This window comes from Marmota monax, unplaced genomic scaffold, assembly GCF_021218885.2.
Source record: "Marmota monax isolate L192 unplaced genomic scaffold, Marmota_monax_Labrador192_F-V1.1 WCK01_AAM20220418_F8-fsc00051, whole genome shotgun sequence".
Classification (NCBI taxonomy): Eukaryota; Metazoa; Chordata; class Mammalia; order Rodentia; family Sciuridae; genus Marmota; species Marmota monax.
Window position 1 is genome coordinate 9,703,997 of NW_026695202.1, and position 60,948 is coordinate 9,764,944.

At 59.6% G+C, this 60,948-nt stretch overlaps 2 protein-coding genes and 1 long non-coding RNA gene across 13 annotated transcripts; 1 reads left to right on the plus strand and 2 right to left on the minus strand.

The window, feature by feature from the left end:
• Window positions 1-1,940: 1,940 nt before the first annotated feature.
• Window positions 1,941-22,984, minus strand: Mfng (MFNG O-fucosylpeptide 3-beta-N-acetylglucosaminyltransferase). Of its 7 annotated transcripts, none has more exons than XR_006848570.2 (9): window positions 22,532-22,984; window positions 17,899-17,947; window positions 17,423-17,525; window positions 17,007-17,160; window positions 14,101-14,186; window positions 12,328-12,493; window positions 10,796-10,881; window positions 2,531-2,698; window positions 1,941-2,370 (listed from the first exon to the last, which is right to left on the minus strand). XR_006848570.2 is itself a non-coding variant. In XM_046429502.2 (9 exons), exons 1-8 carry the CDS (start codon window positions 22,784-22,786, stop codon window positions 5,758-5,760), a joined length of 921 nt encoding a protein of 306 aa, XP_046285458.1. In that variant the 5' UTR covers window positions 22,787-22,983; the 3' UTR covers window positions 1,941-2,698; window positions 5,716-5,757. The 7 variants fall into 7 exon arrangements, 5 of the variants coding, with proteins under 5 accessions (XP_046285458.1, XP_046285454.1, XP_046285455.1 ...); XR_006848569.2 differs by having other exon boundaries at window positions 1,941-2,408; XM_046429502.2 differs by adding an exon at window positions 5,716-5,779 and having other exon boundaries at window positions 1,941-2,698; window positions 22,532-22,983.
• A 2,177-nt stretch (window positions 22,985-25,161) lies between these two features.
• Card10 (caspase recruitment domain family member 10) lies at window positions 25,162-48,183 on the minus strand. 3 transcript variants are annotated; one of them, XM_046429397.2, is made up of 20 exons: window positions 47,896-48,183; window positions 46,930-47,067; window positions 45,271-45,596; window positions 41,416-41,625; window positions 40,453-40,608; window positions 39,806-39,931; window positions 38,378-38,569; window positions 37,255-37,389; window positions 36,850-36,965; window positions 35,938-35,966; window positions 35,530-35,680; window positions 30,914-31,073; window positions 30,359-30,470; window positions 29,709-29,952; window positions 29,468-29,537; window positions 28,523-28,616; window positions 27,112-27,270; window positions 26,872-26,987; window positions 26,322-26,431; window positions 25,162-26,164 (listed from the first exon to the last, which is right to left on the minus strand). In XM_046429397.2, the coding sequence occupies exons 1-20, from the start codon at window positions 48,128-48,130 to the stop codon at window positions 25,924-25,926; spliced, it is 3,120 nt and encodes a 1,039-aa protein (XP_046285353.1). In that variant the 5' UTR covers window positions 48,131-48,183; the 3' UTR covers window positions 25,162-25,923. The 3 variants fall into 3 exon arrangements, with proteins under 3 accessions (XP_046285353.1, XP_046285352.1, XP_046285351.1); XM_046429396.2 differs by having other exon boundaries at window positions 26,322-26,434; window positions 47,896-48,182; XM_046429395.2 differs by having other exon boundaries at window positions 26,322-26,434; window positions 35,530-35,650; window positions 47,896-48,181.
• LOC124082884 (uncharacterized) lies at window positions 47,553-57,085 on the plus strand. 3 transcript variants are annotated; one of them, XR_009225396.1, is made up of 7 exons: window positions 47,553-47,667; window positions 50,947-51,003; window positions 51,820-51,996; window positions 53,280-53,514; window positions 56,018-56,235; window positions 56,333-56,440; window positions 56,660-57,085. It is a non-coding gene; the product is annotated as an uncharacterized LOC124082884 (long non-coding RNA). The 3 variants fall into 3 exon arrangements; XR_009225394.1 differs by having other exon boundaries at window positions 51,820-53,514; XR_009225395.1 differs by lacking the exon at window positions 50,947-51,003 and having other exon boundaries at window positions 51,820-53,514.
• The last annotated feature ends 3,863 nt before the right edge of the window (window positions 57,086-60,948 follow it).

The following is a 60,948-nucleotide window of genomic DNA, read 5'->3' on the forward strand; positions in this document are numbered from 1 at the left end:
AATAACATGTACATCCTCAGCTCTGGGCCTCTGCACTCAGTACGAGTCGTGGATGGATGAAGAGACATTAGGGCAGGTTTTGAATGATCTTTGGCAATGGGTCCCCTGTTCTGCTGCACGGGGCAGTCCCCTGAGCAAGTCTGTGTCTTTGAATCTCCGGGGGGAGGGTGCTGAGGAGGAAGTTTCTGTATCATCGACAGTCCTCAAAGGTGACTACCCTTTACAGAACATCGGGGCTTCGCTGCCTTTTGAGATAGTGACGCTGAACTCAGCCCCCCACCCCCACCCCGGGGATTCCTCTGCTGGGTAAGAGCTTGGACCAGCCAAAGGCCAAGGTTTCATGTACGCAAAAGGAAATGACCTGCTGTCTATGTGAACCAGCTTCTGGGTCGACACAGTACAAAGTGAGCGTGTGTTTACCATGGTCTTGATACATCTGGATTCAGATGTCTCACTTGTTCACCCTGCACATCATTTTTCACGAGGCACGTCCTCATTATCAGTTACGATCACAGCGGCTGCTGTGCCGAGCACGTAGGGTTTGCTGTCCTGAGTTTATAAGTTCATTGATGAGACTTTTCTCCCCTGAAAAATGACTCCCCATCTGGAAAACTGTGACTGGCCAATTATGAACATGTATTAACAAAATGCAGTTATAATCTGTTTCTCTTAACTGGGTCCTGATTCGCTCATAATAATTCTCAGTGGTGGCCCGGATGGCTGGGCTGGTTTTTGCAGAGGGCTGGCCTGCGTTTCTCTAAACCCCACACCAGGGCGGGTGGACAAGTTAAGGCTGCATTTGATGTGTGAGCAGTTCAATTATCTTGTTAGATACTCTGGATAAGAGAAAAAGAATTTCCACTCATGAATTTTCATCATTATACCTCTGGGAAAAAAATTGAGAAAAATAAATTTTGTCCTCTTGGCAAAGACTGGCAGACATATTGCCGTCAAGTCTGATTCTTAGGTCAGTTTAATGGTGTTCAAATAACAGGATTTTTTTGGGGGGGGGGCGGGGAGAGGATTTAAAAACAAAGCATGAATAGATTTGACATAGCACAGGGTCAGAATTAGTTCTGTTGATGGCAAGTTATTCAATATTAATTCTACTTTATGAATAAATGCAATTAAGTTGCAAATCCCTTAACAGAGTGAAATGTTAGGCCAGTGTTTTAATTGGTATTAGGAAATGTCAGATTAGCATCCCAAAGGAAGACGAAATCTTTGGCATGATGCTGAAAACATATGTGTTAGTTTTAAAGCTGTGTCTTGCTCTTTTACATAACTACTGGGGAATAAAAATTGGTACAACCACTCTCATGGGCAGCTGGATGGCATCCACCTAAATGATAAATGTACCTTCTCTTAATTCATCAATCCCTCTGCTAGGAGAAATTTATTTTCCAATATGCTCAGTGTGGACATAATAACACGAGTACAAGAAAACTCACCGTAGCATTGTTGGAAAAACAGCCTGGATGTCCATCAACAGAGACTGGTGGATAGAAAACTAGAGAAGTAGTATTTGGACTATCTTGGCTAAAGGAGATTGGGGATTCACCGACAACACAACCCAATTAAAACCTGGGCAAAGGACTTGGACTGACATTTCTCCAAAGAAGATATGCAAATGGCCAACAGCATGTGAAAATATGGCCAACATCACTCGTCACTAGGGAAACACGGATCAAAACTGCAATGAGGTACCATTTCACACCTATTACAATGGATATTAAGCACGCACACAGTAGAGAATAAGTGTTGGTGGGATGTGGAGAAATTGGAACCCTTGTGCTTTTCTTGTGAGAATATAAAATGGTATAGCTGCTATGGAAATACCATCAGAGTTCCCTAAAAAACTTAAAACACAGAATTATTATACGATCCAATAATTCCACTGCTGGGTATATACCTTGAAGAATTGAAAGCAAGGATCGATATTTGTACCCAGGTTCACAACGTTATTCACAGGTGTCAAAAGATGCCAACAACCCAAATGATCATCAATAGACAAATAGTTAAATATTATACTGTCATAAAAAGGAGAGGAACTCTGAGATATGCTTACAACATGGATGAATCTTGAAAACATTCCACTTAGACATTAAGAAGAGGTTTTGGTGATGGTCACAAAACCTTATAAATGAATGTTGCTGAATTAAACACTTCAACATGATCAAAAAAGCAAATTTATGGTATACATATTTTAACAGCATTTTAAGAATTTTTTTGAAGTGAGGAAGTCTAAATCTCTTCCCCTTGAGGCTGGGCCACCTTGGTTACTGACTTCTAATGAGTTATGCTGCCTGACTTCCCAGGTGAAGTCACAAGAGGCGACACAGCTTCTGCAGAGCTGTCTTGGCTGGGAACCTGAGCCAGAAGGGAGAGTCCAGTTGCCCTGCAGATCCCTGCTGGAGACACAGGACACGGCGGAGGACCCCACTGTTCCAGCTCATGGTCTCTGCCCCAGCCTGGAGCCCCGTCTGCCGAGGCCAGGTGGAGCAGGGACAGGTGTTCTGCTGAGACCTACCAGACTGCAGATCCTTGAGCAAACAGGCGTGGGCAATAGACGACGGGTACCCAGGACACGCTGGGAAGTAGGAGTCATCTCAGTCGGTCTCAGTCAGGTCCACACTGTACGAACAACGCTTCTTGCCAAACAGTTGCTTGACTGGGTGGTTTCACTCTCTCTGAACCCCTACAGGTGCAAGGTTGCCGTCACCCTGGTTCTGAACGAAGCTGGGGTCCCGGGGTTGGAGCCACAGGGGGCTCTCTACCCTGAAGGCAGGGCACCCAGCCTGGAGGTTCGCCCACCACTTCTACCCCAGGTCGGGCTCCTGCTCAGAGGTCCTTGAAATAAAATCCAGAATGAGGAGGAAGGAGTGAGCGGGAGTCGTCACCTGAGATGGGACTTCAAGAGATTTGAGCAGAAATTATGAGGCCAGAGCCAGAGGACTCCGGGTCAGGGGCTGTAGGGTTATTAAGCGCGGAAGAATCTAGAAATAAACCATACTGCACCCCCCGGAGACCTCCCAGTCTCCTGCCTGCTCAGGTCCTTCCCTCTCCTCCCCCCAGCTCTGCAAGTCCTGCTTGTGGCCACAGGGGAGCAGAAGCCCCGTAAGGAGCACCCCAAAACCCAAGGGCGCCCCTCTGCGCAAGTTCCATTCCTGTGCGGTGCTCACGGCAGAGGTCCCACCCGCCCAGGCCACGCCCCCTCTAGCCAGGGTCCCCTGCTAACACCAGAGGGTCTGATGGCCCATCCCGTCACACAGGACCCAGCCAGTGGTCACCCTCACTGCAAGGGACGCTGGAAACACGTCCAGCTGGGGGCCCAGGAGGAAGAGCTAAAGAGGCCATCACTCCTCAGGATAAGAGCCGGGTGGCAGCCGCCACCCACCCCGTTTGCCACGTCCGGCGCTAAGCGTGGGGTGCGAGGACCTTAGAAAATGGGGAGTCTACGGTGGACGCCGGTGCTGGGTCCTCGGCCTGGAAGGAGGGGACGCTCTCGTCCCAGCGGCCCTGGAGCGATGGCGGGAGGGGTGCGCGCTCTCGTTTCTCAGATTAGGAGGCAGGCTCTGGGCTCTGAGCCGGGCACAGGCCACGCTGATCCTCCCACCTCTGTGCCAACCGCCGGAGCCCGGGGCCTGGCGGCCTCCGCAGGCCACACCCTTGCTGAGGGGCATCTCCAAGGCCGCTCTCCTTCCTAGCAGTCAGTGGACCGTGCTTGACACACTGGGGGCTCCTGGGGCAGCAGCTAGAGCTCACTCGTCCCCACAGCGCCCTGGCTGCGAGCACAGCCCTTGAACACAGTGTTGAGGTGTAAACGAGCCAACGAAGCCAGGGAGAGGGTAGGTTACGGGCTCCAGTCCAACAACTGTATGAGTTTGATCATGTCAATGCCAGGCTCGTGGATACCCGTGTGAGATGACCCTGAACCAGGTAACTGCGAGCATCAAGAAAGTCACTCGCACTGGCCCATGGGGAATGGAGTCACCGTGGCTATATGGACAAAAAGTGTGGCCGTAGGGACTCCACCTCGGCTGTTCTGGACCCCATCCTGGTTTTCCTGTACCTGCTCCTGGGAGGAGGGACCTGCAGGACCCACTTCTGAGAACCAGAAACGAAAGTTGTTTTCTTATTAAAAAAAAAAAAATTGTTTGTCTGTACTTTGTGCCCCACAGAATGTCCCCAACTCAGGATATGGTGGTGGTGGTGGTGGTGAGCTCCATCCTGGGTTTGAGTACAGCTATGGGGCTGCGTGACTTTGAAATGGATCATGGCCCCGCTCACCTGAGACTCGGGACACGGTTGTTGAGCACCTGCTCGGACCCGAGACACGGCTCACTGAGTTGTAAGCTCCCTGCTGGCATGATGCCAAGAAAGGCCCCTGAGTTGTGGTTTCCACCCTTAAATTCCCAGGACACAGGCCAGGCTGTTCTCCCACGGAGCATCAGTCTCTCCGGGTGGGTACAGTCCCTGGCCAGGTAAATAAAGCTCTCTTCTGTTTGAATTCGGCTCCCCAAGACAACAGTCGGGGCTCAGGCCATGTCTGGGGGCTCATTTGCTCACACAGGCTCAGGCTTCATGCCTTGCTGCTTGCACAGTATGGGGGTCCCTTAAAAGTCATAAATCAAGGGGTGTCCACCAGATAGCCCCTCTGTGTAGAGTCAGCAACACCTACAGCAGGACCTTGGCCTCCCTGAAAGTCACTCCTGAAACAGGGGTGAGGACGACACCACGCGGGAGCCAGGACCACAGGGTCATCCGCACCCCATCAGGCCCGGCCCTTGCCTGTCGCGGACACGGACACACAGTGATCTTGCCCCAGCAGGAGCCTGGAGGCCTGCGGGAGGCCAGGCTCTGTCCGTGGTGCTGAACTCCCGACTCCAGCCCCAGGCCGCTCGCTCTCTCCCAGGAGCCGGTGAAAACAGTCTGCGTCTTGGGAGAGCTGGGTTCTGCGGGTCCAGGGGGAGCCCTGGAATCTGGTTTTGCCAAAAAACTGCCTTTCTACACCTCCACCCTGGTACTGGCCCATGTCTAAGCCCCATCAGGAACCGCTTGGCCTCCTGGGGTGGCTGCTCTGGGCCCAGTGCTGGGCCAGAGACCGTGAGTCCGGGTCCTGCTCTGGGGGGCTCAGGGCCCCCTGCTCTGTGTGGACAGCGCCCCGCCCACGCCTGTGACTCTCAGGCAGAAGATGAGATGTGTGGCGACAAGAGTCATCTCAACCACACTGAGGTCCGCATCTGCCCCTGGGGTCTCCACACCCCATCAGCAGTGGGGCACACCTGCTCAAGACCCAGAGCCGCTGGCCGGCAGCCCTCCCCCCTGCCTGCTCACTGTCCCCGCTGCTGCCTTTGGGGCAAGGTCTGCACCCGACTCAGGGGCAGATTCCACACCACCCACTGTTGCCCCGAGGAAGCCAGCAGTGAAGTCCTGGGGCCGGAGAAGAGCAGGAGGTTCCCAGGTCACAAAGCCGCTGGGACAAAGGTTTGTAACAAGCAATCAGGGTGCGCCTCCGGGAACCAGGCTCCGGGCCAAATGCAAATCAGGCAGGGCCGATTCCAGCCCAGGGCCGCCTTCCTCCCTCTGGGTGCGCGGGGAACAGGACGGGAGCCAGGACAGCTGTGCTGATGCAAACAGATGTTCTCCAGGCCGAATGTGGGGCAGGGAGGAGAGAGCGGAGGTGGGAGGATAGAGCTTTCCCCACGCACTTACCAGGGGGGCGCTGCCCAGGGACCTCCCTGGCCCCTCCCGGCCTCAACAGCCGCCCGCAGGCCCCCTGTGAAGGAAAATTCCAGACGTGATATCATTTCACCCACGAGTATTTCAAAATGCATCTTTCACCTCTTAGAACATTTTTCAAAATAACCTCAATATCATTGTCACCCCTCATAATGTTAACAGCCCCTAATGTCATCTAATGACAGTCCCTGCTCCAATTTCCTTATTTTCCTCAAAAATGTCATTTTAAGGTCCATGGATTTCAATCAAGATCAAAACCAGGCTCACACATTGCATCTGGGTGCAGTCTCCTGCGTCTCTCTGTCCCCCCTCCTTTTTGTATGCCGTCCCCCTGGTTGGAGGCCAGGTCCTTGGTCTTGTAGAACTGTCCCCATGGTTGACCCCGTGGTTGAACCTCAGTGTCACCTAACATGCTGCACAACCTGGCAGGCCCTGTACCCTGGTGCTTAGATCCAGAGGGCCGACCTGGCTGGGGCCCACGGCCAGGGGAAGCCGACTGGGGAGGCACTGGTCCTTCCAGTCGGGTCCTAACTGGACACGCACACCCAGGTTTTCTCCTCTGGGCGATACTAAGGATGAGTATCTTAGTACAGTGGGTCCCAGTGTGGCTGGACTGATTCCTCCATGATAAAGCCCCTCCCCATCCCCTGCCCCTCTGCAGGACCCCATCCATAGGACCCCAAGACCCTGGCAAGAGGAGCAGAAGAGATCGGAGAAGCCCAGTCGCTCAGTTTTCTATTCATCCTTCAAATGTTTGTTGAGCATCTACTATGCCAGGTCCCGAATGGCAGCAAACAGGACCCCTGGGGCCCTAGAGCCCAGAGCCAGGTGGGGGTGGACACCTGAGGCACCACAAGGGGCAGTCTGGGAGCAGGAGGGGTGGGCAGCATTACCACAGGCTGAGGTGGCTGCTGCGTGCCGGGTGGCCCCGGGCCCCCAGAGGGGCAGTGGCTCCCGACGAGAGCAAGACTCCAGGGAGAGGGAGAGCTGTGCAGACAGAGCCCCACCTGCTGGAGGAGCCATGAGGAGCCCGACCAAAACCTTCCCCTGCCGTGCCTCAGTTTCCTAATCTGCAAAATGGCCACAAAGGTCTGTGCATCTACTTCAAACAGGCAAAGATGATATGGCCCGATTCACATCAAGTGCTCAGGGGTGGCGGCCCTGCAGCATGCCCCCATGACGGACAGCTCCGCAGCAGGGCAGAGCTGAGATGCCCGTGGCCAGTCTCCCACGGTGGTGCCCACCCTGTTCACAGAAGGGCAGCGTGGCTGGGGGAGGAGCAGGCTCCGCTGGGGCCTTGCCTACTCCATGACGGGGTGGGGGCTGGCTGGAGGCCCCCAGCCCCTGAGGAGCATCTCCAGGTTCCTTCTGGCGCCTGTCCACTCTCGTCGTCGTCATTGTCATAGGAGCCTACCTTCAGCCCAAGGTCAGTGGTCACCAGGGCCCCAACTTATCCCATCCACGTGCACCCTAAGTGGGGCGGGCAGGCTGCCCAGCCCGGGCTAAAGGTGAGGGGGCTTAGGAGCACAGTGAGGCAGAGAAAGGGGTCCCACCGCCTCCGACCCTGCCCCGGACTGCAGGGCGCACATGGGCGCCTCAGCTCAGGGCCCCAGACACAGAACCTCCTGCTTCTCGAAGGGGTTATGTGCTCCTCCCCCACCATCCCAATCCCCATCCTGCTGACTCGCTCCAGCCCCACCCCCAGCTATTCTGGGATAATGGAGGCAGCAGATGGCCGAGCCCTGCTCCCCCCACCGACCCTCAGGATCTGGGAATTACCCGAAAATCTGCTGCTGCTTCTAAAATCAGGCCAGCCAGCAGCCTCCCCTGCGGGGTGAGGAGGACCGGGGCCGTGGGTCAGGGCCGCCCTCATCACTCAGCTCCATCCTGCACACCCGGCACAGGTCCCTCGCGTGCTGGGGGACCACGGGCATGTGGCAGTCCCCCTCTGGGCCCCAGGACCCTCCCTGGGAAGGAAACAAGGGGCTGAGCTTGGTGGTTCCAGATGCCTCTGACCCCGATGTGCGGGGACAAGGACTCTGTCCCTCAAGAGCCAAGGACATGACCCAAGGGAGCCCCAGGCCAGATGCCTAGGCCAGGGCCCCTCCACCCCTCGGGGTCTCTCCTCCCTCCTCCCCCATCCCAGAGCCCCATTATGGCCCTCAGGGGTCAGTGGGCACAGCCACAGGCACACACGCATCCTCACACAGAGGGGCACTCATGCCTGTGCACACACACACACACACACACACAGATGGCACACACACGGAGCCCCTCTTGAGCACCAAAGTGACTACCGTCACCACTGTGACAGATAGACTGAGGATCCCGCCCTGTCAGGAACACTCTGGCTGCAAGCAGAAAACTGGACCAAGAGAGACTTAAATAGGGGTTTAATTTCGTACAGAACCAAACGCTGGAGGAGACAGCTGCGGTGATGGTCTTGGGCTTCCCTTCATGGTGGCAAAGTAGCTCCTCAGATCCAGCCATCATACCCACATTCACACAGGAAGATGAGGTACAGGGCTGAAAAACCTCACCCAGAAACCTCTCTACTGGCCAAACCTGGGTCACAGGGTAACGTCTCCCAGCAACGGAGACTGGAAAGTGAGCCAAAGGGTCGTCTTGATTGGCTGGGGCCATGCGGACCATCACCTGGGCCTGCTGAGGCTCCAAACCTGAGCCCATTAGCAAGTGGGGGAGCAAGGAGCTCAGAGACTCCGCAGCGTCATCGCCCGTCACAGACCCTGGGTTTGGCCATGACTCTTTCAGGTCCCCTCAGTGACACAGGATCCGGCCAGGGGACTTAGGAGCAGATGGCCCCGTGCTTCAGTCCCAGGGGAATGACGGGGACAGAGCCAGGGCCAGAGCCAGACACCCCCCTGGGGGCCCAGTCACTGTCTAAGGGATGGCACCCCGATCCCCAGCCCTGCCCAGGTGCCTGCCCCGCTCAGTCGGCTCCCCCAGGCCGCGGGCTCCAGCCTGGGCCTGCCCGGCCCTCACCTGGCCCTCCTGCTCCCCAGGCTGTCCAGCCTCCTCTGGGGCCCGGGTGCCTCCAGCTACCCGCAGGCCTGCATCTTCGTCGCCCAGAGGCCGCGCCAGGAGCCGCCCTCCAGGGGCACGCGCCAGAGCTGCGTGGGCACAGGAGCCCCCCGAAGTCTCCGCTGGCCTCTGCCCAGCGGCTCAGGGCACAACCAGCTGGGGACACCAGGGTGTGTCTGGGAAGAGGAGGCAGTGCAGGGAGCGGAACCTGCAGAGAGATCGGAACCGGGGACGGTCACTGTGCTGCCCGCACTCCCGGGCTGCCCAAGGGCGCAGGCCGCAGGTGACGCGCAGCAGGCCCCACAGACATCTGGGGCCAGGAAAGCCCGGGGGGCAGGGACTGCCCTGTGCCCTGGAGGAGGCCCAGCAGCACCCCGACCTCTACCCACGAGACGCCCGCAGCACGTCCCCGAGTCGGGCAACTGGACATCACCAAATGTCCCCCGGGGAACAAAGCCACCCCTGGCTGAGCCCCCCAGCTTAGAGAGACTTCAGAACAAGACCCCACTGAGCCCATCCGCCCCACAGACCTGGGCCTTCAGGGCTCCGGCCCCAACCGCAGGAAGCTACGGATTCTAGAATCCTGAGCTTGGAGCAAACCATTTGTCTTGCAGGGCAGGGGGTGGGAACCCAGGGCCCCCCACGGGCTGGGCAAGTGCTCTGCCGCTGAGCCGCCGCCCAGCCCCGGGACCAACCCTCAAGCCTCTTGGCCTCAGGTACAGCTCCCGCCCCCACCGACGGCCGGAATTTTGAAGTTTTTCCCTGTGTTAAGCCAAACTGTCTCCTTGGGACCCACAATGTGGTCAACGCAGCCCCCCAGGACCCTCGGGGTGCTCAGAGCCTCTGCTCCAACCAGGCGGCTCTGGAAACCTGGGGGCCAGGGGCCCTGCTTCCCTGCAAGGGACCGGAATCTAAATCTAAGGTCCAGGCAGAGCCCACAAAGGCCTTGGGAGGTCACTTGTCACCTCCTTGAGCAAACCAGGCACCGTGTCACCTCTCCTCACCTCTGCATAGGGCTGCAATGGCTCCCTCTGCTTCCTTGAGCACGTCAAGATCTATCTACTGCCCCTGGGCCTCTGCACATGCCATCCCCTCTGCCCAGGACACTGTGCCATCTCCTGTCCTGGGGACTGCTGCTAACACTTCAGGTACCCCATGCCCCCTCCCCCTCCCTGGACAGCCCACGCCCGTCAACACGGAGGCTGTCTTACTGTCCCCCACAGGACAGTGTCCCAGACGCCTCATTGTCCAGGACTCCCTTGGACAAGTCTCTACCCATCAGGGGACCCAGGGCCCACACCACCCCTTGCTACCCATTGCCCCCGAGACCTGCACATCCCTGCAGGCAGGACCCCGCCTCCCCAGCTCCCAGCCTCCACATGGCGCTGGCTGGCAGCGGGTGAGTGGGGACAGCAGGACTGCCAGGAGGGGGCAGTCCTGCGGCTGGGCTCAGAGGCCACCTGCCCCCCGACCCCTCCCACCCCTCCCACCACCTGAGCCAGCAGCACAAGCCACATACCCCCGGGGGCAGCAGTGGACGGGGAGCCAGGCACTGCCACAGACTGTCCCCTAGACTGCTCCACACCCAAGGGGACCGAGGCGAGCAGCCCCAACCTCCCTGAGGCCTGTTCAGGAAGGTTCTAACCATCCCAACCCTCCCCTCCCAGAAGAACCGTCTAAGAGGACCAAGAAACAAAGGAGACAACACAACCCCCGCCATGTCTGGGGTTGCAGCACGTGGCCTCCTTCACTCAGGGCCAACAGGACAGTCTTCTGGGGGCTCCTGAGGAACTCTAGGGGATCAGAGCTGGGAGAGTCCTACACAGCCACAATATTCAGTCTCCAAGTGTCACAAGTGAGAGACTGAAGCCCAGAGAGGGCAAGACACTGGCCTAAAGACACACCGCAGAGCAGAGGCAGAAATCTACTCCTTCATTCAGCTCCCCCACCTCTGGATGCCTGGGCTCAGCACCCCCACCTCCCGTCCTACCGTTGCAGCCCTCAGACCCACCTGGAGGGGTCCTCTTCAGGGGAGAAGGGGCCAGGTAGCTTAATGACATTGAGCTTCCCCTCAAAGACACCATAGCTGAGGGTGACCTGGGCAGAGAGAAGCGGAGTAGTGTTGAGGGGGTGTCGCACCAGGGATCCCACAAGGGGGCAGCATTTTGGCAACAGCAGAGAGGGCCAGAGGGCATCCTGAGAGGCACAGATCCGCCTGCAGCTCCACCGCGGGCAGGGGGTCCTTCTAGAGCCCCCCGTGGGAGGCGCATGCTGGGCCAGGAGCCTGCTGCTCAGCTGCGCCCCAGCTGGGTGGAGCTCAGTCCCCAGGCCTGCGTCTCCCCATCCTCCCAGCGGGGAGGCTGCTGCAGTCGGCCCTCCACCACCGGGCCCTGCACCGGGTGCTGCACCAACATGGATTAAAAATACGCAAAAACCTTGGCATCTGACCTGAACGTGCACGAGAGCATTCTTCTGACGTTCCCTGACACTCCAGTGCAACACCCACTCACATACAGGGGAGAGTCGGCAGGTATCAGACGTAATCAGAGATGGCTTATGTATTTTTTTATTTTTACTTTTTCAATACTGGGGATTGAAGGCAGGGACGTTTTACCACTGAGCCACATCCCCAGCCGGTTTTATTCTTTGAGACAGGACCTTGATAAGTTGTTGAGGCTGGTCTCAAACTTGGGATCCTCCTGCCTCAGCCTCCTGCATCACTAGGATTACAGGCGTGCATCACTGCACCTGGTGAGCTGACTTAAAGCACTTGGAAGCTGCGCGTGGCGATATGCAAACACGAAGCACCTCCTATAGGGCACTGAGCATCCTGGGACATCAGTATCAAGGGGGTCCTGGAACCAATGTGTGTGGATACTGCAGGACGATGTGCTGACCGTGTGTGAATATGGTGAGGAAACAGCTGGAGGAGGCCAGCCCTCGGTGGTACCTGGCACGGCAGGTGCTCAGGAAACCCTGACCAGGGAGTGCCCCACTTCCGGCTGTCCAAAATCTGCCGCTTTCCCAGTTTCGGGTGTGTGGTCCTCATAAGATGAACCTGGGGTTCCCAAGGATGAAGCCACAGCCCAGCTCCCGGCCTGGCCAAGCAGCTCCCGGCCCTGGTAGGAGAAGGGCCATGTGACCGGCCCAGGCCATTAGACCAGGAATCAAATCAGTACGGGGTCTGGGAAAGGAGGCGCCCTCCTCCCAGGATGGAGTGGAAACCCGGGCTGCCTTCTGCCAGGATGAGGCCAGCGTGGGCAGACAGAGTCCCGGGAACCAGAGGCCAGCTTCCTGTCACCTGTGCAGGCCCTTCCTGCCAGCATTTGGGGACCAGATCAAAGAATCACAGTGTCACAATGCTAACCCTTGAGGAGCAAGTCACTGAGTACCTTTAGGGGGTCCTTTGCCACCCTGGGCCTCAGGATCCCCATCGATAGCCAAGCCCCATAATCTCAAGTTCCAGATTGATGTCAAACACCCCATGTTCCTTTGGGGGACCCTCCTCCCCCACTCATTGCCACCTGCCCCAAGACCCCTCACCTGCTCCAGGAGTTGGGTGGCCCCTAGTAGCTGCAGGGTCTCCAGATGCGAGTGGAAGAGGGGGCTGGGCCGCAGACGGTTCCCCAGCTTGCACTCCACGATGTAGCCCACGGTACAGTCATCAGGCAGCCGGATGAGGGCAGAGGTGTCCACGAAGTGGGAGCCGCTGGGGGGCAGAGCTGGACTGTAGCACTGGCCAGGCCCTCTGCACTTGACCCCTTCCCAGGAAGCTCTCTGCTGGGCCGGCAGCAGGGCGGACAGCTCAGGGGTGGAGCTGCCTCTGTCCACGGTGCGACCCTGGGAGTCAGGACCCCGAGCCTCGTCTCCTCTGCTGTGAGCCGGGACGATCACCGTCCTGGCCAGGGCTGTTGGGGGGGCCTCAGTGGTGAAGCCCTTCATGAATGTCTCCTTCCTGCTCTCCCTATCTTTTTGTGGGTTCCCTGCTGAGCTTGAGCACCTGCCTGCCCCAGACACAGAGAGGAAGGCCTCTGCCCTCCTCGGCAGCCCCCGTGCTGGGAAGAGAGCTGGTCAGGAGAGCCAGGGAGAGGGTCAATGGGAGCAGGACCAGTGCTGAGTCGGGACACCCAGCCAAGGGGGGAGGGGTGCAGAAGCCCCACCCACACTCCCTCCCGGGCTGGGTCCACAGCCAAGCCTTCAGAACAGAGGAGGCGGAGTTTTCCCTAAATAATCCCAGCAGCTCAGGAGGCTGAGGCAGGAGGATCTCCCAGTTCAAAGCCAGCTTCAGTGATGGTGAGGTGCTAAACAACTCAGTGAGACCCTGTCTCTAAACAAAATAGGGCTGGGGCTGGGGCTCAGTGGTTGAGTGCCCCTGAGTTCAATCAATCAATCACATAAAAGTTCCACAGAGGTGGGACACCCTGGCACAAGGAGGACCCCTGGCAGTTCCGGGTGCACGCCTGCCAGACCTGCCCTAGGACAACAGGCCACTCCCACGCCCACAGATCCCAGCCTGGGACAAGGCGGGCTGTATAGTGGAGAAGCAACCAGGTCTCAGCAGCTCGTACCCCTGAGCCTGGGTGACCTTAGCGGCGCTTACCCTCTAGGGCCTCACCCTCCTCAGTGCAGACACAGGCTACGCCATCAAAAAGGAGAGACCTGGTGTCATCATCCTTTGGTGACACAGAGGCCAAGCTCAGATCCAACCCTCAACCCAAATTCAAGGCCATGAGTGTTAATACTATCCTGCCCACGAAGACATGTGCACTTCTAGAAGGCCAGCATCCCCCCATCCATACCGGGGGCTTCCAGTGCCCTCTGGTTCCCCTTCTCTGGGGTCCTCTAGTGCTGTCCCAGGTCAATTCCACCTCTTCTAGGAAGTCGTCCCTCTTGTCCTCAACCAAAAGGCCTTCTTGCTCCTCTGAGAGCCCCTACTCTTGGCCTTCACCTCCCTTCTGGCATTGACTGGTCAGAAGAGCGGAAGGAGGCTGCAAACGGGGCCTTGTGATTCCCTGGCTCGGCCAGATGCAGCCCAAACCCTGAGTCTTGGCACCAGTAGTCCCTGTATTTGCAGGTCCACTTGCAGACACGCAAACAGACTTCTCGAGGTGTTCCTGTGTGCAACAGAGGCCACCGGACTGTGCACCCCCTGCAGACAGGGGGGCAGGTAATTTGCTCAGCATGAACTGGGTCACACGGTAACACAAAGTGAATGACAGGCAGCTCCTCCTGCGCCCACTCTCAAGCCTTCCTGCCCCTGGGGCATGCCAGTAGCCACCCTTCCCTGCCTTCCAGCCACCCAGGGTCTTGGCTTACCTCGCCCACGGGACCATCCTCAAAGCCAGCTTGCGGTTGATGCAGAAGCCGGCACCCCCTGTGGCGAACCAGAACTGCACCAGTCTCTGGGAAGGAGAGGGCAGAGGGTGCAAGGTGAGTTGGGGACAGGGACACTGAGGCCACGCCTCACTCCAACCCGCGTGGCTCAGAATCTCTCCATGTAACCTTCACGTCTTGCTACAGCCTCGCATTATGAGGCCCATCTCACAGGTAAGGACACCAGGCCCAAAGTCACATAGCTAATTATGAGTGCCGAGGTCACCAAGGACACTGGAATACAGTGGAATCTGACCCCCTCCTCTGAGAAAGGGCTCCATCTTGTGGCAAGAGGGCGGGGCGGGGGGGGGGCGGCCAACACCCCACTGCTCCCCAGGTCATGGAAGCACGCAGGCGCCACAGGAATGATTGTGCACAAGGCCACACCCCTTGACCAGTGATTGGCTCTGCAATAGGCACATGACTTAGGCCAGCCAATCAGAGTCCTTCCCTGAGTGCTGTGTGCAATGTACAGTCCTGATGCCACCTCCACCAGGCCACTTCCACTGGCTTCCCCACTCCCAATTCCTGGGGCCAAGAAGAGTTTTTGGCAAAAAATGAAGATGAGGTCTCTCATGGAGTAGAGGGGACAGACAGTCCTGGGAGCCCCTGCCGCCAGCAAACCCCCTGACATCTCATTCACGGGCACCAAGGTGTCCCTTTAGGGCTTAAACTATTTTCTGAGCCCCGACATCACCACCATCACCTCAGCCCAAGGCCTCTTCCTCCCTCCTCTGTGATGACCCTGAATTCACCATGGATTTCTCTAGAGGCACTTTGCCCTTTCAGCTGTCCCATCCCTTGGTCCAACAAGCTCCCCAAGGATTCCTGCCCCCAAGTCCAAAGGTGGTGCTTAATGGGAGGCACGTCATTTGGGGCGAGTTATCTCCCGCGATGCAGCAGTGAGAAGAGCCCTGGGCAGCAATGAGGAAGCCTGAACCTGAGGTTTCCCTCCTCCCTGCTCGGCTGTGCGACCTCGAGAAAGGCACTGCTCCTCTCTGGGCCGCATGTGAGCACATCTGCTCCAGTTCTGAAATCTGATGGTTCTCCTGGCTCAGAAGCATCCTTCTAAAGACCCCAACTGCCGTTCTTCTAGAATGCGAGAAAGGTCGGGCTCAGCAAGGCAGAATGAGTGACTCTTGAGGACCTGACACAGGAGGTGCCTGGGTAAACTCTTATTTTTTGTTTTCTAAGTGAACGAGCGTGTGGCCCCCACTCCCGTGTAATGACACAACACGGCAGTAGCCTCATAAGTGCCTGACCCTGAATGCTGCCTGTCCCATGCCCTGTGCCAAGGCTCATGCCCCAGGTGGGTGAACAAGGCACAGAGAAATGAAGTCACTTGCCTGAGGTCACAGAGTGGGGACTGACCCCAACCAGAGCTCTCGCCCCCTTTGCAGTCCTGCCCTGGAGGACCCAAGATCCGCACAGTCCTGGACACTGTGGGGTTCTGCCCGCTCCAGGGCAGTCCTGGGACCTGCTGGGGGTGCATGCCAACGAGGGCACATGTGAGCCCTGGGGGTGGGCCGAGGTGTGCCCAGCTGGGCACTGCATCTGCAGAGAGAGGACTTGGCTAGGATGTGAACACTGACTAGGACTGATCGCTGACACTCGCCAGTGTCCATTACATTCCAGGTGCCATTCCAAGGACTTTGACAGATGACCCCTTTTTATTCTATGCTCATAACTGCCCTATGAGTAAGGGCTGTTATCTCCTGCTTCTCAGAGGAGGAAACTGAGGCCCAGAGAGGTTATATGACTTCAATAAGGGTCACAAAGCCAGGCAGTGGCAGGGTTGATGTGTGAACCCCTGGAGTCAAGCTCCACAGTGACTTTCTCAGCCCCTGAGGCAAACAGCTCAAGCCAGATGAGTGTGGGGTGGGAGGGTGTGGGAGCCTGGGGGACCCCTGGACTTACCTGGATTCTCTCACACACATGGCCTCAAGCCCAGGAGGATTTAATTAGGGCTCAGAGGCTGGGGAGCTGCTGATAATTAAGGCTCTGGTTTCCCTAGCGAAGCAGATGGCGACCTGGGGAGGGTGAGGGAGCCCCACAGCGCGCCCAGCTCCGGCTTCAGGCGCTGCCTCTAGGGAGGGGACTTCCTACCTGCCTTTTCCTTGTGGCCAAGGGGACCATTGGGGCCTGGGCACCCCAACACCTATAACCTGGTGGGACTTGGGGACAGGGGAGAGCCATGTGATATTTTTCTTCTAACAGATTCTTCATTATTTATCTGAAAGTCAAGTTTAACTGGGTATCCAGGATTTTTTTTTTTTTTTTTTGCCCTAAATCTGGCAGCCCTAATCAGTGTCCATTAGGTCTAGGGTCGAAGCTGGTCTGGGCTCCCTACGGTACCAAGTGTGCACTCTAAGTTGCTGGTTAGTGGAAGTTTGGAGAGGAGGGTGCTGAAGGGGGGTCGTGTTCTGGGGCCCACAGGATTCCGGCATTTTAACACCCTGAGTGACTGCATGGTGACACCAGGTGGCCACGAGCCCCGCCATGGAGTCAGGAAGCCTCAGTACACCTGGAGCTCACTGTGTGACAGACCAAGCCTCCGCTCTTGGATGACTGGGGACCTACTACCTGCCCTTCTCTAGGCCTCGCCTGCACAACCTCCATCTCCTTCCACAGTGGAGGAGGCTGAGGCTCAAAGAGGAGAAGCCACTGGCCCAAACCCACAGGGACGGAGCCAGACCTGATGCTCAGACCCCGCCAGTGGCCTCCACCACACCTCCGCCCCAGGTCGGCCGCGCCCCTGGATCAGCCCCGCCCCTGAACTGGCCCCGCCCCGAATCGGCCCCACCCCTGGGGCCTGCAGCCAATGGGCGAAGGAGGAGGGCAGGACACACCGTGCGATTGCTCGGTTGGGGTTCCGAGGCGCGGATGGGCCGGTTCAGGCTGGGCCTGCCCACGTAGACGTCGAGGGCCGCGGGGAAGGCCCTCAGCAGCCGCAGCAGCGCCCATGGGTTCACGTAGTTGTCATCATCCACGTGACAGAACCACCTGTGAGGAGGGACGGGGACAGTGAACTTGGAGGGATAGGGGGCTCCCTGGCCACCACTTGAGGCCCATTTTATGCCAGAAGCACGTGCTGGAGGCTCCTGGGGAAGGCAGGCCGCTTAAGACACAAGGCCCAGGGCAGAGGCTGGTCTGTAGGCTGCCTTTTGCGTGGGAGACGAGGGTTCTTCCACTGGACTCAGGTCACGTCACTGCTTTGACCCAACCCTCAAAGTCACCCCTCCCCCAGAGACCCAGGAGCACCCACCTGAGCCCGCTGGCCAAGAAGGCGTCGAACTCGGCAGCCATCTTGCAGGACAGCGCAGGGTGGCTGTGCTCAGCGGAGCAGTTGGTGACCACAAGGTGGGGCCCTAGAGGAGAAGGAGCCATCAGGGATCCTGCCCAGCGCCTCCCACAGCCCCAAACACTGAATGCAGAGCAAGGCCAGGCCAAGGGAGCCCCCAGGGCCACCCCCTCCCAGCTGACAGTGGGGAAACCAGGCCCAGGGCAGGCTGACCTGGCCAGGACAGTAGGCTGGATTGGACCAAGTGTCCAGGGCCTAGTCCAGCAGCCCCTCCCCACACCTGCACATATTTCCAAGAGGGAAGCCCTCTCCCCTCCTGGGCTAAAGGGAATCCCAAAGGCAAAGGTGGTCAGCCCATTTCCTGGGCAGCCCCGGGCCAGAGCACGGCTGCCCAGCTCTCTCTGGCAATAGCCAAGGGCCCCCACCCAGCCAGCAGTTACCCAGTCTCTCCTGGAGGCCTTCGTCTGGGCTGTCAGTGAAGATGAATGTCTGGGAAGGAGAAGGGGTCAAGACTTGGGTCAGGCCTCGGTGTCCCAGGGCAGACCCAGGCCAACCCAGCACCCGCCATGGCCAAGCCCAGACACCACCCAGGAGAATACACACAGCAGTGACAGACATACGCCCCTCTCATGGCCATGTGTCTCTTTAGGGGACACACACACACACACATACACACACACCCCTGCTTCTATAGACACAACCTCCTGGTGCACAGCCCTGTCCCGTTCACAGAGCCATACCCTTGGCAGAATGGCACCCTCTTACATCCCAGGTCACATACACACAACCCTGAGCCCTGTCGGGAAGCAGACTAACACGATCCCACCCTCTCACTCTGGGCACCCACCAGGAGCAGGACCCATGCCTGCCCCCGGCTGGCCCTCTTTTAACCTCATGAGGAAGGGTTTGTGATCTGTCCCCTAAATAGACCAAAAGCAAACTGGGAATGAGAGGCAGAGGGGACCCTCCAGAAGCAGCCATGAGTGAGAGAGACGCAGGGCCAGGATGCCTCACCCCCCAGGCCCAGCCCAACAGGGGCAGAGCCGCCCGGCAGCCCGAGAGCTCCTTTCTCTACTGAGCACCTCAAAGGCCTGCAAGGACTTCCCGATCCCTGGGCTGCCCTGTGGGGACCAAGGAGAAAATGTCCCACCTGTTCATTCACCCCAGGTACCCCATGCCCCACCGTCCACACCTGAGGCCTACCCCTGTCCTCCCTCCAAGAGCAGGGCCCTGGCCCTGAAGGCCCTTCCTTGTCACCCACAGACCTCTAGGAGTCCCTCAGAGCAGTGCAGCCCCACCCTGGGCCTCAGTTTACCCATTGTAAAATGGGAGGCAGTAACAGCTGTGAGACTAAAGTAAGACCGTGTAAAGGAAGGAGTAATAGTTCAACAGGAAGACTTAAGGGAAACAGAGGCAGTGAGGCTAGAGTCCAGGGTTAGGAACAGCGAAAGGTACGGGGGGGACAGGGCCTCTCCCAGGGCTCATGGCCACAGACCTACTTCTCAGCCACCATCGTCTCTCAGGGATTGTGGCAAGACTCTGGCCCATTCACCCCGATCTGTTTTCCTCTCAGGACCAGAATCATATAAAACTCATACCCACCACCCCTTGCCAGCACCTTCCATGGGTTCCCTACTGCCCCTGGGATAAAATTTAGCCTCCAAAGCATGACTAGTGAAGGGACCCCTGACCCTTGCCACCTGATGCAGCCTTATCTCAGTACTTCCTGCTCCACCATGAGGCAGGAATCTCTCTGCCCAAATTTGTTTCGGTTCCCCAAATATGCTGTGTGTGTGTGTGTGTGTGTGTGTGTATGCTCATGCATACACACACACACACACAACTCTGAGCCTTTGCACATGATGCTCCCTCTTCCTACATTCCAGCTCCCAACTCGGGCATCGCCTCTCCCAGGAAAGCTCGACACCCCTCTGGTGACACTAGGAGCTCCTATGCCCACCCCCCCTCCCCCTTCCTCCCATGGAAACTGCAAATCCCAGGAATGGGGATTTATCCCCTGGTCTCTCCCACCAGAAGCCTGCACCCTGGAGGCTACAGGCCCGACCCATCTGCTTCCTTCTCCAGCACCTGCCTCGCTCTGGAGGCCTGGCAGGTCCACCTTCTGAGCCCCTCTCCCTGGAGGCGGTCTCCCACTATACCAGTCAGCAGCGCGCGGGCGCCCAAGCCCAGGTCCCAGGAAGCATCATCTACAGGAGATGACTCGGGCTCCTCTGTGCCTCCAGCCTGCGCCTGAGCTCCCAGCTTTCACATCCCCTGCAGCCATGACTTCCACAAAAAAATAAAAAAACATGGGACAGGACGCTGTGGCACATGCCTGTGATCCCAGCAGCTCCGGGGGCTGAGGCAGGAGGATCGCGAGTTCAAAGCCAGCCTCAGCAACTTAGCAAGGCCCTAGCAACTCAGTGAGACCCTGTCTCTAAATAAAATATAAAAGGACTGGGGATGCGGCTCAGTGGTTAAGTGCCCCGGGTTCAATTTCCAGTACCAAAAACAAAGGCTGGTGTGTGGCTCTGTGGCAGAGGCTTGGCAGCACGCACAGGCCCTGGGCTCCATACCCCCCACAAAAACAAAAAAGACCGAGTCCCTGCTGCTCTGCTGGGACCCAGGACTGGGGGCCACCGTGCTGCCCCTCACGTGCAGTCTGTCCACCCCCTCCACACCTTGAATCATCGCTGTTTCAGTCTCTCCAAGACCAGCCCTGGTCCAGCTCATGGGCATGACCTCCTGCGGGCATCTCCCCTGGTCTCCTGCTCTGAATGCCCCCACCCACGTCTGATTGCCACACTGCCCCCAAGGGGTCTGTAACAGAAGCCAGGACTCTTGCCCTGCTCCCTGGCACACCAAGCAGCACACTGGAGAGGATGGACCAAGCGGGTTAGGGACGGCTGGTCGCTGAAGAAGTAGAAAACACAGGCAAGAGGGATGAGCAGGTGGGATGAGCAGGCGTTCCGGGAGCAGGAGAGGGCGCAGGAGCTGGTGGTCCCCGCCCCTGGGAACTCCAAGGCTGGCAGAGGAGAACAGTGGGCAGAATTTCCTCTGAGCCAGAAGCTGTTTGATTTGTTTAACAGGGGACCTGACAATGGTTAAGACTTCACAGGCAGAGAAACAAAAGACCAGCAGCCCACGGGGCAGGGAGGGGCGCAGGGGGACCATCTGCTGCAGGAAGGGAGATGTAGGGTTGCTGCCACCTCCCCGACCCCTACACACACACACACACACACACACACAGAAAAAGGGGCCTGTGGGGGAGAGAAAGGCTCCCCTCAAGCACAAAACACACAAGGCCCGCCTCCCCCGCCCGCCCCTCCGCAGGACAAAGGCTCCCACACAAGCCACAAGGGCCCACCTGCCACCCCACCACCTCTAACCAGCCGGCGCCTAGCGCTGGAGTTGGCCAGCTCAGGCCCCTTCCGGATGCCCCTGTGCTGCGCAGGTGGGGAGGGCCTCGGCCAAGGTCAGAGGGAGAGAGGAACCCAAGGTGAGAGAGAACCGACGTCCAGGGTGGGCCTCTTTCAACTTAAATATGACTTCTGCTCCCCGCTCTGGGGTCCACTGAGTGAGCTCATCCCGGGACTCTGCTTAGCTTGGATCAGCTTCCCCACCTGCCACCTGGGAGCATGGACACCCAGCCCTCAGGTGGTGTGAGGGAAGCAGAGCCATGGGCACAGTGCAGCCCTCAGGAGCTGCCTGATCAGCATCTGGGATAGAGCCTGGGACGGGGCCACTGTAGCCAGGCTGGCACTGCCAGGCACAGCCCCCAGGCTGAAGGTGCAAGGAGAGGTGAGACCTGGGTCCCGCTGGGCTCTGCCCCCTCAGACCCCTGGGTGACACTGGCCAGCACTTCCTCCTCTAGCCTCAGTTTCCTCATCTGGGGGCACCACCATGGTGAACAGGACAAGACAGGAAAGGGCCTCAAGCCACGTGAGGCACACTCCCGGGTCCACAGACACCGCGCCATAAACAGGAAGGTCTGCAGGGAGGGCCAGTCTTGGCGGCTTCCGCAGGCGGAACCAGATCTCCCCAAGATGAGAATCTGGCGGGGCCCAGGGATGCTGGGGGCCCTGCTGGGAAGGGTCAATCCTGGCGCAAAGACATCAGTGCCAGGAAATCGGGGCAGGGGTGTGCCCTCCCTGGGGTCCCTGGCCTCTCAGACCTTACTGTGCCTTTCCTTGGGCTCCCCTCCAAGGGCTCAGTCACTTCCTCCCGCAGAGCAGCCACCACAGTGGGGGTGGTGTGTGTGAATCCACCCTGGGCCTCCCCAGAGACGGTCCCCAACAGCCCCAGATCCCTGGCTTTGCTTGAGGAGAGTACTGACCGCGGGGACAGGACAGGCTGGGAGAGATTCAGATGGTCAGAGGTGCCTCCCCTAAAGGGCACCAGCCACGTGCCCAGGTCACCCACACACCTCTTGTCACTGCATGTCGAACACACTTGGGCTCCGCACATGTGAGCACAAGTGTGCACGCACACACCCCAACCTCTCGCCCTCCTCTGCCTCAGCGACAGCCTCCCAGGACAACCACAGGAAACCAGCGCGAGACACAAGACGCACACATGCAGCCGCAGGGGCTGAGGAAGCCCGAAAGGGCGCCTCCAGGAACAGGCCCCACCTAGGGCCTCCCTCCACCCTCCACCCCAGAGCCTGGGCAGGGCAGTTCCTAGTCCGGGGTTGGCACAGGACCCTTGGGAGGGCCTCTGAGTCAGGACCTCTCAGAAGCCGCCACCCCACTGGCCCAGCACCCTCTATGGTCCCTGCGGCCAGGCTGGGCCAAGCTGGGGAGGAGTAAGGCCCCCGCTGGGGGGCAGCCAGGGAACAGAGAGAGCCCAGGAGGGACCGGGGGCCTGGGGCAGCTTGGCCACTAACAGAGGATCTGAGGAACTGGACGCCGTGTCAGTGACAGCGTGGGCCGGGCGGAAGGATGGGGCGATGGGCCCCGATGGCTGGACGACAGCAGCTTCTGCTTCAGCCAGCCAGAGATCCCAGCCCAGCGGGAAGACCTCCAGAGTCCCTCCGGCCCCAAACTCCATGGCGCGAACTGGCCCACTCATCACCTGTTGCCTGATCCTGGAGACCCACGTGTCGAGCAGCAGGTCCAGGCGCGAGCGGTGGAAGGCCCGGGTGGTCTTGACGGCGATGAAGACGTCCTGCAGGCGCAGCTCGCGGGGCGCGGGGCTGGGCCGGCTCAGCCTGGGGGGCTGCTGCACTCCCTGGGGGGGCGGGCGTGACTGGTACCGTAGGGACAGAAGCCCCATGCACAGGAGGGTGAGGAGGGCTCCGGCCAGGCCCCGGAGCAGCCGGCACTGCATGGGCACAGCGGCCGGACGGCTCAGCTCCCAAGTCCCAACCAGTCCCGGACCGGAGACTGGTCAGGCGGGGGCCCTGGCAGGGGCACGAGTAGGGCAGGCATCGGGGCGCACAGGGAGCGGGGACGTGGAGCTGGAGCTCCCGCCCCGGCGCCTGAGCCGCGGCTGCCCCACCCGCCGCCACCCTCCACCTGCTCAGCGGCGCTCGCCGGCCCCGCCCCGCCCGGCCGAGGGGCGGAGCCAGGCCGGGCGCAGAGGTGGCAGAGCGGGACGCAGCCGCCCGGGGGCAGCCCTCGCCCTGCCAGCTGCTGGGGCGGGGGCGGCGGCAAGAGCCAACCGTCCGTGCCCGGTGGGAGGCAGGGGCCCTCCAGCCACGCCACTCCCCCGAGACCGGCCGGCGTGGCTCCAGCAGCGAGCGCCCGTTACTTTCCAGCGTCGCGGCCTCTCGGCTCTGGCTCAGTGTCTCCTGGATGCTCTCCCCATCCCGCGTCCTCTCCTCTCCTCCAGGCCAAATTCTGTTTGCGCTTCAAGCTCAGCTCCGGGGGTCCCTCCTCCAGGAACCCTTCCATGGTGGCCCCTCCCAATTCCTGGGACTCCCACAGAAGTTTTCTCGGTTCCTTTGGACTTCACAACTGCATTGGGACACACCCAGTTTATAGCTGAGGCACAGGGTGACATGAGATGATCCAGCCAGTCTGGCCCAGAATTGGGTGGAAGCCTGGTCCCGTGTCCTCATCTGGCCCCGAAAGAGACCCCTGAGGGCACCTATCCAGCCGTGGCCCTCCCGATCACCCTTGGCAGGCTCTACAGCTGCCTCACCCAGCCAGCCCAGCCAACAGGGGCCTCCTCCAGCCACACGTGTGTCTTCCTTGACACTAGGCCATTCACACCTCCTTCCTCTGCCCCAACCCTGCACTGGCTCCCCGTCCTTAAAACAAAATCCACAGAGCACATGCCAGCTCAGGCATGGCCAAGCGTGAGCAAAAGCGCCCCAAGAGTGTGGCTAGAGGCAGATTCAGAGGCCACTGCCCAACGGGGAGGGTGGCTGGAGGGACAGGAGGGGGACTCCACCAGAGGCAGCCTGGACTGGCACTGGACACCTCAGGGTCCAACTCCACCCTGGTGACTGGCTGGGGGACCTCAAGCTCCCAGTCAAGGCCCCCCTGTCCCCTGCCGTCCCAACCTGCACCTACTTTCTTAGGGAGGATGGAAAAGCTGAGGCTCCTTAAGCCACAGTTCTGCCGAGCCACACACAGCCCCCTCCCAGCCTGCCATCCCCACATAGGGCATCAGCAGACCCTACGGGGACAAGGGCCACGGCCTGCAGAGGATGTGGCAGTTGCTGGGGGACCCCCCGGCTGGTGAGTACAGGAGCTAGTTCAGGAGCTGGGTACGGCAACCAAACACATTGCTCTGCCCCAGCTCCATCCTGGGAAAGAACATCCTCGCCCTCCCTCCCTCCCTCCCTGGCAATCCCCTCGTCCCCCTGGTCCCATTTGGGGCCCTCAACCACCTCCTTCCCTGCATCCTCTCCTTTTCTCCTCTTGTTCCCACTGAGGAAGGGGCTTGGTCCCTCACTCAGGTGCCCTCGTCCCCTCAGCCTCCCTGCTCCCCTGCCCACGCCCTGCCCCCACATCTTCAGCCCAGATCCCTTTTAAGCCCAGGAACATTTTCCCCAGCGGCCAAATATGGGGCCCAGAGCTGCCCCCCGGAGTTTCAAAGAGCCCTCTCCCCTCCTCTAGACCTGGGCACTGCCAGCCCCAGCCGCACCCCCAGCCCCCTTCCCCCAGGGTGGTCACTCTCAACCCATTTTCTGTCCCCAACCGGTCAGTACACCTACTCTCTCCAGATCCTCCAGGGGCCTGACCAAGTTCACTGCTGGGACCCAAGATGGCCGCCTGCACGAAGGCACAGAGGCCCAACAAGTGCCTCTCAACCACAGGAGTCCCAGCCCTCGGTGCCCACGGTGCTGCTCCAGTCGGCCCGGGCTGCCCCCTGGAGGTGACTGGGCACAGCTGCCCCAGGGACCTGACCACACACCCAGGGCCTGCTCCTGCCCTCCCAGACTCAGCAGCTGGACCCCCAGGTCTGCACCCCATGGGCTTCGGTGCCCCAGCTCCAGAGGACACTCCTCTGAAAGGCCGGGCAGGGCTGGGTGCTGGGGTGGCCCGACTGCGGGGCCCTCCGCCCGTCACTTGGGGCAGGTAAGGTGATGCCAGCACAGATGGCCAGCGGCTCTGGGATGAGTCAGGAGGGAAATATGACCCTCCCCACTGGCGAGCGGGGACCTGAAAGGTGGAATCAGCCTGTGCTGGAGGTGAGGACAAAGGCAAAGAGCGGAGAGGGGCCCAGGCAGGGTACAGGCAGGAGGCCACCAGTCTATGACAGTGTTTAATGTTCCTTAATGTGCAGCTTCTCAGTGACAAGGGCCCAGTGGCGATGCACGGGCTGTACATTCTGTGGCAGAGCAGCTGCCCCTCCCCCAGCCCTCAGAGAGGCGGGCGGGGGCAGGGGGCAGCTGTGAGAACATGGTCCTGGGTGTGCAAGAACACACGTTAGTGCCCAAGTGTCACAGGGGTGGGACATGACATTTACACAGGAGAGAACCAGAGACACACGCAAGGAGACACAAGGGGTACAGTGAGTGGAACGGGGGGAGGGGGCACATGTCCATGTGTGGCCACGTCAAGACTGAGCTGGACAGGTTGGAGTCATGTGGCGGCAGCTTGGCCATCCTGCAAGCTGAGCAGGCTGAGGACCAGATACCCCGTGTTCCTGGGGGAGGGACAGAATCTGCCCGGTGAGAACCTGGCTGTGCAAACCCACGCACAGGGGCAAGACCCAGACTCCAGGCAGGTGTTTACGACACAAGACACACACGAGACCCGTGAGTGGGGACACAGGGACAGACGGGAAGGCCCACAGCAGCAGGTTCAGGGCAGTGGAAGCTCTATCCCCCAGGCTCCCACAGGCTCGGCACAGGTGGTGACAAACTCAGGTCAGAACCCAAAGCCAAGGCCCCTCATCAGAGTCCAGGATCGAGGAAGGCTCAGGATGGAGAGGGCCAAGTCCACCGCAGGCGCGGGGTCCAGCCGCTGGCAGCCTCCGCAAGGTGGGAGGAGGCCCGGACAGTGACGGCCTCAGGCCTCGCTGCTGCTGCTGCCACCGCCACAGCGGCCACTGCCCAGCTCCACCCACACGAGGCGCGCCTGCTCCTGCAGGATGCGGCCACGCACCACCTTGGCCAGCTCCTCGGCGTGGCTCCAGGCGTGCGCGGGCACCTGCGCCCAGGAGCAGGGCAGCCCCCAGAGCACCTGCTCCGAGCCACGACACTGCCGCAGCAGCTCCGAGTCCCGCCAGCCGGGTCGGCCCAGCAGGCCCCTGTCGAGAGAGGATGAAGGACAGTGGTCAGAGGCTCTCCCTCAGTGAACCAAGACCCGAAGAGTCAGAGAAGATGGACAAAGGGAGGCAGACAGAGAGACAGACAGAGGTGGAGACAGAGAGACATCCATGGAGAGGGCACCCCACACCACCGCACCTGACTTCCCGGACATTCTTCTCGGTCACCTCCACGTGGATCACGATGGGGTAGACCTCGCTCTGAACCAGCTCCCGCACGCCCCGCGCGCCCAGCTCCAACAGGCAGTGCTTCTTCCCGGTGGAGAGAGACCACGTTTACCAGAGCCCAGGGACACCAGGGCCCCGCTACACCCACCACCCCAGCACAGCCTCCCCGGTGCACAAACTCCGTCTCACCCAGAGGGACCCTACAAAGAAGGGAGACTGAAGACCTGAGCTCGCTGGTGACCTGGAGGAAGGTCCCCTCCCCACGTGACCTGGGCCACCTCATCTGCAGGTTGCAGTTAACCCCACCTCACCCACCACCCTGGAGTCCTGGCCATCTCCCAGGGTGGCAGAAAGTTCAAGAACAAGGACGAGCAGATGAGATGTCCCAACTCATCACGTTCAGGGTAACCCATATGAGGGCAACGGCCCCAACCCACCCACGTCACAGGTGAGGACACTGAGGATGCAGGAGGTGGCTCCGACGCTAGCTTGTGGGCCCAGGACGGAAGCCCAGCACCTACCTTCCCAACAGACTCCTGGATGGCTCGGATCCTGGTGCCCAGCCCGGGGGTGGCAGGCCGGGACTTAGGGGCCCCCGGCGCTGAGGGTGCACACTGCTCCTCCCCAGAGAGGCTCTCTGCAGAGGGAGAGGGACAGGATGTTGCAGGGCCACAGGCCTGGCTGTCCTCCGGGTGGATGAGGATGGGGTAGACTGGCTGTGCTACTGTTCCCCAGCCTCCCCTCCCAGGTCACAGGCTCACCTGCTGGGCACACTTGGAAGTCCAGCCGGGAGCTGGGCAGGTCTAGGAGATTGCGGATGAGCCGGGGCGCCAGGCACTCGGGCAGCAGCACCACAGGCCGGAGGGCGGACACCAGCAGCGGCCGCACCAGGCTGTAGGGTTTGAGGCTCCGCTCGGGCTCTGAGGCAGGACGGGACCCACAAGAGATGAGAGTCCGGGCAGGGTCCCAGCTCTTGCTTCCCTTGACACTCAAAATAACTTCACCTCCTCGGCCACCTTCTGCCTTCCCTTCCTGGGTCCTGCTGCTGCTCCCACAGGTCCCCAGACACACACGCACACGCACACACCTGACACTGCAGGCTGGCCCCTCTTGCTGGGACCATTACAACAGGCTCCCCACGGATCCTCTGCCTCACCCCTGCCCCCTGGAGGTCACTTTCCACTCAGCAGTCAGAGAGGCTTGGAAAGAATGTAAGTTCACATGACTCCCTGGTTGCCAGGCACCAGTGACTTCCCAGATCCCCAGGGCAAAGGTCACATCCTCTGCACAGGTGACATAGTCCTGCAGGAGAGACTGCAGCCCTGCCTGGCCACTGCCTTCAGACACCTCCAATCCCAGGGCTTCTGCAGGCCCTGTGGCCACCCGAGGCCCTGCCCCTGCACCCAGGTAACCCTCACTGCCCCCAGAGCCAGGCCACACCTCCCCTGGTCCCTAGATGGGGGGGGTCCCTGTCATGTTTCTACCACACCCGGCTCTCCTGTGTCACACACGTCATGCTTTCTATCCGTGTCTGCATTGTGAACAGCTGGAAGCATCTGCCTCTCCCCAGACAGGGACCCCATGCAGAGGACCACCATGTCCCCTGGAACCCACACACCTTACAGAGCAGATGCACGATACCTACTTGCTGGGTTCGGAACCCACTCATCCTCCAAATACACCAAGCGCAACCCTGTCTCCGCCTCTAAGTGAGCGGCGCCCTCTGCCTGGAGCTGACCCCTCTGCACCCTTGAAGGCCTCAGCTGAAAACAGTCTCTTCCAAAAGTCCCCCAGCCACCCCTGTCCCTCCCTCGAACGCTACTCTCATCTGGGCTCCCTCACTCCTTCTCCCTGCTCTGGCCAATGGCCTCACTATGCTGCCTCCAGGACCCCCCTAGAGTCCTCCTGGCACCTGCCACCATGTGTGAGAAGCAACACTACAGCAGACAAGAGCAGCCCCAAAGTCACAGTCACAGCCACGCCCACGGCACCTGCCCACAGATGACCCACAGGCAACTTGGCCTACTCACCACCAGGGGGAGCCCCGTCTCCCAAGCTCACTCACAATAAGCCTTTCCAGACCAAAGGACCACCGTAGCCAAAGGACACATAAATGCACACACTCCTGGCCACAGGGAATGACACGGGACACACCTTCCCAGCGGCACTCACCTGAGCAGGGCTCCAGCAGCAGCTGCTCTGGGGAATCCCCTGTAGGACCCCCCACGGGCTTGGGTCTCACCAGCCCAAGTGCTCGCTTCTTCAGCTGAGAGGACATAAAGAGAGAGTCACCTCCATCCCAACGTAGGGAGAGAGGAGAGTGGAAAGGACCCCGGGCAGAGCAGATCCCACGGCCAGCACAGCCCCCCAGCGGGGGGAGACTGAGAAGCAAACCAGCAGAGCCTGCTAGAGGTGCCTGGGGTGCACCCCCACTTTACAGATGAGGAAACCAAGGCCCAGAGACCTGGAGGAACCTCATGTCACAGAAGAGTCGAGCTTTGGTCTCTCTTCCAATGAATCAGCAAGGTGACATGGATTAACAAAACCAAGGACACTAATTACACGGCCACCTAACGAGTGGGGACTGCCTGCAACAGGGTAGCCCCGGGCTCCGGTGTGCAGGAATCTGGGGCCACAGGCTGTCTAGGAGGCAGGGAGAGCCATGTCCCCTTCACAGATAAGGAAAGCTGCCTCGGGGCTGGGGCTGGAGCAGCAGCGAGGACAAGGTTCGGGTGATGTCCAAAGTCACCATCTTCCCAGAGCCAAGCTGAGCCCAGGCCCCTCTCCATTGGCTTCTCCCTGCTCCTCTCAATTTACCCACAGACACAATGAAGATGGTGGCCCAGCCCAGCCCTGGCCAGATGCCTGCTGTATACCCCACATGCTCCCGGGCCCTGGCACACTCAGTCTAATCTCTCAACCATCCTGGACGGTGACATTGTTTTCCTGTTTGCTGGGCACATAGTAGAAGATCAGCTAAGTCACAGGAAGGGCTGCAGGGGGCCTTCTCCTTGCTCTCCCCCAGAGCTGCCAGAACATGAGCCTGCCCCTCCCTTTGGACCCCAGCCTTGTCCTGCTCTCCCCGGGCCGTTTCCCTGCCCACCCAGACCTGCTTACATTACTGCGGGGACTTCGGTGCCGGCTGGAGGACAGACATTTTTCCTGAACTTCTAGGAGCTGCTGGGCTCTGTGGGAAGGAGACCTGTCATGCACTTGTAGGGACAAGCAAGCCCCTCACTCCTCTTGTCCAGCCCCATCCCATCCCAGAGGATGGTGAGACACCGCAGAAGGAAAGGCAGCCCCGTCCTGGTCCTGGCCGCTAGTGGACCCCATGCCCAGGCTCCCTGCTCTGCATCACCTCTGATAATTGGGCACAGTGCCCCGGTCCAGGTCCCGCAGAGTGACGGGGTCCACCCGGGTGCAGAACCACTCCCGCCGCCGCTTGTGCGCTGGGTCCACCAGCCGCAGGATCTCCTGGGCTTTCACACAGAGGGCGTGGGGATCTGCGCGCTCGGGCAGGGCGAGGTTGGCTCGAATGTAGAAAGGCTCGGCCCCAGGCCCCTTCACCCAGGTGTCAAGGGCTTCGTGGAAGGACTGGCAGGCTGGATGGATGGGGCAGGTGCAGCAGGGGACAAGAGGAAGACGGTAAGGTCAGGGAGCAGCCTGGGGGACCCAGCCCTCCGATGGTCGAGCTGCCAGGACCCCACCTTCCTTCCTCAAGTGAGAGAGGGCGAAGGGGCTGCCCCAGGCCAGCCAGGACCCCAACCCAGACCTCTGGACTCCTAACACAGTGCTCCCCTCACAGTTAAGATGTGACCAAGGAGAGGCCAGAAAAGGGCCCAGAGCTGACAAAAAGAGGCCACAGCACGCCAGGAGGAGGAGACAGGGGGACGCTCCCTCTCAGCCCTTCCTTCCCCACCTGCACCAGGCTGGAGGAGCTCTCCCTTGGGCCCCACGCGGTCACCTTCTAGGAGGGTGTGTCCCAGGCCCTCCCCAGGCCAGGCTTACCCGTGGAATCCAGCAGGAAGGGGAGTGTGGATGCCGGATTCCACGGCAAGGTTCTCTGCTGGGTTTCGGGGTCAAGGCCAGCCCCCTCCAGGCCAGTGGCCTCGGCCTTCAGCTGGGAAGAGATTTTAAAGGCGGGAATCTGTCAATGTGCCTCAGTCTGCCCCGCCTCCCAGCTCCCACCCAGTCAGATTTTTATTTATTTATTTTTGGCGGTACTGGGTGTAGCACCAAGAGCCTCCCACATGACAGGCAAGTCTCTACCACGGAGCTACATCCCCAATCTCGATCTCGGTGCAAACTTTTTTATTTTTATTTTTTTGAGACCGAGTCTCACTAACTTGCTAGGGTGACCTTGGAGCTGAGATCCTCCTGCCTCAGCCTCCTGAGTGGCTGGGATTACATGTGCATGCCACTGCTGAGGCAGGACAGTCACCGAGCCTGCTTCAGCTTCAGCTAATACCCTGGAGCTCCACCCAGTGATCCTGCTCCACCAATCAGCATCCAGCCCTGATTACCACACTGACCCCGCCCCCAGCTCCAGGGGAGGAGCCTCACCTCTCTGGGTTCTGTCCTGGCCGACCCGGGCCCCGACAGCACCCTCCGTACCACCGCCCCAGACCATCGGTCTCCAAGAAACGACAGACCATCTGAACCCTTGTCCTGGGCCTCCGGGCCTCCTGGGGGGCTCCAGCCAGACACTCGGATGGCCAGAGACCTGAAAAGGGAGAAGGGGGATGGGAATTACCGTCCAGCAGTGCTTTGGTACAGCTCAGGTTCCGTAGAGAAGGCACTGCTTCCTCCCCACAGCAGGCCATGGTCGCGCCCCCGGCGGTGGCACTTGCAGTGCCCTCTGCTTGGAATGCCCTTCCCCCTCTGCTGTCCTTCAGAGCTCAGTCAAAACAGTCCCTCCAGAGCCCCTGCAGCACGCCCTCTGCCCATGATGCGGTTTAGCACTTTCTTTTCTTACATCCATCAAAAGAAGGCTTTCAGCCGCAGAGCCAGGCAGCCTGACTCCCCAGCACCAGCCCTGGGTCTGGCACGCAGCGGATGACTAATCAGTGCTGGTCATGCTCACAGTCCGGGAGGGGCGCAGCTAGACAACACAGATCAGAGGATGGCTCCAGCCGCTCGGAAGCACAGGGACGGGGAGGCTTCCAGGGGAAGAAGTACCTGGGCTGCACCCTGGTGAGGAACAGAGACGAAGACTTCGGAGACAGACGGAGAGGAGACGGAGGTCCAGGCAGAGCGTGGAGGACAGAGGACAGACTGCGTGGCAGATTCAACAAGGACAAGAGCGGAGCTGCCCGTGGCCAGCCACCAGGCTGGGCTCCTTGCCCTAAGTACTAATAAAGCATCCTGGGAAACGGCTCCCAGAAAAGAAGCAGAAGCCAGCCCGGGGAGGCGCGGAATGGGGGCATTGGCCTTCCTCGACAGCGCAGCCAAGATCCCCATGTGCCAGGGTCCTGCCTGTCCCTGGAGAACTGGGAAGCTCTTAGCAAAGCTCAGTGACAAACTCACCGAAGCCCTTCCATGCAACCCTGGCCATAGAGGGGGTGAGGCTAGGGTCAGAACCCTGGCCACTGCCACATGCATGCAGCTGCTCTGCCCCCTGCTGCCAGGACCCTAACCCAGCCGGCACCCCTGGGGAGCAGGAAGCTTCGTGCCAGGAGCAGGTCCCTGCCCTGCCTCCTCAAAGCAGAGAGCCAGGCCTGAGGTCGGGCGGGCAGGCAGCCACAGGCTGCGCGGGTGACATGACAGACCTGGGAGGCCTGAGACCTGGCCTGGCCAGTGGCTGGCGCAACAGTCTGGCTGCCAACCCCAGGGTCACCTGGGCCCCAGACTTAGGCAAAGGAGCCACTCCTTGAAGGTCAGTGACCGCATCCACGAAACAAGAATGACCACGACTCCCCTGTGCCCTGTGGGGGGGGGCGCAGATGAACACAAAGACACCGCAGGGAACAGAGGGCCACGCAGGCCTGGGCCTCGGGGGCTGCAGACCCGGCCAGCTGAGCTCTGTCTTGTTTGTTCGGTTTGGTTTTGTACCAGGGATTGAACCTGGGGTGCTCAGCCATGAGCCCCACCCCAGCCCTGTTTTTTATATTTTATTTAGAGACAAGGTCTTGCTGAGTGGCTCCGGGCCCAGGTAGACTCAACTACTGTCTCTGGACCCTTTTGTTTGAGGTGGTGTCGGGTGTGGTCAGAAAAGCTCCAGGGAAGCACCCTGGAGGGAAACGCAGGAACTCTGGGGCCAGGCTGGGGCCAGGCGGCGGATGCTGGGCGTCCACTCACCTCCTCCAACACACTGAGTTAGAGCATGGACGCTCTTAGGACAGTGCCCGGCAAGAGATCCAGAGAAAGCAGCATTTCAAGGTCGTCAGGTATGACTCAGAAAAAGCACCCTCTCTGGCCTCGGCTTCCCCCGTTTCAAACCCACACACCAGTGACCATCACCACGGCCCCCAGACACCAGCCCAGCAAGCAGCTGCACCCAGGCCCTGCGCAGCCCGACCCCGCACAGCAGCGAGGCTGACCCTCGGCTCCCCCCGCTCTTCCTGCCCACCACCGCTGCTCCCCGAGGACCAGCTCTCCACGACCCCCTGCCAGCTCCTGAGGTCCAAGAGGACCAAGGGACTTCTCTGAGCCTCCAGAGAGCATGACACCTGCTCTCTGTGCTTCTCAAGGGTCCTCAGAGTCGGCCTGGAAGCTGCCGGAAGCAGGGACCCCTCAGACCCCCCAGCACCAGCCTCCCACAGCGAGCCGGAGCCGGGAGAGAGAGGGGCAGGATCTGCTGATTGCAGCCGCCAGGCCGACCCCCCCAACCCCGCCTGGGGGATTCTCCAGCAGCGGGGTGAGGGCTCCCAGCTCCTCCCCTAAAAGGTCGGGAGGTCGGGTCACGGGCACACAGGAATGGGGTGAGTCGCCAGCTCGAGCAGCGACAGGCCAAGTGGCCCCAGAGCACGGTGGGAATGTCTCTAGGGCTGCTGTGTACCAGTTCAGGGACCCACAATGCAGAGACTCAAGCAGGTCACACAGGTCACTCCATCTAGTCCCCCGACACCTGTCATCACCCCGCATCAGAGGAGGGAAACTGACTTGCACGGGGTGGCTCAGCTGGCAGGCGCTGGAGGGAGGCAAAGACCTGCGAGAACTTGCTGTGTGAGGAGAAGGTTCTGGAACCACGTGAGGAGGGGAGAGGCAGGCTCTGCCTGGTCTCAGGTCACTCTTGCAGTGTTCCTGTCTCTCTCCCTGGCTGGCCATCCCAGCCATCCCCAGTCCCCCACCCTCCATCCCCTGCTCCATTCTGTCCAGCACAGAGGAGGGAGGGGCCCAGAGTGTGACCTGGGGGCAAGGACGTCTGAGAGCTGACAGGTGTGGACAGCCGCCCTGAGCCAGCACGGTCCCAAGCAGAAAGAATGCAGGAACCTCCACCGTGGCCCCAGGGGACAGCACTACTGTGACTCTGGGAAATCAAGTGACCTGCCCGGAGCCCCAGAGCAGCACCCCAACAGCTGAGATCTGAGCCCTGAAGCTGGCCCCAAAGCCCCTTCTTCCCACCTCGCCACGACACTGTCCTGGGACACAGATGTCCCCCCAGCCCAGGCTCCATTAGTGAGGCCCCCTGGCCTCTGTGCTGTCCACCTTCCTCAGCCACCCTGCCCCCCCTTCCATCTGGCTCTTCCTCCAACCCCTCCCCCCAGGAACAGCGTAGGCAATAAAGAGGGCCACGTGACCCAGGGCCCAGCAGGCCGGGCCTCCTGCTCCCTCGCATCCTGGCGCCCCCTGGACAGCAGCCAGGACCCCTGCTGCAGGCCGAGCAGGAGGAAGGAGGAAGGGCCAGGCAGGCAGGAAGGGAGGCACCTCCGCCCCTTCCCCCCACAGCCCAGTGCGTCCTGCACCGGCAGAACAATGTGGCCCTGGTGAGGGTGGGGGCGGGGGCCTGGACAGGGGCCTGGCGGAGCGGCCTCCGGGAGGCAGGAAGGCCCTGGTCCCTGATTTGCTGTGTGACCTGAACCTCTGTGCCCAGCAGCACATGTCCCAGCTCTGGCATTCAAACCCTTTCCAAAACCCAAGTCCAATCAGGTCCCTGTGGACCTGGCCCTGGTACTTCTCAGCTGTGTGACCTTGGGCAAGTTTCTTAACCTCTCTGAGCCTCTGTTTCCTCCTCTACATCCAGAGACAGTCCTAATGCCTATTCCCAGGACAGAGAACACTGTGAGCAGCCGCCGCTGGCCTTGCCTTCATAACACCTGCCCTCCCAGGCCCTCCTGAGCGCACAAGCCAAAGTCCAGTGCCCCTGCCTGACTCAGACTTGGCCTCCCCATCCCCCCCCACCCCCTATCCCCCACCCCCGCCCCGTCCTCCCTGGTCACCACACACTCCAGCCCCTCCCTGAGCCTCTGCTGTCTCCACACTGCTCTCCCTGCAGGCTGGCTCTTCCAGGCTGGGTTCAAAGGTGGCATTCTAGGCTTGGTCCCCCTGCTCCCCTCCCCCCTCAGATCCACCGGCTAGTGAGAATAGGGGGTCACCAAACTGGACTCTGCACCAACATTTTGTGACTCCTTTTTTGGGGGGGGCCAGGGTACCAGGGATTGAACGCAGGGGCGCTCAACCACGGAGTCACACCCAGCCCTATTCTTTGTATTTTATTTAGAGACAGGGTCTCGCTATGTTGCTTGGGGCCTCACCAAGTTGCTGAGGCTGGCTTCAAACTTTCCATCCTCCTGCCTCAGCCTCCAGAGCCACTGGGATTCCAGCATGTGCCACCCTGCCCAGTGTGACTCCTGTTTCGACTCATGGCCAGCCCCAGCCACGGGGCTCCCAGAGCAACCCCAGGCCACCCGCAGCAAGAAGTCCAGCTGGAAGACTCAGACACGCGGAGCTCAGCAGGGAAGACGGGCAGGTGGGCCGCTGGGCAAGGACCGCTCACGAGAAGAGCTACTGTTCACTAAGCACCTACTACGTGCCTGTCAGAGCTGGAGACTTCAGAACACGGTGCCTCTTCACCAGCGAGGAAACTGGGGCCCAGGGAGGAACAGGGGTGCTCAAGCCACGCAGACAGCGCAGTGGGAACGAGACTCGAACCCAGGTTCTGTGGGTGCTACAAAGCACAGAAGAGGGGCGCAGCCTGCTCCCCCGCATGCAGCGCACGCCCAGCCCGGGCCCCTGCCCACCTGTTGAGGTCCAGGCCACAGCCACGGCCCAGGAGGGCTTCTGGCTTTCCCAAAGGCCACACGCTGTCAGAGGAGGAGGACGAAGAGAGGCCGGGGGACCAGGGCTTGAGCGTCACACTCCCTGGGAAGGAGAGTGAAGGTCGGGCTGGGCCTGGGAAGCAGAGCGGCCCAGGTTCAGGGGCGACCTTGCAGGTGGAGGTCCCGGGAGCGCCCGGCCCGCGGGCTCAGAGCTGGGGGCGCCCAGGAGCAGGGGCCGGGACTGGGCATCGGAGAGCCCGGGAGCCTCCCACGCAGGCCTCCTGTCTGGCCAGGGCACAGTGCGGCCTCGGAAAGGGGACACAGGCCAGGGGCAGCATGGCCCCTCCCACGATGGCCCTCCCCGTGCCCCAGGGTGCCCAGGGCTGTTACCTGTGATGTCCGACATGCTGCTGAAAGACCTGCTCAGAGAGGGCGGGGAGGGGACAGGAGATGTGACTCAGTGGGCACTATTCCCCACTCCCCCTCCTGCCCCCCAGCCACCAAAAGTCCCTCAACCCCCAAGCAAATCCAGGCTGGACCTCAGTCAAGGGCCCAGGCGCACAGCACCAGTGCCACCCAGCTGCCCTGAAGTCACAGGGCGAGAGGTTCATGTCCTGGCCTGTCCTTCAAGGCCAGCTCCTTAGATGCCACCTCCTCCTGGAAGCCTCCCCTGACCACTCCCTCCCTCCCTCCCTCTCTACCCGTCATCATGGCTCCCAGGGTGTCCCCCCAACTAGGCCACCCTCCTCCACACCTGTGATTCACTCAGATCAAACCCCCCCACCATCCCACCTCCCTTGGCAAAGGGCTAGATCAAGGGCCACCTGTGGGGGACAGCTGTGCTGAGGGACACACCCCAGAAGGCAGGAACCTCCTCCCCTTGGTCTGGGCCACCGGCAGAGGTGACCGAGGTTTTCTGGCCCCTCCTTGCTGCTGATGCCCAACCCCAGGGCACAGCCTTCTCCCTGAGGCCCGTGGCCCCCAGAAACACCCTCGCACCCTTGGTCCTGAGCATGGGCTTCCCCTCGGGTGACTTTCCTGTCTGGAGCTGGGCCGGCCCACGCTGCCCTCTGCCTGCTTTCTTCCTGCCGCGCTGGGGACGAACCCAGGGCCCGAGCCCACGGGCCAGCACCCACCAGGCCTGGTCTAGCCTGACCCCCGACTGGGCCCTCCTGTGACTCCGTCCCCGAGCTCCAGCCATTTAGGGGAGGTGACACCTGGACCTGGCTCTGGCCCTAGGGCTGCGGGGGCGTCTGTGCAGGAAAGGACACCCACAGAACCTGGGCGGCCACTGCCACTTACCTCTTAGGGGGTTCAGGGTCCTCCTCGCGCTGCCGCCGGAGGATGGAGCCGGCGCTGGGCGGGAAGGGCAGGATGGAGAGCCGATTGATCTCCTTCTCGCTGTCGGTGGCCTCCTCCTGCGAGGCGGGGACAGGGCCGGGGTCACCCCACCACAGCCCCATCCCAGCCCTCAGTGCACCCGGCCGGGGCCACTCCACAGACGAGCCCCGGGCACAGGAGCCGCTCTCCTGGCGCCCCGGCCTCGGCCACCACACGTGGCTCTGGGGGAGCTCAGAGAAGCTTCCTGGCCCCCCGGGGCCTGGGTCCTCCCTGTGAAGTGGGCAGCTGGCGCCTGGACACCACTCTGTGTCGGCAACTCTAGGACATTTTCGGTCCCCCCCATGTTTGGGTAGGTGGGCATCTCACCGAGGTGTGGGGCTCAGATCCCCCGCTGAAGGCCACTTCCCCGGCGGCTTCGGGGCCCACCAGCGGGGACGGGAACTCGCTGAGGCTCCAGGTGCTGCTGAGGTTGGAGCACAGGGAGTGGGAGGAGGCACAGGCCTGGAAGGGAGGGGGAGGAGGGAAGCCAGTGGAGCCCAGGCCCGCCACGGCATCTACCGGGCCAGGCAGGGACACAGCCGGGGCACAGGGAGCAGACACTGGCCCTCAGGCCGCCTTGAGGGGGAGACAAATTGCAAACCAGCAGATAGAAACGGAATCACCCCAAAATCACCCAAGCAGTGAGACAGCAGAAGGAAGGGGTCTCCACCCAGTCTAGAGCATCGGAACGCTCCCCAGAAGTCAGGCCGAACTGAGAACCAGGGATATGTAAGTGCTAAGTAGGCAGAGCTGGGGAGGACAGGCCGGGCAGGCAGAAAGCATGTGCAAAGGCCCCGAGGCAGGACTGTGACCCATTCCAGGAATTCAAACACTGAGAGCCAGAGAACCAGACTAGAGGGAAGGAGGGGTCCAACCTGCAGGGCCTCTTGACAATAGGAGCTCGTCTTTACCCAAGAGCAAAAAGGCCACTAAGGGTCTTAACAAGGGAGGAACCAAAGATCTGTGCCTCCTTCTATTCCTCCAGGCCCCACTGCATGGAAGCCAAGGCTCAACTGAGCTCATCTATAGGCAACCCTGATGGGGAGGGGCACGGTGGCAGCCAGGGAACGAGTGTCTGATTTACAAAGGGTAGAAGCTGGCTCCGGGGCTACTTGGCTGTGTGAGCTTGGGCAAGTCCCCAACCCTCTCTGGGTCCTGTACAATGAAGGTCCAGGCCAGCTGGTCTTAGACAAGACTAACGTGGGCCTCGGGTCTCTGAAGCCCAGGTGCATTCCTAAAACACTCGAGGCCCTCAGCCACCAGGCCTGCCCAGGCCTGCCCAAGGACAGGCTTCAAACCCTTGGTGTCCCAGGAACGACCTCAAAACTCGGAGATCCACGTCCCCATCCCACTCACCAACCCCCGCCCCTCCCAGCTGAGGGCCCCCTGCTCCAGAGCCACCCAGGCTCCCCCAGCACCCAGCCTTCTTCCTGGGACGCCCGCTGCCCACCTTGAGGCAGGGGCCGCCCTGGGTCCGCTGCAGCTGCGCCTCGAGCAGGGCCTTGGCGCCCTCCAGGCTGGTGCGCGTGCTCAGCAGCTCGTCCCGCTCGGCCTCCAGCTCCCGCACCTGCTTCCGGTACTGGTCCTTCTCGATGAGGCTCTGTGAGTACTGCAGCTGGACCCTGTCTCGGCTCTGGATGGCCTGGGGAGAGCGTGGGAACACTGAGGGGCCGCCCTGGCTCCGCTCCAGGCGCCCCCGACCTCAAGAAAGGGGTCGGTATCAGGAACGGCTGCTATCGGGCCTGAGTGCTGGGCCCTGTGCTAAGTATCAGCTCATTTAACCCTCACTAACAGGATCAGGAACAGTATCATTACATCATTGCAGATGGGCTGACCCTGCAGCCGCGGCAAAGCTGGACTCCAACTCAAAACGTCTCCAGCAGTCCTACTGTGTGCCCTGGGCTTCGCTCCCAGTCCCGATCAGCGCAGGAGCCATGAGCCAAACCCACCCCGTTCCATCCAAAGCACTTTCCTCCACAATGGAGATGAGGGTCCCTGAGAGGCGGGCACATGGCCTGGTCCTGCCCCTCTACGGCTCTGAAGGAGTTGGGGACAGAGGCCCCAGGGCTGGGAGCAGCCTGATGATGTATATGATTGCTGGGCCTCACCCCAGACCACCTGATCAGGACACCCCAAGACGAAGCCCCAGATCTGGGGCAATTCTAACGTGTAGCCTTCTCTTCACGGGACTCAAACTTGGCCACAAATAAAACCCTCCATCCCCCCCCCAACCCTCCCCCTGGCATGGGGAGCCAGCCTCCAGAAGGCAGCAGGGGCCTGGGGCCTCAGCCCACCCCACAGCCTCCACAGGAGGCGGGGCTGCGGGGCCCAGGGACGGGGGCCAAAACTTCTCAGAATTCCTTCATCAGCAAATACTTGCAGGCACCTCCTCTGCGTTGGCCTTGTCCTTGGCATGGAAAGAACAAGGGATTCAGGCGGGTAGGACACCAGGACCAGCTTTTAAACCGACCCGGGGCTCAGGTGAGGCAGCGGGTTCTGGGCATGAGGAGGAACCCCCAGCCGCGCTCTGGCAGCAGCCTGGGGACCGCCTCGGACTCAAAGGGTGTGAGGGCTCAGCTCAGCTGCCGGGCCACGTGACCTCAGGGAGGCCGCTGACTTGGGTCCCTGGGTCCTGAGCAACCAGGGCACTCGGCCTCCGAGGGCTCCTAGGCCCCAGGACACCAGACCTGCTGCCGCCTCAGGGCTTTGCTCTCCAGCGTGCGCACGGCCCTTGTCCCTGGCTCGTGGCCTACCTGACCGTCCTACAGGGACCAGCACACCCTCACAGCCTCTCAAGTCCAGCACTGTCCACTCCCCCTCCTCCCCGGCGCCAGAACCAGCCGTGGGACCAGGGCCTGCGAGCGCAGACGGGCCTCACCTGGTCCCGCTCCTTCTCGATCTCCTCCAGCTGGGCCAGCACGGTGGCCATGCGGTGCTTGTACAGGTCGCAGTCTTTCTGCAGCGTGCGGTGCTTGAGCCGCAGGTCCTCCACCTCCTGCAGGTACTGAGGTGGGCAGGCGGGGCGGGCTCAGGCCACGGCGCCAGGGCAGGGGACGCCGACCAGCAGGCACTCCACAGGTCCAGGAAGAGAGGCCGGAGCCCTGGCCACGACGGCCCGCCTCCCCTCACTGGGCCTTAGCTGCCTCGTCTATGAACTGGAGCTGACCATAATGGTGACACCCCAGGCCAGCTCAGCCTCCACGGAAACTGCAACCTGTGGCCGCCGGACCCCTCTGCCTGTCCCCCAGCACCCGTCACCACCTGCCACATGAAAGAACTCCCCAGGATGACGTGTGGCCCCTGCTCCCCTCCCCGGCTAGGACTCCCCTCCATGGGAGCGGGGCCTGGGTCTGTTCACTAAGAGTCCCAAGTGCCACAGGGTCTCCTGTCAATGGCTGAGCCAAACGGACGCAGCGCTCTCACCCCTGCCCAGAGACGCCTGGGGAAGGCTGCGGCTGGACAGGACCCCAGGAGCCAGGCGCCGACAGAGGGCGGCGAGGCGGGCGTGCACAGAGGGGGGCGTACCTTGTCGCGCAGCTGCTCCGCCCACTGCAGCTCGCCCTGCATGGCGTGTAGCTTCTGGCACAACTCCTGCCTGCTGTCCTGCGCCTCCCGCCAGTCATGCTCCAGGATGTCCAGGAGGATGCGCTCGGAGCCCGGGGCCCCCGGCTGGCTGGCCTCCTGGGGACCAGAGTTCAGGGCCCCTCAGCATGCAGCCCCAGCATGCAGCCCCCACGGTGAGCGTGGGGGCAAGGGGCCTCAGCCCGACCCCACCCCGGCTCTGCCACCTTGGCCTGGGGCCCTGAGCTGAACCAGGTGCCCTGCGTGGCCCACAGGGACATCTGGGCTACAGAGGCGGGTGCAGCAGCTTGGATCAGCTCCCCGGGGCCTCTTCCTGAAACGACCCCTGGCCACTCCCTCGGGCCCTGGCCCCCACCTGGCATCACTAGGGAAACACACAAGCCAAGGCCTGTCCCTCCCCCTGACTAGGGTCTCCAAGGGGCTGACCCTGGGCCCCAGATCCAGCCCCAAGACCCACCCAGCCAGGTACCCCAGCCCCATGATATGCGCCGGCTCCCACCCCCACTTCTATGTGGAACCGGAGCCAGGACGAGGCCCGGCTGCCCTGACCTGCCCAGGGACACCAAGCAAAGCCTCGGGGGGCTCAACCTTCAGAGTCTCCGACTCCTCTGCAAAGTCCAGGAAGCCCAGGGCCCTCTCCCCAGGAAATGCCCGCACACAGCAGCAGGAGCAGTGTCCCAGGACTCAGAGCCCTCCGGAGGTCCCCCACAGTCCCCAGAGTGATCAGGCAGGACGAGCAGCACCGTAAGGACCCTGGGCTCAGAGGCCAGGTCAGGCGGTCGGCCAGGACTGCACCCAGACCTCCGAGCCTGGTTCTGAACCCCTTGGCTGTCCAGGCCTCGCGAGGACAGGTGAGCAGCAGGGGCACTCCCCGGGGCCGCCCAGGCCACCCGCGCCAGCCCCCACCTGCTGGAGTCCCTCCTGCAGCTCCTGCAAGGACGCCGTCAGCCGCTGGTTCTCGGCCCGCAGCTCCGAGACCAGGTCCACGCCGTCCTGCTCCTTGTCCTGGTCCTTGTCCTGGTCCTTCTCCTCGGCCCCAGGGAGCGGCCCCCTGGCCCTCCGCAGCAGCGTACACTCTTCCTCCAGCCGGCTGACCTTCAGCTTGAGCTGATCCACCTAGGGCCCGGGACAGGGGTCATCCCAGGGAGGGGCCGCGGGGAGCCACTGTGAGTTGGGGGCGCTGCTCCCAGATTCCCACAGGGGCCCTTGCGGGGGTCCTCCAGGGTACAGGTCGCAGTCTTCTGCAGCCCTGTGAGGCTGGGCTGGGCAGCTCAGATGAGGGGCTAATGGGGCGGAGGAAGGTGGGCATCAGCCCTCCTGGGGTGCTGCTGGGTGGGTGTGCTGCACTACAGCCCCCCCATCTGCCCCCGGTCCTGAGACGCTGCGTGAAATCAACTTAGCCCAGGATCAAGGTGACACAGGAGGGCCACCTGAGGTTAGGGGACCAGGGTCTGGGCCCAGCTCTGCCTCAACTGCAGGGGGCCTTGGGCAAGGCATGGCCCCTGGCTCTGCCTCCATCTCATCTGCATCGGGAGGAGGGAGGGGGACAGAGGTGGGTCTGAGGGTCTCAACCACCCCAGGAGCCGGCATGTCCCCTCCGACCCCAGCTCCAGGTGCACCCTCAACAAGATCCCGCACCACAGCCGCAGCAGAGGCCGCGGGCTCAGCCGGCCCCCGCACCCCAAGGTCCGGATTTCGGTTTCACCACCTTTAGGCTCCACCTGCGGAGCCAGCTGCCCAACTCCCTGTGCCTCAGCGTCCTCCTCAGTAAAATGGGGCCAGCCGGTCCCCTCCCCCACACCCCAAAGTTACTCCAAGAATCGAACGAGACAATGAGTGGACAGACGGTGACAGCCCCCACGGATGTGACCTGGTGACTTCGATGGTTTCATTAAACCCCAGCAGGCGGCCACCAGACGGCTGTGTGGCCCAGGGGAGGCTGGGCAGCTGGCGATGGCCGCTTGGCTGAGGGCAGACACGCGTGGCCAGCCTGCTGGATAGCGAGCGCGCTCGGCCACTGTGTGTGATCTTCCAAATTCCTGTGGTCCTGAGGGGGCCAGATGCCATGAGAGTAGAAGCAGGTGGCAGGCCAAAAAACTGAAGTCATTGTTAGGGACAGTCACAGTGACCTCTGGGGCTACGTTCTGAGTGCCAACGTCTGGTGTCTTTTAGGAGAGCCTGGCGCATCTTGGAGAGTGACCTGCTCTTCCCCAGCCCTCAGAATGGCGCCCACACCCTGCGGCTCGGGAGGCGGGGCCAGGCAGCCCATGAGCTCCCTAGGGCGCCTCCTCCACAAAGAATCACAAAGAAATCCCTGAGTCCGCATCTCCTTGCACTCACAAAACATGCTTTGTGACCCACCAGAGGACAGTCTCAAAGGCAGGCCTGGCCACGCCCTTTACGGTAAAGCACAGCCTCACTCCACAGCCTCCTGGCTGACCCTGGGCCAGCTGGCTTCCCTGATGAACTCAGAGCACTGGACACCTGCAGCTCCTGCCAACACCAGGAAATGCAGGTACATTTAATCCCAGGGCACAAACTCACTTAGCACCAAATGACAGCACTGGTCCCTCGAGTTTATGCTGCTCAGAAATAACGGCTCATTAAATTCGCACCTTATAAAACACAGTATTAAAACACAACCGCCACCCACTGCCCACGGGGGAGAGGACCCACCTGCCATGCCCAGCACCACGGACCGTTCCGTTAAAATCCAGTCACACGTGCACACCCACCACGGCAGGGGACCCAACCACAAATCCACCCAGACCACACAAGGCCAGGCGCGGCCTCTTCCAGGCCACCGCCGCCCCCCCCCCGCCCGTCCCGCCCCGGCCAGTGCTGGCCTCTCTGAGCAGCAGGTTCTTTGCTAGTCTAGAAAAAGAGGATCCCCTCTGGGTGAAAAGAGGGGATCCCACTTGCCACCCAGAACCCCTCAGTGACGCACAGGACAAGGTCAAAATTTTTTCAATCTTGGGAACTTTGAAAAAGGCTCTAATCAACTTCTCTGTGCCTCAGTTTCCCCCTCCAGAAATGGAGACGACAGCCGAGCCCCCCGCCCTGCAGCACAGGGCTGCTGTGAAGGGAGAGGGTTTGTGCCCAGAAGACATTTAAAACGAAGCCTGGTGACCCGGGGCGCTTTATTGTATTTTGCAGGGTGCGGGTACCAGGGATTAAACCCAGGGGCACCCAACCACTGAGCCCCATCCCCAGCCCTATCTTGTATTTTATTTAGAGACAGGGTCTCACTGAGTTGCTAAGGGCCTCACTTTTTCTGAGGCTGGCTTTGAACTCACAATCCTCCTGCCTCAGCCTCCCAAGCTGCTGGGATTACAGGCGTGTGCCACAGCACCCAGCCCAGGGTGCTTTATAATTGCAATGTCATCCTCATCTGTGACCTCTTGCTGAGGATGGGTAAACTGAGTCCTGGGGCGGGAAACCTCACCCAGACCAAACTGTTCATTAGTGGCAGAGCCAGGTCTGGGACACACATGGTGGCCCTGCCCACCACCCTTCAGAAAGCCTCCCCCTCATGCCAAGCACCAAGCAGAGTCCTCACCATCATCTCACAATAGCAAACTAGGCACCGACACCCTCAAGTAGGACCAGCTGCCTGGACCCTCCGACGTGTAACCTCAACACTCTGATCAGGACTCCCCTTTCCAAACCTCAACCCACCCAGCAAGCACCGAGCACCCAGTGCCCCCCACACACCAACCTTCATTCATCCACAGGAATCACCACCCCCAGCAACAACCACTGGGGGCCTGTCACCCCAGCCACTCAGGAGGGTGAGGCAGGAGGATCACGGGTTCAAGACCAGTCTCAGCAACTTAGCTAAACCCCATCTCAAAATAAAAACGAAAGGGGCTGCGGATGCAGACGCTGGCCTAGCATGCATGAGGCTCCACCCCCAGCAGTGGTGGGGAGAGAAAAAGATCGCGCTGTGGAGTCCCACGCAGCACTCCAGGAAACAGCCTACTGTGTGCTGCTGGCCCTGGCATTAGCTCATTTGTCCTTTGGACAACTCCCCGTGGCGGCTGACACTCGTATTGTTCCCTGCTAAGACCCCATAAGAAGTCACAAAATTGAGCTCGGTTTCGGGGCCTGCAGGAGGCCCCCTGGCACTGCTGGAGAGGATTAGGTGAGGTTTCACTGGACAGGGAGCAGGCAGAACAGCATCCTGGGAAGGAAGCCAGCACCACTGCCAGGTGGCCCCAGTTCAAAAGCAGGCCGCATGCCTCCTGGCCGGGAGACCAGGAGCGATCCCTGCACAGTCTGAGCCTGAGCGTCTGTTTAGCAAGGAACCTGGTGCACGGTGCTCTGGGGAGGATTAGATGACATGACGCGTGTAACTGCGTGGCACGTCGACGGCACTCGATCATCGCAACAGGCGTGGCTCCAGCCAGCAGATTTTCAGCGCTGTCTCTACCAGGCCTAGCACCTGAAATCCCCAGGCTCACAGTCGCTGAGTCCCCACAACCCGAGGTCTCTCCCCCCGGCACTGTGCACATGGGGGCGAGGTACTTTCTGGTCATGGAGGCTGTCCTGTGCACGGAGGATGTTTGAAGGCCTCTACCCACTAGATGCCACCCAGGCAGAACGTATTGGAGCTGGACCCACCGTTTGAACAACGAAGCAAGAACACGGGGTTACAGCAGGCCCAGGGCGGCTCAGGGACGCAGGCTGCCTTCCCGGGTGCCACGTGTTCCACAAAGGTCACCCCTCCGCACCTGCCCCAGCCCCGGCCCCACCACCTACCGCCAGCTGCAGGTCGCGGCTGCGCAGCACGGCTGAGTTCTTCTCCTCGCTGAGCTGGGCCAGGCGCATGGCGATCATGTAGTTCTCGTCCTTGAGCCGCAGCAGCTCCAGGCTGCCCGCCTCCCAGTCCTCCCGCAGCCGCTGGCAGCGCTCCTGGGTCTGCTGCTGCTCCCGCAGCCGCTGTTCCAAGCCGGCCCGCTCCTCCTCCAGCGCCCGGCCCCGAGCCTGCAGCTGCTGCTCCCGCTGCAGCTGGCTCTTGCGAGCTTCCCGCAGCCTCCGCACCTCCGTCATCAGGAACTGGGTCAGGCCCTCGGGTCCTTCCTCATCTGCCAGGACAGGAGACAGGACACTCAGGGGGGGACAGCAGATTACACAGAAAAAAAACAAGCGATAACACGAATAGAGAGAGATCCTGGAATATATCTTTGTAATTTGAGGATAGAGAAGACCTTCCTAAACAAAACACAAGGGGCTAGGGCTCTAGCTCAGTGGGTAGAGTGCTGGTCTCGCATGCACAAGGCCCTGGGTTCACTCCCCAGCACCCAAATAAATTAATTAATTAAATAAAGGCATTGTGTCCATCTACTAGAAAAAGTATTTGGAAAAAAAAATATCCTAAACAAGACACAAAAATCCAAACGTTACAAAAGAAAACAGACAAATTCACATAAAAATCTTTAAATCTCTGAAAAAATGAAAGATATAACCATGTTAAAAGAAAATCAAATTAAAATATAACATATACAACAAATGACTCGGTTGTTATATATAAAGAGTTCCTACAAATCAATAAGAAAAAAGCAAACAACTGAATAAAAATATGGGCAAAAACTATCCATAAGCATGTCCCAAAATAAAAGTGGCCAACAAACACAGGGAGAAAAGATCGACTGCCACTAATATTTGGTGACTTCATTTTTTTGCACTAAATATACACCTATGTCAACTCTATAAGGTAAATACTACTATGGTGTCCATCATTGCCTGACATAACATTTAAAATATACATACTCCTTGAGAAAGTCTATTTCAGAAACTCTCCCCAGTTTAGAAAGTGAGAATTGCACAAAGATGCACACACAAGGTGTTCTCAGCACCCCACAACAAAACTGGAAAAAAGAACTAGATGTCCATCAACATGGGATGGGTCACATGCACTAAGTGACAAGTTCACTAATGAACATTACGCATCTACTTAAAACAAGGGTAACAGACATGGAAAAATCACAGAAACAAGCCATTCTGAAAAACAGCCAGATACTGGACAACAGATGCCACCCCAGTGTGTGCGTGTGTGTGAACGCTAAGACAGGGGAACTCACAAAAGTGCCACCTGCAGAACAGAGCTGGAGGAAGGAGGAAAGACCTAGCTTCTCTTTTTACTGACATCACCTGGAGCCTCTAAATTCTTTACATACAAAACTATAAGCCCATGTAGGCCGGCCAATCAAGTCTGAAAACAATACTGGGCAGAGTGAGGTTAGGCTACACAGGTGGGCTCTGAACTCGGACTAACTGGAGAAGAAACCGAGCCCCACCCTCAGCCAGCCACGGGCCCCTGGGAAAACCACGTCAGCCTGTGCCTCAGTTTCCCTATCTGACCAAGAGGAATATCAGGGTGCCTCCCTGTGGTGCAGAGGCTCGGTCAGATCCACTCACCAAGGATCATGGAGCAGCGCTGGGCGGGTTCCCGGCCCGTTAGCAGCCTGAAGTGCTCCGGATAGTAGAACTCCAGTGCTTCCAGGAAGGCCTCATAGCCCCTCTTGCCCCGGCAGCGCAAGATGTCCATGAGTCGCCCTGTGGGGTGCACCCAGGGGTCAGGATGAGGGCAGCCCCCACGGGCTGCTTCTTCCCCACCATGCTTCAGGGCCCACGTTCCCCAGATTTCTGAGCTGATGACACACTCACAGGGGCCTGTCCCAACAGATCAGGGAGGAGAGCCGTCTGCCAGGCCAGGAGAGCCAGAAACCCCCTCCACAATGGCACCTGTGGAGCAGCGGCCAACACCCCCGCCCCACCCCCACCCATAGACAGATGCCGGTCAGCAATGGCCCAGAGAAACCCCTCCGTCCCCCAAAGCAGAGTACTTCTGCCCTTAGCCAGAGCCAGAATTCCACGGTGGGACTCCAGTGCCTTTGCCAGCTGTAGTTCAAAGACACCCTGGGAGGGAGGACCCCCATAAAACCGAGATGGGTCTTGAGCCCTTGAGGAAAAACAACTCTCCAAGGAGCACGTGGCACACGGGAGGGGGCAGGGGGAAACAAGAAGGCCAAAAGGCACAGGAGAGATGCCAAAGCCACCAGCTGTAACCAGGAGGTCCCAGGTCTAGCGGGCACCAGCAACCACATCCAAGCCTCTCCTCTAATGTGGGTTCGGGAAGTGAGGAGGAACCCCAAGGTAGGCAGACCCCTGGCGGAGTGGGCCCCGCGACCCACCGGGCAAGAAGAGTGGCTCGGAGGAGATGGGAGGTGGGCGCCCCAAGCAGCCCACTCCACGGACGCGGAGACTGCAGCCCAGGGAAGCAGAGCCCCGGCCCGGCGCCCCAGGTCTCCATGCGCTGCACTCAGGGATCCGTCCCGCCCGGGGAGGCCCGGCCGCGCGCGGGGCGCCGACCCCGCAGCTCACCGGTGCGGTTGACGCGGCACGGGAAGCGGTAGGTGCTCAGCACCTCTTCCTCGTCCTGCTCGTCGATGACCCGGCACTGGCGCAGATACGGCGTGAGCTTGGCCGGGTTCAGGGCGCGCGTCAGCCGGTGCCGGACGCCTTCGATCCGCTCCCACAGAGCGTCCTCCTCCGCCTCGGACCCCGAGCCGGCCGCGGGCTCCTCCTCGGCCTCCCCCGCCTCGGCCGGGCCGGGCATGGCCGCGTCCTCGGGGTCTGCGGGCGAGAGGCGCGGGGGATCGGCAGGGCGCCCGGATCCCACCCCGGGGCGCCGCCCGAGCCGCCCCGCGCGCGCCGGCCGCTGTGCGCCCCGCGCCGGACTCACCCCGCGCGCCGCGGCCTCGCGCTCCCGGCCCCGCGCTCGGGCGGCGGCTCCGCCGGCGCAAGGGGGCGGCGCCCTCGGCGACCCCGGCTCCGCCCCCGTCCCCGCGGCCGCCCGGGCCGCCCCACATCGCCGCCCGCCGCCGCCAGCGTCCGCCGCCGGCCACCCGCACGTCCGCCCTCCCGCCGTCCGGCCCGCCTCCCCCGCTTCCTGTTTCCCGCCCGCTCTCCCGGCCGGCGCGGCGGGGTCCCGGCGGCCCGCCCACACCTGCCCGGCCTCCCGCGGGGCGGGGACCGACGCTCAGGCTCACACCCTCCTGCGCGCCGCGACACACCTTCCCAGGGCCACCGCGCCCGCTGCCCACGCCCACGCCGCGCGGGCCGTTTGCTGCAGCCGCAGGCGCAACCTGCGCTGGACGATGCTAGCGCTGCGCTGGCCGCACACGCGGTGCCACACCACCCGGCGCACATGTCACAGAGCTCACGGGAGCTTAAAGTGTGGGGCTCATATAGCCGGGCACAGCGACACGCCAAGCGGCTCAGTGTCACACCAACACGCAGTGGACTCAGCTTCTACCTCACTCACAGCTCACACGCCACCACAATGGTCCCCACAGAACCTACACATCACACCAACCCTGTGCATATGCCACACACCTGGTCACAGTTCCATGCACCTCAGGGAAATGAGCTTCAAGTTTGGGGCCGGACTTCAGAAGGTCCCCTACAACGTCCCGGATTCTAGAACTTCTATGGCCCTGATCAGCTGTGGGCCACAAGGACCCTCCGTCTGGGGAGCACTGTCTGGAAGCACTGATTTCCATCAGCCCAGCCTCTTGCCTGCCAGTGACCTGTGCAAGTTTGGCCTTCCCAGACCTCTGGGTCCCCAAATAGACTGCCAGCTCTGGCACCTTCCCTCAAGCTCAGGACAGTCCCTGGGTGGGCAGAGGGCAGAGGTCATGGACATCTTGTCAAATATGGGAGTCAGATACTATCTCCATCCTGTGTGAAGTCCCATGGCACATGGGGACCAGGGTCCACACTTTCAAAGGGGTTGCCCCTGATGCTGATCCCAGAGAGGCTTGGGGGGAGTGTCTGTGGTTAAAGTCAAGTAAGTTTGAGAAATAGCTACATCTAAGCTCCTCCCCCTTTGGGAACTGGTGGTGGCTTGGCAGGATAAGGTCTGAGTCTCTCACTTACTGGTATGTGTGATACTGTCTTTGTATGCACTGGAAACTTCCAATGTGCCTACTGAAAGGGAGGGCCGGAGGGGGCGTGGAAAGACCTGTGAGTCCCCAAACCCCCTCCATACTTCTGACCTGGCTGCCTGGGTGCATGCATTACTCATCCAAGGACACAAAAGTTTTCAATCAATAAAGGCTCTGAAAAGTCCTGCCATTAAGAAATCAGAAAACACACATCCCAGTGGCCTTTCCCAACCTTGACTGACCCCAGATTTTCTTCCCCTTGTTTGCTTGTTTTCATTTTTGATGTCCCTGTTTCCATGCAGAAGAAAGGCTTGGGAAAATTCTAGTGCCAACCCATCCATTAACACAAGAGGAAACAGAAGCCCAGAAAGGGCAAGGAACCTGTCCAAATTCACACAGTGAAGCAACAGAGGATGAGGTCAGAGCCCAGCCCCTGACCTCTCTCCACCCCAGCGCTGTGTCCCTGCTCAGGCCAGGCCTCCCTCCAGGTCAGCCTTCCCTCTCCCTGGCCATCCACCCACACACGGCCCCTCCCACCAGCAGCCCTGTTCATTGTGAGTATTTTTATCTTGGCCAGGAGAACGGGGTGGAAGCCTTGGAAAATGAGTCTGTGGTTAATTATTTTCTCATCAAGAAACCTAAACAGGGTCCAGAGATTAGGCACAGAGATCAGCATGTCTGCAGAGAAGTGAGGGGACACGAGGTGGCTGGGTGCCCGTGGGTACCTGGCACTCCTGGAAATGTTGCAAAGTTGCTGGGGCACCACTCACACGTCCACGCACAGTTACACACACACACACACAGGGTCACGTGCAGACACACGCACTTGCCCTCTGTGGGCACTGAGCCAGGCAGCAGGCAGCGACCGCTCCCTAGGACAGCAGAGCCTCTGATTCTGTCTGGAGTCCCTGGGGGTCATAACACTGACCCCAACAGGTGGCTAAACATCACCTTCGGTATCGTTTTCTCGTGGGTTCTGCTGGGTCCATCTCCCCCGTTAGCCATGCCCGGAAAGCAGGGCTGCGGCAGGACACAGACTCTAGACCTCCCGCCAGGGGCCCTGGATTCTCGCCCAGGCTCCCGGCCAGGAGTGGTGTTCATCCCTGGTCCTCCATTTCCCCAGCTGCACAAGGCCAGTGGTGAGTAATCCCAGCCACACCTAGAGAGGAAAATGGCCTAGGAGCAGAGACAGTGCCCTGGAGACCTACATTTGGTCTTTGCCACATGTCCTTGGCAAATCCCTTCCCCTCTGAGTTTCCACGTCTGTGCGGTGGCATAATAGCCCAACACGGGCAGGCGTGGTGCGTCTGAGCTGAAGTTCCTCCATCTGTGAAATGGGTACAAGAACCTCAGTCCTCTTCCCAGCCCATGGTGAGGCCTGTCCCCTCATCTCAAAGTCCCCCTGTCTCACCACCTCTGGTCCCGCCCCAGATCTCCTCCTGCCAGGCTCTGAGCTACAGAGAGATCATTTCTGTTTTTTTTGCAGGGGTTAGCAACAGGGCCTCACTGTGTTGCCCAGGCTGGTCTTGAGCTCCCGGCTCAGGTAACCCTCCTGCCTCAGCCTCTGAGTAGCTGGCACTGCAGGTGTGCACCCATGTTCCTAGCTGAGAGGTGGCTTTAAAAACCAAAAGCTTCCCTCGAACTTAAAACCTCCCAAAGATTTCCCACCAAGCTAGAATAAATGCGAACTACCTCAGACCTGCCGACTGCCCTACCCTCTCCCCTCTGAATTTCCCCATCTGTGCTATGTCACTGTCCCTTGCTCTTGGCATGGGGAGGGGGCTTCTTTGATTATTCAGGTCTTGGACCAATGGAACCTCCACTTCTACCCCAGGAACAGAGCCTTTCTGGTTAGCAGGACTGGGCTGGGATGTTCCAAGAACCCTGAGGAGGAGGAGGAGGAGGAGGAGGAGGAGGAGGAGCGGTTGGAGTAGGATCCAGTAGGGGACAGAGCAGAAACCTGCAGGTCCTCATCATGACATTGACCTTCACATTAGTTAGCAGTAATATCATTTTGTTCTACTTTGTTTGTGGCACTCAGGACTGAAACCAGAGGGGCTCTACCACTGACCTACATCCCCTTTTTTTAATTCTGAGACATGGTTTGCTCAGTGGCCCAGGGCCTTGACTTTCTGAATAGCTGGGATTACCGCATATGCCTGGTGTCATATCGTATATTACCGTCGTCCACAAACCACTCACGACATCCACAGACACAGGGACCCTTTCCTTCAAGGGTGCACCTGACCCCAGAAACTTCCCCTTCTTTGGCAACCTCAGATTACATTCCAGGAATGTGGGTCTTCATTCGTCTGGTCTACGAGTGTGGGTCCTTGGTGAACCTGTCTCCCCTCCCCAGCTCCCAGACTGATGACACCTTGGGTGGCCACATTGTCACCACGAGTAGGACCTGGTGGTGTGGATGCCAGCAGAGAACTTGACACACAGCATTGTCTAGCAGGAGATTGGCAGACTGCAAAACACCCCTGACCAGAGGCCGGGTTCAACCCTCAGGACAACACAAGCTGTGGCTTGGGTCAGTTCCTCAAGGTCTCTACCACTGTGGGGAAGGGACCGGGCCCAGCCTGAGCAAGGTGGTTGCTAAATGTGCATCCTCAGTTGAATTCACCCAGCGTCGTCTCTCCCCCTCCCCATTCCCTGCCCTGTGTCCCCCAGGGCACTTCTGTGCAGGGAGGCTCCTCCTGGGACCTCCTCCATGAAGTCAGGGGACAAAGCAGGAACCACGAGCCTACTGTGCACAGTCCCAGGGTCCCAGCTAGAAGAGTCTTTCCCACCTTTTGAGATGACAGTGGCCCAGGTGAGCTGTGGGCTCCCCCGGGTGGAGACAGCAGGGGACCAGGAAACAGAGAAGCCACAGCCACGCTCCAGCATCAGGGGATTACATCTCCCAGAGAGCTGGGGACTCCAGCAGGGGCCAGAGAGTGAGATGGCCCTGTCCTCACCTTCTCTTCCCCCTTTGGCCACGCCCAGCAGCCTTGGCAAGGGGACTGGAGATGGTGACTGTGAGACCTGTGCCCACCTGGCCTTGGCAGGGCATGGGGCCAGGGGCTGGGGCAGGCTCGGAGGACACAGGGGAAGCTAAAGCTGGGCTTCTTGGCCTGGCCATCCCTCCCTGAGGCTGGGCCACCAGCCACCATCTCCACAGAGGGGGTGCTGGAGGAGGTGGCTGCCTGGGAACCCTGCCTAGGGCCCCAAATTCCAGAGAAAAGCCCAGGGAGTCATCCAGGCTGAGTCAGCAGGAGAGGGCGGGCCAGGGGGACCTGCCGCTGAGTCACTGGGGCCCCCAGGGCTGCCCTGTCTTCCTCCGCTGCCCGCCAGCCAAGAGGTCACCCAATCTGGGTTCAAATCTCAGCCCTGCCACTTCAGTGAGGTTGTGACCCTGGGGGAGACTGAAGGGAGACAGTAAGGTGGTGTCTGGTGAAATGAGTGACTACATGGAAAGTGCTCAGAATGAGGCCATGCTAGTGACAAGGCCAGACCTTATCACTGTGGGACTGCCCTGTAGACACATCTTCCAGGGTCAGGCCTTCAGTCTTCTGATCAGACCCCCCAGGTAGGTCCTCCTTTCATCCCATCGGTCAGATGACCTGGGGTGGGGCAGGTCACAGGGCTGGTGCCTGAGGACCCTGTAGACGTCCCTGTGGTGTTGCGCTCCTCCCCCACCTGCCAGCAAGTTCTCTGCCCAGGGTCCGTGCCCAGCCCCGTTTGGTGACCTGCGGACCCGAATGAATGGACCCAGAGGTTGCCCTGAGGAAATGGCCCGCCCACCACGGCTTCCCGTTATGTTTCTTGCAGCAGAAGAGGAAGCAGCCCTGGGCTCGGCACAGGGACATCGGCTGTGCCACCGGGGAACCGGCACAGCGGGCACAGCGGGCGGGGGTCGGGCAGAAGGAGCGGCCGGCAAAGAAGTCCCGGAAATGTCACCCTCGGCTCCCGAAGGGAGTCGTCGCTTGCTGTAACTTGCAGGTCCGCGCCGACGGCCGCTGGCCCCGGGTCGCCGTGACTCAGAGCCCCGCCCCCGGGAGGGGCGCAGGTGAGTGGGCGGCGCCGCCCGCGGCTGCTGACTGGTGGCCCCGGTCCGCGAGGGAACCCGGGCTTGCGTGAGACGGCGGGCGCCCTGGCCCTGAGCTCAGGCCTTCTCACGCCACCCTCGGGGCACCTGTACTATTCCAGGGACAAGGGACAGGCCGAGGCTCAGGCAGGGCGGGGTCAGAGCTGCCAAGTCCTCGTCGGCCACCGCCAGGACCTCATTGTCACTGGACTGGGGGGAGGGGGGAGCACAGGCACCTTCTTCGGCCCCGTTTTCCCCACTTGTGATACCGGAGTGACCTGAGTGACATGAGCCACAGTGTGACGTGGGGACAGGGGTGCGGGTGCTGCTTTCACACCCGTCTCTGGGCCTGAGTCTCCTCATCTGTACGTGGGGAGGATCGGGCGGTCCTGGGGACCTCATGTGCTGTCTCACACGGGGAGCCCAGTTCGGTGCCCCGCAACAGTCGGCGCCCAGAACAGCCTCCTGCTCAGGTCCCCAAATCCTCTGAGGTTCCAAACTCCTACATAACGCTACATGATATTTGCATATGGCCCGCACACAGCCTTCTAGATACCCCAACTCATCTCTAGATTACTTATAATACCTGATAAAATCAACCATTGCTATTCTCTATCATTTTTAAATTTGTATGACTTGACTCAGCCTCCTGAGTGGGAGGCTGGAGGACAGTTCAGCTCTGCTCAGGGAGTGTTCCATTGCTGCAGTTTTCCCCGTCGTGGTGGGAATTGAACCCAGAGCCTCCGGAAGGCTAGGCCGTGCTCTACCCGGAGCCACAGCCCCAGCATTTGGAGTTTTTAATGTGAACTTTTTTTCCTGACTGTTTTCAACCTGAGGTCCCTGGATGTGGAACCCGGGGATGGGAGGGGCTGGCTGTACAGGCTGCTGTGATCCCGGGACCCTGCCTGCTGGGACCACCAGCAGCCATATGTGGCAGCTCTGCCCCCAACCTCCTGCACCTCCTGGCCCTGGCCAGCCCGCCTGGACTCTGACCTGTCCCCGCTCCCCTGTCTGGAATGTTTTTCCTCCTCTTTCTCATCAGAGGCTGCTCACACTCTCGGGATCTCTGCACCTGGGTCCCCGCTCCCCTGTGGGAGGAAGGACGGTGCCCGGCTACTCAGTCTCCACCCTGCTTTCTCCTCAGCCCTTTCATCAAATGTCTCGGTTCTTTTTTGTTTGTTTTTGGAGCACTGGGGGTAGAACCCAGGGGTTCACTCATGCTGAGCAGATGCCTACCACTGAGTTACACCCTTAGCCCTTTTTATTTTTTATTTTGAGACAAGGCCTCGCTAAGTTGCTGAGGCTGGCCTCGAATTTGCCATCCTCCTGCCTCAGCCTCCTGAGCCCCTGGCATTACAGGCGTGCACCTGCTGTTTTGAGTACTTTCCCTAGATTAATACTGTGAAGTCTCAACCCAGACCTGTTCAAGAGCCCACTACTACTTCCCAGACTTTATACATGAGGAAACTGAGGCTCAAAGTCAGGTCACTTGCCCAAAGGCAGCCACTGGGAAGTGGGGGCCTGGGATTTGAACCTGGTCTGGTTGTGGAGTGGAGGGCTTCCTGGGAGAGGCGTGGGGAAGCCGGGTCTGGAGCAGTGAACAGATCCCTGACCCCTGACAGGGGAGCACATGTCTGCTACAGGGAACTAGGAATACCCAGGGGTTGCGGCCTGGGTGGAGTCGAGAGGGCGCTGGGGAAGGAGGTGCCAGGTGTTCCGCTTCTGTGTGGCTTCTTCAGGGGGATCCACCCAAAGAGAGTGTCGAGACCAGCCAGGGGCCTCTGTGTGGCTCAGGGATGTGCGCTGGGTGGGAGGCTGGGGGACAGCCCAGCCAGGCTCAGGGAGTGTCAGTGGAGACAGCTGGGGCTCCTCAGTCTCTGGTTTCCACTGTGAGGATCTGAACTTGCCTGGGGGCATCGGGACAGCCAGCTTCCACATGGTGGTTTCAAAGAGTCGGAGGAAGCCTTGCCTTTTATGATCTGGCCTTGGAAGCCAGCCAGTGTCACTTCTGTTATATTGGTCAAAAGAGTCACAAGCCCACCCAGGCTCCGGGAAAGGGGCAGACCGGAAAGAAGGCCGTCCTCTGGATGCAGGAGTGGCAAAGTCCTGCAAGAGCGCATGCGGGCCGGGAAGTTTTAGGAAATGCATCCAGTCACTGCAGGTGGCTGGGCTGGATCTAGGTGTCAGCCGTGTCCATAGTGCCAGCTGCTCTGGAGGCTGAGGCAGGAGGATCGCAAATCCAAGGCCAGCCTCAGCCACTGAGCAAGACCCATCTCAAAATAAAAAATAGAAAGGGCTGGAATGAATCTCAGTGGTAGAGCACCCCAGGGGTCAACCCCAGGACTGTAAGGAAGTTTTTTTAAAAGGTGCCATCCATGGAGCCCGTCTGCCAGGGCACAGGGGATTGGATCTGCAGGGCTCTGGGTAGGTGAGTGAGGAGATGGCCTTGCACCTCACAATATATTTTTTTTCCTTTTTATTTAAGTGTAAAACACAGGAAGGTACAGACTGTAACTCGGTGGATTTTTTTTTCTGTGCACATCCTGGTGGCCACCACCCAGGTGAAGATTCGAACTATCCCCGCACTCCAACAGCCTCCCTCACAACCTCTCCCAGTCAAGACTCCCCCTGGGGCCACCGTCCTGAACTGTCAGGGATTAATTTCACCTAGTTTCAGTCTTCCTATAAACAGAATCCTACAGGGTATGCTATTTTTTTTTTTTTTTTGGTACTGGGGATTGAACTCAGGGGCACTGGACCACTGAGCCACATCCCCAGTCCTATTTTGTGTTTTATTTAGAGACCAGGTCTCACTGAGTTGCTGAGGCTGGCTTCGAACTCACAATCCTCCTGTCTCGACCTCCCCAGCCTCTGGGATTACAGGTGTGCTCCACTGCACCGAGCCAGGGTATGCTATTTTGTGTCTGATATATTTCATTTGCCATCTTCAGTCAATGAAACTCTTTCACGTAGGTGCATCTTTTTGGTGATGGGTCATTTTCGTTGCTGTATAGTATTCCTCTGAGTGAATATACTGTTCAGTGGGCATTTTGGTGGTTCCTGCTTGGGGGCTCTAAAAAATAGTGCTACTATTAACATTCATGTTCGTTTCCTCTGGCAAACACAGATAAGCCTTGCTGTTGGCTAAACCTCCTGGAGCATCCAGACGGCTTAGTCATAGTGTAGGTACAGGCTCCGCTCCAGGAGATCTGCCCACCAGCCTTGCGACATCCTTGCACCCCGTGATTTCATGTGATTGGTGGCAGCCAGCAGCAGGCACCAGCAGCATGAGTTCCAGTCCCATCTTCGGTGATACTTGAGGATTCGGGTATTTTTAAGCTCAGCCAATCTATTGGAAGTGAACCCAGGTTTTCTAATGAAATCTTGCTGAGAAGCACACCACTGTGAACACAGATCAAAGGAGAGGTGGAACAAAACCAAATACGGGGACAGCAGGGAGCCTGGGGTTTTATCTGATTTTGTTTACTTGATATCTCTATATCCTACGGGGCGATTTTGTAGCATTCAATTAAAAGCAATGCTATAAAGCTGATATGAGCTTTTCTTTTTTAATATTTATTTTTTAGTTTTTGGTGGACACAACATCTTTATTTTATTTGTATGTGGTGCTGAGGATCGGACCCAGCGCCCCGCGCATGCCAGGCGAGTGCGCTACCGCTGAGCCACATCCCAGCCCTTATAGCAGATTTTCATGGAAGAACCTATTTGATGATCGTAAGCAGCCACCTAAGAGGTGACTGAACTAAATGACCTCAAGATTAGAGAAGCCGTGGGAAGGACTCGGCGCACACTGTCCCCTCTGCAATTAGAATTAGACCTGAACAGCTGAAGGCTGGAGGTGGTAGTGGACGCCTGTGTTCCCAGGAGCTTGGGAGGCTGAGGCAGGAGGATCGCGAGTGCAAAGCCAGCCTCAGCAAAAGCGAGGCTCTAAGCAACTCAGTGAGACCCTCCTGTCTCTAAATAAAATACAAAATAGGGCTGGGATGTGGCTCAGTGGTGGAGTGCCCCTGAGCTCAATCCTTGGTACTAAAAATAAAAAAGATTAAAAAATAAACATACTTTTCCCATATGATCTTGCAATCATGGTCCCCGGTATTTACCCAAGTAAGTGGAAAACTCGTGTCCACCCAAACACCTGTGTGCCCGTGTTAACCGCAGCCTCCTTCATAGTTGCCAGAACTTGGAAACGGCTGTACGTCCTGCCGTGGACAGGGTTGGGTGGGGGTGAACTCTCGTGGAAGGAACGGGAGGAAACTTGAATGCACTTTGCTAAGGGAAAGAAGCCGAGGACACGCTGCAGGCCGCGTGATCCCAGGCTGTGGGGTTCTGGAAAAGGCAGAGCTAGAGACAGTAGAAAGATCCGGGGCGGCGGGGGGCTTTGGGGAGGAGGAGAGGAGGTGAGCACAGAGGGTTTTTAGGAGGTGACCCCATGTTGGGTACAGGCCATGACATGTTTACCAAAACCCGCAGCCCGCACCCCAGGGGTGAAGCCTAACATAAAAGACCAGCCTCTTGGGGCAACCACGGGTCCCTGGGTTCCCGGGTCCCAAGCGCTCCATCAGACGGGTGTCCCAGGAAGCTGTGCATCACGGCCCAGGAAGGGCAGTCTGAGCCATCTCTGGGCTTCCTGCTCCCTGATACTGTGAACCCCAAAACGACTCCAAAAACTGAAGCCCAAGTTTACGACAAAACCATTTATAAGAGCATCAGAAAAACCATCAACTTCCACCAGGTTCAGAGCCTCCTGCCTGTCATCCTCAGCACCTCGGGAGGCCGAGGCAGGAAGATCGCAAGTTCAAGGCCAGCGTCAGAAATTCAGGGAGGCCCAAGCCACTTAGGAGACCCTGACTCAGAATAAAGAAAGGGAGAAAGCTGGGGATGGGCTCAGTGATATAGCGCCCCCGGGTTCAATCCCCAGTACTGAAAAGGAAAGGAATAATAATAATAACAACAACAACGACAACTTCCTAAGCATAAGTCAAACAAAAGGTGTGCCAGACCTCAACACCAAAGAGAACCTTAGCATGCCTTAGTCATCAGGAAACGAGAATCCAAACCACAGTGAGATGCCTCCACACCCACCAGGACCGATCCCCAGACCAAAAGGTACAACAAGGCTGGCCAGGGGGTGAGGGACAGTGCTGACCCTGGGGTGGGAACCCAAGGCGCAGCTCCTTTGGAAGAGAGAGGGCAGCTTCCCCCCAAGGGAGACCTACGGGTACCCCGCGACCACGGAGGGTGCGGGCCACGCCCCGCTGTCCAGCCAAGGAAAGGAAAGACGTCCTGACGCCTGCCCCCCAGGAACCCCGGACACAGCAGGCCAAGGAGAGAGGCTGACCCGACCCAGAGGCCACCGAGTGTGGGGTCCACCACGGGGGGGTCCCGCACAGAGACAGAAGTGATCACCGGTTGCCAAGGGACAGGGAAGGGGCGCGGGGGACAACTGTGACTGTGTAAGGTTTCCTTTGGGGCAAAAAAAAAATTAGATTAGATCATGGTGACGATGGCACAGCTTGGGACTACACTAAGAACCTGCGAAACTGTACACTATGAACAGGTGGGTTTCACGGTGTGTGAGTCGTATGTCGAGTTTAAACATCAATTGTGCGAAATTAAATAAGATCTAAAATCAAGGGGCTGGGGATATGGCTCAGTGGGTAGAGCGCTGGCCTCGCATGCACAAGGCCCTGGGTTCAGTCCCCAGCACCACAAAAAAAAAAAAAAAAAAAAAGACCTAAAATCCAGGGCTATGTAGTGTTCATGAACTAAAAGACTCAAGAGGTAAACGTGCCAGTTCTTCTCAAATTATAGATTTAATGCAACTCCCTCAAAATTCCAGCAATTTTTTTCCTCCTGAAATCAATAAGTTGATTCTAAAATATACATGGAAGCTGGACACGGTGACCACACACCTATGATCCCCCAACTCTGGAGGCTGAGGCAGGAGGATCACAAGTGCTAGCCTCAGCAACTTAGCGAGGCCCTGTCTCAAAACAAAAATAAAAAGGGCTGGGGATGTGACTCAGTGGTAGAGCACCCCTGGGTTCAATTCCTAGTACCAACCGATTAATCCAAAGGCTGGTGAGGGGGACGTAGAACAGAGGTGTGTAGGACACACATATACAGTCCACACGTGCACACACACACACACACAACATGCATGCAGGCCATCCCTGGAAGAATGGAAGAATGTGAAAATCTGCCATAAACATGCCTTTCATTGCTTTTTTTTTTTTTTTTGCTAGCAGGGGTTGAACCCAGGGGCACCCGACCACTGAGCCACACCCCCAGCCCTATTTTGTATTTTACTCAGAGTCAGGGTCTCACTGAGTTGCTTAGCACCTTGATTTTGCTGAGGCTGGCTTTGAACTCACGATCCTCCTGCCTCAGCCTCCCGAGCCGCTGGGATGACAGGTGTGCACCACCTGGCCTGGTTCCTTTCATTGCTTTTCGAGAAGTGGAGGCCCACATAAAGTTTTGACCCATATTTGAAGAACATTTTTCTAATTTTTAAGTAGTTTACTCACATATGAAAATGTTTAGAGAAAGACAATAAACACCAAAAAATTCTAAAACGAAGCCCAGTGTTTGGAAAATTCTCAGGAGCAGCAAGACCCACAGGGTGCCTCAGCCGCCGACCTCTGAGTGCTCCAGGCCTGTCTCATGGCCACCTCGGGGCGCTCATCTGCACCCTTCCTGGCCTACTGATGAGGAAGAGACCCCGAGAAGTCACATAGCAGCTGGAATCTACAGGTTCACACCATCCCTGAGGGCACGTCTGATTCTTGCTTGTGGGTAGGGGGATGTGGCTTTGGGGTCGCATGGCAGCTGCAGGCTGTGTGAACTTGGCAAATCGCTTCTCTGACCCTCAGTCTCCTTTTCTGAAAAAGAAGGCAAGAACTCCTTCATCCTGTGACCATGAGTAGGAGAACTGATGTGTCCCGAGCAGGAGCTGTGGCAGGGCCTTGGCCAGAGCCTCCTTCTCACTGCTCCAAGACAGACACACGGTGGCGCCCTCAGCCCATGGGTGCAGCCAGGTCCCAGCCTCGGACGGGGAGGATGGCTTCTGCACACAAGCTCCAGGCCTCTCTGCCCTGGAGGAGCACAGGAGGGACTGTGTCCTGGAGGACCACCGGGAACTCTCCACGCGGGCAGGCGCTGGCTTGGGATTGTGTACTAGGCTGAATAGTGACAGCCTCGGAAAGATATGTCCCCCTGGAGCCTGTGAATGTGATCTTACTTGGAAAACAGGTCTTTGCAGATGTGATTACGATGAGGTCTCAAGATGAGGTCATCCTGGGTTGCCCAGCGGGCCCCAAATCCATTGGCAAGCGTCCTTCTGAGAAGAGGGGACGGACCCAGAGAAAGTCGTGTGGAGACAGGCAGAGGCCGCGT

What these genes read in the sequence shown, in the direction of transcription:
- Mfng (XM_046429498.2), bottom strand. Translation starts at nt 22,786, where the DNA reads ATGCAGTGCCGGCTGCTCCGGGGCCTGGCCGGAGCCCTCCTCACCCTC. An exon ending in CCACCCAACTCCTGGAGCAG is followed by an intron (nt 10,882 to 12,327) that starts GTGAGGGGTCTT and finishes CTCTCTGCCCAG; the next exon opens with GTCACCCTCAGCTATGGTGT. An exon ending in CCTGAAGAGGACCCCTCCAG is followed by an intron (nt 2,699 to 10,795) that starts GTGGGTCTGAGG and finishes TTGCACCTGTAG; the next exon opens with GGGTTCAGAGAGAGTGAAAC.
- Card10 (XM_046429396.2), bottom strand. Translation starts at nt 48,130, where the DNA reads ATGCCCGGCCCGGCCGAGGCGGGGGAGGCCGAGGAGGAGCCCGCGGCC. An exon ending in CAGCATGTCGGACATCACAG is followed by an intron (nt 35,681 to 35,937) that starts GTAACAGCCCTG and finishes TCTGCTTCCCAG; the next exon opens with GCCCAGCCCGACCTTCACTC. An exon ending in CTTCCTGCTGGATTCCACGG is followed by an intron (nt 29,953 to 30,358) that starts GTAAGCCTGGCC and finishes CCATCCATCCAG; the next exon opens with CCTGCCAGTCCTTCCACGAA.